At 41.7% G+C, this 60,948-nt stretch overlaps 2 protein-coding genes and 1 long non-coding RNA gene across 3 annotated transcripts; all 3 read right to left on the bottom strand.

The window, feature by feature from the left end:
• Positions 1–17,880: 17,880 nt before the first annotated feature.
• Positions 17,881–18,357, bottom strand: LOC146564649 (uncharacterized). Its single transcript, XR_014894296.1, has 3 exons — positions 18,206–18,357; positions 18,009–18,120; positions 17,881–17,928 (listed from the first exon to the last, which is right to left on the bottom strand). It is a non-coding gene; the product is annotated as an uncharacterized LOC146564649 (long non-coding RNA).
• Positions 18,358–19,731: 1,374 nt separating this feature from the next.
• On the bottom strand, positions 19,732–22,809 carry LOC146564648 (uncharacterized). Its single transcript, XM_085290410.1, has 4 exons — positions 22,077–22,809; positions 21,373–21,570; positions 20,988–21,198; positions 19,732–19,993 (listed from the first exon to the last, which is right to left on the bottom strand). The coding sequence occupies exons 1-4, from the start codon at positions 22,807–22,809 to the stop codon at positions 19,732–19,734; spliced, it is 1,404 nt and encodes a 467-aa protein (XP_085146536.1).
• Positions 22,810–43,124: 20,315 nt separating this feature from the next.
• On the bottom strand, positions 43,125–45,521 carry LOC146564647 (uncharacterized). The gene is made up of 4 exons (XM_085290409.1): positions 44,789–45,521; positions 44,138–44,335; positions 43,753–43,963; positions 43,125–43,386 (listed from the first exon to the last, which is right to left on the bottom strand). Exons 1-4 carry the CDS (start codon positions 45,519–45,521, stop codon positions 43,125–43,127), a joined length of 1,404 nt encoding a protein of 467 aa, XP_085146535.1.
• Positions 45,522–60,948: the final 15,427 nt, after the last annotated feature.

Below are 60,948 nucleotides of genomic sequence, written 5' to 3'. Positions count from 1 at the left end.
TTTACTGTGATTGTCCTCATTTTGCTGTTTGGGCTCACGTGATCGTCATTCACCAGTCTGCCCAAGGAGCCATCCCCTCTGGCTGCATCAATGCTGAAACAACAAAAAATGTAAGACACAAAATTACACAAGCTTTATAAAAAGGCTGAACAATTTGATTACATTTTTAATTATATGGATTTGTAACAAACTAGCAGTTTGTCTTAATGTGGTCGTCATAACTTTTTGCAAAAAGTAGGCTGAAAAATTAATTATTCTAATTTACATACCATAATTGTTTTCCATTGTACCGGAATTCAAAAAGAAAAACCTTTAAGGCGTCATGGTACAATCTTGTTCTGTTTTCATATTCCTTCTGGGTTACAACGTCTCCTTTGTTATAGTTGCACCTAGTAAACACTCCTCAACCTTACAAAGAAAATAGAAAATTTCAACATTGGTCTACTGCAATGGTTAAACTTATGACTGTGCCAAAAATCCTCAACAAGTATCCTAGTACCTCACCTTTTACTGAATTTATGCATTTCACTTCAAATCCATCTTTGTCCTGCCCCAAAGATGCAAATTTTACTGCTTCATCTTTCGGTTTACTTTTTGCTCTCGGGGGCTGCATTGCAATTCACTGTCTCAGAAAAAGAAAAAAAAAGTACAATTTATGTAATATTTCAGGAAAATAGTTTACAGTGAAAACTGATCTCGTACAGGTGTTCTTAACCCTCTGGAGCCAAGGGTATAATTGGCTGTTTTTGACTACTTTTGATTTAATTGTTTGATCGGCTCATGTTCATTTATCCACCACAATAGGAAAGGAGAGGCAATAATGTATAGAAAATACCGTTTTTATATTTTCCTGCACTAAACGTAAAAACAGTTTTCAGGAAAAAGCTTAAATTATGTATCATAACTCTGGTTTTACTTGGCCTATCAACATATTTTAAAAGACTATTATATACGCATGTTTCTGATACACCGTAAATTGGCCATATAATCTGCACTCCAGAGAGTTAAATGTTAGCTTATCTTATCTGAAATGTCTCATTAATAACGTGTCACCTATATTTCAGCATTGCTTAAAATCTGGAGACAGTGGGATGAATAAATAATAACATCTGAGTATTTTCAAATGTTACAGTTTAACTAAAAAGGTGTGCGTTAGACTAGGTATTTAACCTTGACTAATTAAATACACGTGTCATCAAAAAAGGCTAGCTTTAGCATGAGAATTACACTGAAATACAAAACTTAATCAAGGAATATACACCAAAGAAAAACCTCAAGAAAACTAAATCTGACTGGTTGCTGGGCTACAAAGCTGGCAAAATTTGAAAGTTTAAAGCTACCTGTTGGCTTCTCCACACCAGCAAAGTGTTGCTACTCCTCAACTCGAAGTCACGAAGTGAGGGGGGAGGGGTGAAAAACAGCTCATTGGATAAAAAGTGGTCAGGTGATGAGAGTTCAGACTTTTTTTGATGAAATTTCAGTGAAACATTTACAGTGACGAAGGACTGAGTTTTATTACATTTGTTTGTTTATAGGAAATTCCTCTTTTAAAAAGTATTTAGTTATTTATTTGAAGAAAAGGTACACTATAAGGCAAAACATGTTTCCTCACACACCACCAGCCAAGGTCCACCACTGAAGCAATGGTTTTACACTTACATCTGCATAGGTTAAACAAATCTGAGATTCAACCAACAACATAGTGTGACATATTTTAGATCCTTATGTTAAACCAGCATTTCAAGTTTCAAGTTTCTTTATTTGTCACATGCATAGTTATACAAGTATAACACACAGTGAAATGTAGCCTGACACGCTCCTCGACATGTGCAAAAAAATTGGGGGGGGGTGTAGAGGAAAAACATTATATATATATATATATATATATATATATATATATATATATATATATATATATATATATATATATATATATATATATATATTGGGTGAATGTGCAGTAGTAGCAGCAAGCAGGTGAATTCTGTACATTAATATGAATAGACATCTGACTATTTTACAGGATAGACAATATAAACATATTTAAAATTAAAGGAATTGAAATGTACATTGTGCCTTGGTTTAGTGTCTGGAAGAGTCCTGACTCAGTCAATTATAGATGATGTGAGAGGGCGGGTGTGTGTGTTTAGGGCCCGGATGGCTGGGGGATAGAAGCTCCTCTTGAGTCTCTCTGTCCTTGCCCGGAAGATGCGGAACCTTCTACCAGATTGCAGAAGTTGGAACAGTTTGTTGCCTGGATGGGACGGGTCCTTCAGTATCTGCGCTGCTCTAGTCCGGCATCTCCTGGTGTAGGTGTCCTGAAGCGGGGGGAGAGCAATCCTGCAGCAGCGTTCTGCTGTACGGATCACTCTCTGGAGAGCTTTATGGTCCTTCACACAGCTGTTCCCAAACCACGATGTCATGTTCTGTGTGAGGATGCTCTCCACAGCGCCTGTATAGAAAATCCTGAGGATCTTTGGAGAGACCCTGAACTTCCTCAGTTGTCGTAGGTGATACAGGCGCTACCTAGCCTTTTTGGTCTGGACCTGAATGTGGGCAGCCCATGTCAGGTCTGAGGAGATGTGGACACCAAGATACTTGAAGGACTGCACCCTCTCCACTGGAGCTCCATTGATGATAATGGGCTTGTAGTCTCTGTGCTGACCCCTTCTGAAGTCCACCACCAGCTCCTTGGTCTTGCTGACGTTCAGCTGGAGGTGGTTGTCCTGGCACCACGATGCCAGATTCTTCACTTCATCCATGTAGGCCGCCTCATCGTTGTTGGAGATGGCACCCAACACCACTGTGTCGTCAGCAAACTTCGCAATGGTGTTGGAGCCATGGGTGGCCACACAGTCTGAAGTGTAGAGGGAGTAGAGCAGTGGCGAGAGGACACATCCCTGAGGTGCTCCTGTGTTGATGGTGATGCTGTTGGAGAAGCACCTGCCCACCCTCACCACCTGAGTTCTGCCAGTGAGGAAGTCCAACACCCATGCACACAGACGGCTGTTAAGTCCCAGATCCCTCAGCTTTGTGAACAGTCTGCAGGGCACTATTGTGTTAAACGCTGAACTGTAATCAACAAACAGCATTCGCACATAGTTACCCTGTTTCTTGTCCACATGGCTGAGAGTGGTGTGTAGATCTGTTGGATCTGTAGGCGAACTGCAGCGGATCTGTGGTGTCTGGGATGGAGGAGGAGATGATGTTCTTCAGCAGCCTCTCAAACACCTTCATTACTACCGAGGTCAGTGCAACTGGCCGGTAATCAAGCATGTATCAAGATGTAGCTTTCTTCTGAAAAATGTATTTAATTATTATACTTTTGTTCTGATTTTTTGTTTGAAGATGCAGAAGGTGCATCCTGAAACCAATGAATTTATCACTAGCAATTATGGACAGTTTGAGAAACCAAACATTGTTTCGTTTAGCAGTACAGAATAAATCAGATCATATGATATGACTAAAAAAATCTGAAACTAATAAATCCTATGGAAATTATACAGTGTAAAATTGGCTCTGTTTACAGTATAGAACTGTACAAACTTGGATGGATGGGATGGATGGATAGTTATTAGTTATAACAACAAACTTGGCAGAGTAAATGCTAACCAGTGTGGAAATGATAACCCAGTTTTTCTGGGGGCTGGGAGAATTTGTATTGTTGATTGTTAGGGAGAGAATTAGGTAAGTAAGTACAGATTGTGGAATATGTTTTTTGTATTCCAGGACATACTTCTGTCCCTATATTATCAATTATAATATGAGTTACCATGGGTGGCACAGTAGTGTGGTGGTTTGAACTGTTGTCTCACAGCCAGAAGGGTTCTGGTTTAAAGCCTTGGCTGAGTTTGCATTTTTAACCCTTGTATGGTGTTCGGGTCTGTGAGACCCGTGTTCAGTTTTTTTCAAAAGAAAAATTAAACAATTAATTATTTTTTCACGTGTAAATGTGTTGTGTCTTTCCACTCACTCCACTTGATTATAACTGATTTATTTATAACATTTTATATAAAAGAAAAACGAGAAGCACATTAATTCATAAATGTGATCTAACAAAGGTAAAGGGAAAAAATTAACCATGTTTGCTGTTCATATGTCTTGTAATTGGGATGAAGTAAACATCTGTTGAGTAATTTAACATAAAATTGTTTGATAGTGTTAATTTGGAAAGCCAAAACTCTAGCGGGTCCACCAGACCCATGAACACTGGCTGAGTAACAAAAATACAAACACCACACAAGGGTTAACTGCGCATGTGTGTGTTTTCTCCAGGTACTCCAGCTTCCTCCCAATGACCTAAACCATGTATGTTAGGTTGAATAGATATGATAATTTGATAGTGGTTATTGAGTGAGTAGTTGTTTGGCTGTGTGTTATAGACAGGGGTGCATATGACTGGTACGCAGGTACGCATGCGTGACAAAAATTAGGAATGCGTAGTGACACTTTGCGTACTTGACTGTCTCATTTAACCTTACATGTGTTGCTTGTCACCAGCTAAATGTCCAAAAAACAACAGACATTAAGCAGCTTCTCTGGTGTGCCGCCACTAGCTAAGAAACACCAACTGGAGCCAGAGAAAAGTGGCTCCAAGATGTGCCGTGGCTTGAAGCTAACAATGAGCACACTGAAATGTGGTGCAAGATTTGCCACACCCATCCACATCTAGCAGGTGTGTTTTTTAAAGGCTCAAAGAATTTTAACCATCCTTTATTTGACAAACATGAAAAAAGTAAGGTGTCACGGTTCTGGGTCATTTTGACCCAGCATTTTGAGTTCTTATGTTTTGGTTTCATTTTGGATTGTATTCTGATTCTTGTGCTTTGTTGATTATTAGTAGAATTCTTTGTTTCTGTTTATTCTTGTTAAGGGATTTGTTTTTAGGTTTTGTGTCTCATGTTTAATGTAGGTTTTGTTCTGGTGCCCTCGTGATTCCTGTAGGTTTAGTATAGTGTCTAGTCTGGGTCTTTGTGTAGATGCTTCTTGTTTCCTGTTTTATTGTGAAGGTCTGTGTCTTATGTGAGTGTATTCAGTTTAGCTTCTCTTGTCTCATCTCGTCAATTACTTCCAGCTGTGTTCCCCACCTGTGTGTAATCTCCAGGTGTTCTTCTGCGTGTATTTAAGTCGTGTCCTCTCGTGTGCAGGTTGCTGGTCTGTCTGTGTTTCAACCGTGTGTTCACCCTGCAGGTTCATCTGCTCACCTTCCTTCATGTTTGTGTTCATGTTTGCTGTTCAGTAGTGATGGGCAGATGAAGCTTCATGAAGCACTGAAGCTTTTCATCCAACTGGTTCACCCCAGCGCAAAGCGTCTTGAAGCTTCATTTGCTCTAGTAGGACATCTACTGGACGTAAAAATATTAGTTGGCATGAATTTAAAGAGTGTGGCATTTTGCACACAGCCTGTAAATGTCAACAACAAAAGGAGTGTGTAAACATGTATATTGTAGTGATGGCAGTATACTGTGTATATTTATACTGGTAGTATGGAAAATGATTATTTGGAAATGCTTAAAATGGAAATGATCATTTACTGTGAGGTGTGGTTGAGGTATGGACAGTGGTTGTGCTTTTGTAACGTTGAGGTATTGACAGTGATTAGTGTTTAGGGGACACATCATTGGTTTTTATTTAAAAACAACAGTTTATCCACTGTGGCAGGTTGTAGGCGATTTCTTTTTTTTGGACAATATTTCCCCTGCTTTTGAAAACATTTGCTCACAGGGCACAGATGAGGCAGGGGTACACAGGTATGTCAGTGCTAACTTATATAAGTGAGGATAGACATATTTTTGTCTCTCCCAGTATTTAAGGGGTCCTCCAGCCTTCCAATATTTGGCTCCATCATGTACCGTTGGACCTCAATATTCGCATCTGCTGTTAGATTTTGTGTCTGTGTCTGCCTGACACTTTCATCCAGGCGACGGCACAGGTTGTTACCTAAACAATAAGGAGAGTTTTTATGTGATACTAACAATTCAATTTTCAATTAATTGTTATTTATATAGCGCCAAATCACAACAGCAGTAGCCTCAAGGCGCTTTATATTGTACAGTAGATCGTACAATAATAGATACAGAGGAAAACCCAACAATCAGTTTATATAAATGCAACTCAAATGCAATAACAATAGTACCGTGGGAAACGGCCTCAACAGTTTGTGACGTTGATGGCTGTGTTGGTAGTGCGGAGGAAGAGGAGGTGGTGGAGGCCCTCATTACGGAAGAACATTCGGCTTTCAGTCTTTTTTCTGCTTCGCTAGCTCTTGCAGGGCTGAGTTTTCTGAACCTTGGGTCCAGCAGTGTTGCAAGGAACATAATGCTCATGGTTTGTATTTTATCCAGCTTCTCTCTCAATAGCATCCTCAGCTTCTGAGCCAGAGAAGACCCAATGGATGGTGATTTCTCCATTTGTTCATTGAGGCAATGAACAAGCATAGTGAGTAAAGGTATGACCTTTGACCCAGACACTCTTTTTTTTTTTTTTTTTTTTTTCCTGAGAGAGCTCAGTGGTTGCATCGTTAAATGGTGCTAGGACAACCAGACACGCGTTTCCGCAGGTCCTACCTCCCTGCAGCTGTCAGACTGTACAATCAGAACTGCTCCCAACAAACATAGATGTTTACATCAGCGCTGTATCTTGCACTATTTTATCAACCGATTCACACTATAACCAGGGTTGCCTCTTATCTGTATTTAATTTTATTTAATTTAACAACAGTATGGTACTCAGTTTTTGGTAACCATTGTCCTTCATGTAAATATGTAAAAATTGTGTATGTTCTGTGTCTTGTGTACTGTTTGTTTGTATATGTGTTTTCTTGCTGCTGTTATACCCAAATCTCCCCTTGTGGGACAATTAAAGGATTATTCTATTCACTCTGAAATTATACCAAATTCCTCAGATGAAATAGGTGGGATGTCTGTTGTGAGACTTGCCAAAGCAGCACCCACTGGCTCCCTTTGCTCGAACAGTCTTTGCAGCATATTACAAGTGCTGTTCCAGCGGGTTTCCACCTCCTGTATTAGTTTGAGTTGAGGCTTCCTTAGTTGTTCCTGCACCACTGAAAGCCTCTCCTTACAAAATACAATTAAAAAAGCATACATTAGATTGTCAAGGAAGCAGAACTATACACTTGAGTAGCATTAAATAAACTGTAATTAAGCCACTTAAGAACTTACCTTTGCAGTGGTACTGCTCCTGAAATATCCCACGATCTTCCTGGACTTGGCTCAGATGTCAGAGAGCTCAGGGGTCTGGTCAAGGGCCTTCTTCACCACTAAGTTCAGGGTGTGAGCTATGCATATGGCATGTTTGAGTCGTAGCTCCCTTGCACAAGCCCCCATATTGGCAGCCCCATCTGTTACTAGGCATGTAACTTTGTCAGTAATTGCCCATTCTGTCATGAGTGAGCCTTTCACTTGTGCAATATTTTCTGCAGTGTGTGCATTAGGAAAATATTGCACTCCTAAAACAACGGTGTTTAATGTGTTGGACTCATCAACAAAATGGCAGGTGACTGCAAGATAGGCCTCTGTGTTGATGGAGGTCCACATATCTGATGTCAGACTCACAGCTGCTGCCTTCTCAATGCTAGCCTTAGCTTTCTCCTTCATCTTCTGGTACCTGGCCTCCACCATGACTTTCAGGGCCTAAAGGTAAGAAAAAATATTTTGTTTAAAAGTACGACGTGGCTGTGAAGCAGTGTGTAGGGTAGCTACACAGTCCTGCCTGTTCACATTTTATTCTGTAAAAACTAAATTTTCACTGCTTTTATGACCTTTTTAGTGGGGAGAACATAGCTAGGATTGAATGATTTAACAAATCTTTTGAATCCTTTGTCCTCCACAATGCTAAATGGTTGGGAGTCCTCAATCACCATGCTAACAGTATAGATTCGTTTTGGTTCCGTTTTGCCATTTCCACCTTGTGCTTTATTTTTTTTCAATAAACCTCCTTCACATCTACGAGTGCCTGCGCTTGGATCATTTAATTCCTCCACATGTCTCATCCCATTCGCCATGACAGTACAGACCAGCCACATTATGGATCCAGCAGCATTCGCCCCACCCAAGGAGCTTCAGGAGGTCATAATTGACTCTGCTTCACGGTTGGTCAACCTATGGCTGGAGCATGAGGGAGAGGGATTTCTCAGCGCTGTGGAAGCCAGGCTACAGCAACTCATTTCCAGTCACTCCTGACTATTGGACTCACTGCACCCGCTCGTTCAGGATTTCATTCTCCACGAACTTCATCTTCTCCACCCCCCGCCGCTACCGCTTGCCTCAAAGGAGGATGTGCGGTCTGAACTGCGGGACGTGGAGTTAACCGGCCCGTCGGAGCCATCTCCAAGGAGGAAGCGACGTTCGCGTCACCCCACAGCCAGATTTGAGGATGTTAAAGCAGCCAGCTGTGGTGAGTGAAAAGGACACATTTTCTGTTTCTTCTGGCTCTGTAATTGTTTATTCTGGGGCTATTTTTTTTATGTTTCCACTAAGAATAATGATGGATTTTCTGCATCACCCATGACCATCGCCTCAAAGACTGTCACTTCTGAGCCCACACTAAGTGTTAGCAATTGTGTTCACTCTGTTGCCTGTTTCTTCCCCTGCATTGGTTCATTCAGGGAAAGAGGGAAACCTCACTGAAACAGTTGTTTCTGAACTTATTTTTCCGTCACAACTCTCTGTTCGGTCAGCCACTCCACCACCTGTTACACCTCCACCACAATCATCTCCGCAGTTCAGTCTGCCGCCCAGCTGCCTTCAGGTTCATCTGCTCACCTTCCTTCATGTTCGTGTTTATGTTTGCTGTTCAGTAGTTTAGTTGGTCCCAATATAGATTAGTTTTGATTCCATTTTGCCATTTCCACCTTGTGCTTTATTTTTTCAATAAACCTCCTTCACATCTACAAGTGCCTGTGCTTGGATCCTCATTTAATTCCTCCACACCCCATTCGCCATGACATAAGGAACATGTGAATGTGGCACAAGTCATTGCTAATAAACAAGCTAGCTGTGAAGAAATGTCCAGTCGCCCACTTAACAGACAGCAAGACAAGAAAAAAAATGAAGAACAGCGGCAAGCTCTGTTTAATATTTTTCTCCTCACCTTCCATAAAGCTAAGCATGCACGCCCTATGTCTTCATATTCCGAGGATACTCCATTATTGAAGCGGCTAGGAGTAAATGTCGGATGTGCGTCTAATTCACATGAAGGGGGCACACAGATCATGCAGAGCATCGCTCACACCACCAGTGGGGAGTTACGAGCCAAAGTACAGTCTGCCGAATTTTGGGGGATGCTTTTTGATGGATCTGAGGGCATCACAAAAGCTAAGCAGGAAATTGTTTACATTGTGTCTGTGTCTAGCAACAGAGAGTTTACATCGGACTTTCTTGGACTGATTGAACTGGGTGCTGACCGAACTGCGCAGGCCATAACAGACAGACTTGTGAGGCTTTTCGAGAACACAGGACTGGATGACTGGACAACAAAGTTGGTCACTGTGTGCACAGACGGGGTTGCTGCCAACGTGGTTATGTACAATGGCGTTGTACCAAAAGTCCGGCAACTTGCTCCAGTCAGACTCCCTTGTGCACATTTGCACACAGATCTCGTCTGACAAATGCTCAACTCTCAACCATGATGCACATTCATCTGTCAAGGTAGACCACAGAGACATTTGACCCAAAGCCAGCTGTTGACCTGTAGCTGTTGACAACTAACCGGAGGCTCAACCAAGAACATTTAGGTGCGTCTGCAGCATCTTCATTATCTGCCATGCAGGAATCTGAAGTAGAGGACAGTGAGGAAAACTGCACTTACTCGTAGCCTGATGGCTTGCGGGTAGAAACTGACACTGAATCTGCTCATGTGAGTCTGAATGCTCCTGTACTGCCTATTCAATGGCAGAAGCATGAAGAGTGTATAGCTGGGATCAGAGGGGACCTGTTGATCTACAGTGCTGTCTGTAGAGGTCCTGGATGGTTTGCAGTTAAGACATGGCAATATCTTGTGATTGATCTGACCACTCTCTTTAGAGCTTTGCAGTCAAGAGCATTACAACTGCCATATCAGGTTGTGATACAGCCAGACAGAATACTCTTGATAGTTCATTGGTAGAAGTTGGTGAGTATTCTAGAGTCCATGCTGAACTTCCTCAGCCACCAAGGAATGAAGAGCTAATGTCACATGCACGCGATTGACCAGTTCAGATCACTGATGTTGATCCCGAGGAACCTGAAGCAACATACTCTCTCCACCTCTGTCCCCTCAATGTGAATAGGGGTGTGCCCTCCATTCTGCAGTCTTCTGTAGTCCATGATGAGCTTTTTGGTCTTGAAGATATTGAGCAGTAGGTTGTTTTCCTGACACCATGTCAGGGCTCTCACCTCTGCTCTGTAAGCAGACTCGTCTCCATCTGAAATGCAATGAATGATGGTAGTGTCACCTGCCCATCCAAAACCTTTATTTTGGTTTCATTTTGAGGGTTTTTAACCAGTCAAAGGTGGACTTGCTGATGTGTTTCAGATCATTATCCTGTTGTATAACCCAAGTGCTCTTGAACTTCATGAGTTCATGTTCAGTTCATGTCCACTTCAGGACATGAACTGATTGCCGGCCATTCTCCTTCAGGACTTTCTGGTAGAGAGCAGAAGTCATCAATTACAGCAAGGCGTCGTGAAGCAAAGCAGTTCCAGATCATCACATACCACCACCATGTGTGACTGTTGCTATAATGTTCTTTTTATGAAATGTTGTGTTAGTTTGATACCAGATGTAACTGGATTAACTGGATTCAAACCTTCCAAAATGTTCATCTTTTGTCTTGTCAGTCAACAGAATATTTTCCCAAAAGTCTTCGGGATCATTAAGATGTTTTTTGGCAAATGTGTGCTTTTTGGTCAATAGTAGTTTTTTCCTTGGACCTCTCCCATGGATGCCATTTTTGCCCAGTCTTTTTCTTATTGTTGAATCATGAACTCTGATCTTAACTGAGACAAGTGAGGCCTGCAGTTCTTTAGATGCTGTTCTGGCTGCATCTCTTGTGACCTCCTGGATGAGTCTGCAGTGCGCTCTCAGAGTAATTTTGGTAGGCAGGCTGCTCCTGGGAAGGTTCAGCACTGTTTTAAGTCTTCTCCATTTGTGGATAATGACTCTCTGCAGTCCCAAAGCAATGGAAATGTCTTTGTAACCTTTCCCAAATGGACAGATGTCAATGACTTTGTTTCTCATATTGTTTCTTTAGATTGTGAAGTGATGCGTTGGCTTTTTGAAATTTTTTAGCCTACTTCACTTTGTCAGACAGGTTCTGTTTAAGGGATTTCTTCATTCAGCAGGTCTGTAATAATCAGGTCTGAGTGTGGCTAGTGAAACTGAACTCAGCTTTACAGAAACTGTTAATTGATGATTTAACAAGAGGGGCAGAGCGGGGGGGCTAGAAGAAGAAGTTGGTCGTCCGACTGGGGTCTGGAATGTGGGGCCTCCCTGCTGCTGTGGAGTCGGGGAGGTCTGTTTCTCCCCACCCCAGGGAAAAGGGTAACACCACCTGGGTCTGGGTGCAGTTTCCCCCTCCAGGGGCAAGGATACCTAGACCCGGGGCTTAGAGCACGCTTGGGGAGTGTGATTGTGTGTACAGTGTCTCTCTATGTCTGTCTCCACGTTGGGTGAGTGTTGAGTAATTGCATATGAGAGCATGAGGGTGGGAATGGATGTTTGTATATGTGTGTGCCTGTTTGTCTGTGTCCATATGTCAGGTCGGGTATCAGACGCCACCTCTCTGGGAACATCCCAGGTCCTCCAAGGTATGGAGGCCTATCTCCCCCACCACTTCCCCTACCAGTGGCAGACGCCCTCAGTGCGGTTCTTTGTGTCTGGGATTGGGCGTCCAGGTACACACCGGCTCACTCCTTGGTGGCTGCTTATCGGAGCCTGGAGCTCGCTCGGGCCACTTCGGTCACTCTGGCACAGCTGGCTGTCGGCGATGCTCATGGGCACATCACTGCAACTCCCCCTGGCTTCTGCTCCGCGGCTGCTGAGTGACCCCTCATCTGGGACTCTCGTCAGCTCTTTCTGGGATAGTGGCGCGGCTGCCCCTCTGTTGGTCTTCCTTGGTCTCTTATGTTCTGAGGGCCTCTGGATGTCTGGAGTTTTGATCTCCTCCATACCTGCTTCATGCCCTGGTGGACGGGGCTGTGTGTGTGTGTGTGTGTGTGTGTGTGTGTGTGTGTGTGTGTGTGTGTGTGTGTGTGTATGTATGTATGTATGTATGTATGTATGTATGTGTGTATGTATGTGTGTATATATATATATATATATATATATATATTAGTGATGGGACGTTCTGTATCGAGGCTTCGGAGCGTGTGTCGAGTAATGGAGGGGGCGTTTCCGCGAAGCGCGTATCGAGGCTTGCTTCATTTATGGGAGGAGCTGAAAATGATGACATCCGAAGCCTCGCTGCCCGGCTGTACCACGTGACTGGTTCATGAAGTGGTTCGAACTTTGCCGCGAGATATGACAGAGATATAAACCCCTCAGACTTCATTCAAAAATGTGGGTGTTTGATGGAGAGTTGCGGTTAGTGAGAGTTTGGAGACCGTTTGGAGGTTTATGAGAGTGAGGAGAGAAAGTCAGGAGAGAATGGAGCCAGCTAAGAAGAGGAGGATGTCCTCCCCTGTGTGGGAACATTTTGATCTTATTCCTCCCAACAAGGTATGTAAATTTCTACAGAAGATGTATTTTCATGATACTGATGGTGCAATACAATTTATGTTGAGCTGTCTTGACTTTTGTACAAGGTGAAGTGTTTGCTATGTGCCAGGGAGCTGGGATATAACAACAACAACACCTTATCCATGCTTAGGCACTACAGAGCTATGCATGAGAATAAGGGGGACACCGATTGTGGAGCAAGACCAGGTGAGCCATCAAATGCAATGATAATATAGGATGCAGTAATGTTACTAAATGATATAACAATATTATACAACTGTTATAAGTTACGTATGTGATATTTATATTTGTGCTTTATCTTTATTGTCTTTCCTCAGGAGAACAATCTCAAATAGATGAAGACCTGGTCAGCATGGTGATTGAGGACTCCCAGCCATTTAGCATTGTGGAGGACAAAGGATTCAAAAGATTTGTTAAATCATTAAATCCTAGCTATGTTCTCCCCACTAAAAAGGTCATAAAAGCAGTGAAAATTTAGTTTTTACAGAATAAAATGTGAACAGGCAGGACTGAGGCTCAAAGCCTCAGTGTGTAGCTGTCCATACCTCAACGTTACAAAAGCACAACCACTGTCCACACCCCAACCACACCTCACCTCACAGTAAATGATCATTTCCATTTCAAGCATTTCCAAATAATCATTTCCCATACTGCCACTATAAATATACACAGTATACTGCCATCACTACAATATACATGTTTTACACACTCCTTTTGTTGTTGACATTTACAGGCTGTGTGCAAAATGCCACACACGAGAAGCTGGAGAAATACCAAGGGCTCAGAGAAGAGCTCGAGAGGATGTGGAGGGTGAAGGTAACGGTGGCCCCCGTGGTAATCGGAGCACTAGGTGCGGTGACTCCCAAGCTAGGCGAGTGGCTCCAGCAGATCCCGGGAACAACATCGGAGATCTCTGTCCAGAAGAGCGCAGTCCTGGGAACAGCTAAGATACTGCGCAGGACCCTCAAGCTCCCAGGCCTCTGGTAGAGGACCCGAGCTTGAAGGATAAACCGCCCGCAGGGGCGTGCTGGGTGTTAGTTTTTTTATATTTTTATATATATATATATATATATATATATATATATATATATATATATATATAGATAGATAGATATCTCTTATACAGCTTGTATCTGTCTTGTGTGAAACTTGTATGAAAAGCATACAAGAGTGAAAACGGATATAAGATCCCTTGAAAAATTATATAAATGAAACTTGTATGTTTTGGATACTTACTAAAACAATATATGAAAGTGGCCACTTTCATGGGTAAATCATATAAGCCTTATATGATTCACTATATGAAGTAGGCCACATCTGATGCAAGTCTTTTATAAGTTTTTTCTATTTCTTTTCCATATGGGATAGCATGGGAGGCATTGGGAAAGGTCACAAGGGAGCACTGGATAGAGGGGCAAATATGTTTCTAGCACGTGAAGAGGAAGGCTGCAAGCTACACGCTAAAGCAAAGAGCATCTAAGTAATACTAGATACTTATTATTCTACACTTATGAGAAACTAAACATGCGGTTGTGAAATATTGCAGTCTAAGAAGACATTCTGGTACCAGAGAGGAGGAAGCCAACTCTTAAGAAGTCCTCACTGATGAATAGATTAATCACAGGTGCATTGTTCCATGAGTTTATGCCTCTTTAACAAAGGAATGCTCTCCAGAGAGTGGAGATAATCAAACAGTACACAAAAACACACAATCACGACAATGTTTATAATATAAAGGATTCTAAGAGCAAAATATTATAAAATAAATGTTTAAAAATTAACCATCAAACAGTCAAGAGTGAATAAACCATAACTACAGTATCTATTAAGTGCTTGATCAAGTAGTTTAGTCATCTTAGTATCACTGAAAGTGGTGTTTTAAGGAGTTGTAAGGATTTATCTATGGTCATGTTGTGAAACACACAATTTTTAACAAAAACTATAACAATGGGTACCTAATCCTACACAGATTATACACAAAAGTTGAGTAATTGTGAATAGTAAGGACTTTTTTTTGTTTTCACTGAAACTTAGAATTTAGGCTTTTGACAACTATATAAGTATAAGCACCCTCCAATCAATTTTTCTTTCAATGAATTTGAGGACATCGGCTGATGTCTTCTTGCAAAATGTCCTTACAAACCACCTTGGCGCGCGCATGCGTGCACACACACACACACACACACACACACACACACACACAAAAAAAATAGAAAAAGCAAACACTAAGCTTAAAAAGCTTAATATACATTGAAGGGTTTATCATTGGTATATAAGACTGTTTTGCTTATATGACATTAGAACGGGGGTAGGCAACTCCAGGCCTCAGGTGCTGGTGCCCTGCAGGTTTTAGATATCACCCTGGGTCAACACACCTGAATCAAATGATTAGTTCATTACCAGGCATCTGGAGGACATCAGGACATGTTGAGGTGGTGATTTAGCCATTTAAATCAGCTGTGTTGGATCAACACACATCTGAAACCTGCAGGACACCGGCACTTGAGGCCTGGGCCCTATTTCAGAAAGCCGGTTTAGTGCAAACTCTGAGTAAGTATACCCTGAGTTAACGAAAACTCTGAGTTTTCTAAACCCGCTTTCTGAAACAGACCCCTGGGCCCTATTTCAGGAAGCCGGTTTAGAAAACCCCGAGTGAAAAACGATACTCACGGTTGAGTAACCCTGAACTGTCCAACTCGGAATATTCGGTTTCAGAAAGGCTGATAACAATTAGTTCAATCAACGCGGAGTTGCTACAACCCCAAGTCAAGCGCGCGCACGAGGATACATAAAGCCCCGATTAGTGGAGCACAGATTAAGCGAGTCACCATGGAGACGGAGGGAAAGAAGGCGCGGTCGACGTATTTCACAGCGCTTGAGGCGGAAATTCTGATGGCAGCATATGCCGACAGCATGCACATCATGCAGAAAAAAAGTAACACAGCCGCAGCTGCAAAGGAAAGGGAGCATGCATGGCAAAACATAACCAACAGAGTCAATGCGTGAGTGTTAATCTAAACATTGATCTAGGGATCACCACCCATTTAACACGTCATCTCAGTATATGTCATTTCATTGCCTATGTCATACATTTTATGTTGTGATGTGATGTGAGCGCAGGTGCAACCCAACAGGCCCCAAACGTTCCTGGCAGCAAGTAAAAATGAAGTATAAAAACATAGTCCAAACAGGTAAGGTGCAATTGTATTATGAGCCATAGTGCTTGGTCTGTGTGTCCTATGTAAATCAATTGCAGTTAGAGGCTACAGTAATATACCTCCTGTAAGCACATATTGAAATTATCTGAGCACATCACAAGTACACATTTGCGTACTCTGTATGCCCAAATGTGTGCCGTCACAGCCAACAGAAAAAAAGCGGAGGCCCGACAAACAGGTGGGGGTCCTCCACCACCACCACTCACAGAGGCTGAGCAGTTGGCCCTCAGCCAAAACAGTGGGCGCCCTGTGGCTGAAGGCATCTCTGCGGGGACATCCTCTGTGGCAACAACCCCACAAGACACAAGTGCCTACATAAGGGGTAAATCCAAAACAATACATAGCGTGCATACATCCATTCTGCACAGTCACCTTGACCAAAATGAACTATGTCGTAGTGAAGTTACTGTCCTACTGTCAGAGAATGACAGTTATCAAACAGTCAGGTGAATAAACAACACTGAGACACTTGGAAACTGTTAACGTGCTGCACGGGTGAGGGCCCAGGGAGAGACTCACACACACCGAGCTGCAGTGGTACGTCTTTATGAAGAGCATAGCAGTGTCCTTTAATTTTGCATACATGTGTGTGTGTGTGTTAACCTCCCACAGGGTGAGCTCCCTGTTCCCAGAGACAGAGCGAGTAGTACATTTCGTACTTTTCCCAATAAGAGTAACATATGAACCTTAATGCAACATAAAGCCCATAAAAGCGTTTCCACCCTGACACCTACTGATTTTGCCTTCCCTCAGTGTCGGTTGTCTCTGAGAGCATACTGACAATGAGGTGTATGGTGATTGGTATGTCTGGTAATTGCCATTTGCGCCCACATAAGTCATGAGTGACCTGTATGAACCCCATATTCTTCCAGTTGATGGTGATGGTGTACTGCATCTGGTGCAGCCCCCTGTTGAGCCAGACTGACATGCAGTCGTGAGTACTCGTAATACTCCACAGACTACATGTGTCAACAGTAGAACAGCAATGTTGTTAAATGTCTCCACCACAGGCATATGATGACGAAACAGTGACAGCTGCTACAGAGGAGGCCGCAACAGAGCCACACTATGAGGTATACAGCGTACAGTGGAAAATATAACAACTGACTACAATGTGGTACTATGATGACACCATGGACTTACTATGTCCCTGGCAGAGTGATGCTGGAAATGAAGAGGAAGAGGGTCCAGCCACTCCTACAACAAACCTTACCACAGTGGGTTGTCCAGCACTGATTTACAACCAACCTAAGTAGGCATGTACTATGGATGCCAATGCTATGTCCTTTGTTGCAATAGCTCCCTGTAAAGCAGCTGTATAAGACATATCTGGCCAGGAAGATACAGAAGTGCGACATGGAAATGGTGCACCTCCAGCTGCAGATCCAAAAGTCGAAGCTGGAGATTGTACTGCTGGAACAACAGTTAAGGGTGGGTGGAGTGATCATAGATGGACGAATCATGTCAGTGTTTGTACAACATACTAATATACGCATTTATACTTTGTGTACAGGACATACAGGGTGACCAATAAAGCCAGTTGACCACAGTATCTGTGTATTTGTCATGTAACATGTTGGGGTGACGGGTCACAGGAAATGGTTGTGGCATATGGTGTCTCTGACTGCTCTTCCATCCTGTACGTTCGTGGGTGGGTCAGGATGTTCATCGTGTGGATCACTGCTGATGTCTGGTTCAGCTGGACAGTGTTCACCTCTAATCGTGGCAATGTTGTGTAGGATCACACATGCCACAATGATGTCACATGCCCTTTCTGGGGTGACCCTGAGTCTACGAAGGCACTGGAACCGGGCCTTGAGCATTCCGATGGTCATTTCAACTCTGCCCCGTGTCCTGCAATGGGCCAGATTATAACGCTGCTGTGGGCCCGGTTCAGGGGCAGGGTAAAGGGTGAGCAAATAGGGTAGACATGGGTACCCCCTATCACCAAGCAGGTGGCCAGTGAACTCTCCTAGGACAGAAGAATACATGTCAGTGCAAACGTCCCTGTGGCAATTGGTCTCTGTATATTTCACAGTTACTTCGACCCACCATGTCCAAATTTGGTGCTCAGTGTACATTCCCGGAAGATTCGTGAGTCATGTACAGAGCCTGGCCACTTGGCTTCCACATTTGTGATGATGTTGGCAGCATCACATATGATCTACCCAGTGCAGAGAACACATATTAGCATCCATTACCATGATGCCATCACTTGTTGGTGTGAAATGCTACAGGGAATTATGTACCTGTACATTGATGCTGTGGAAGGACTTCCTGTTCACATAGTCTCCTTCATTTGCTGAGGGTGCAATGATTGGAATGTGGGTGCCATCTATACAGCCAATCACGCCTGGGAACCCTGGAAATTTATGTACCATTTGAGTGGTAGTTCACGTATCACCACATCATGCATTGAGTTTTGTTCATCCTGATACCTGCAATTTTGTGGAATCCCTCTTTGATGAATCTTGTGGGTCTGTGACCGGGGAACACCACAAACGAGTGCAGGAGACGTTTCAGTGCTACTGTAACATTCCTGACTGCCCGACAGACGGTAGCCTTGGAAACGTGCTCAGCGTCACCAATATTGTACAGAAAGCTCCCGTTTGCAAAGAAACGGAGTGCGGTACAAAGAATATGTAATGGACTGAGCGATGTGTCACATGCGCAATATATGGCCTGAGGATATTATCCAAATAACTTATTGATTGTGCTGAGAAACGGTAACGTTCGCACAGGAAATCATCAGGTAATGATAAAATGTCCATACGCGCTCTGATCACTCTCTCCCGGCGGAGAGCTCTGCGGAGTATTTGGGCTTCAAGATCTACTGGCTCTTCAAGGAAGGGACACGCCATGTCTGACACTTCCTACTGTCAGGTTTCCGACAAAGAGGCGGGGACAGTCAGGGTTAGTTGTAGTAAACCTGCTAGGGGGCAGGTTAGCTTCACGGAGTGTGTCGTCATAGTGACTCACTCAGGCTTCAGCTGAACTCGCTTTGTGAAACCGAAAAACCAGAGTTTTCGTTAACTCAGGGTATACTTAGTCAGACTTTGCACTAAACCGGCTTCCTGAAATAGGGCCCTGGTCTTAAATCCCCATAGACACAGGTGTTGCCAATCCAAGTAGACAAGGTGGAAACACTGGTACAATGGAAAAACCAGCACTCACCCGGACCATGACAGGGTCGTTGTGATTGGGTTTCTTTTTATTACTGTCTTTTTTGCTGAAAAAAGTGAAGTGAACTGAATTTCCACAGCTAGCCATGAGCGTGGCACTGATAATGTCCTTCTGAGGAGGGAGGCTTTCTATACAATCACTTGGAGGTCTGTATTTTGATTTGAAAGCTGTTGAATGAAATAATAACTAAATTCACAGAAAAACAATAATACAGTTCTTCATGAAAAGTAGTTTTTATTTGATCGAAAAAAAAAACATCATAAACACTCACAGAACCAGAGAATTTCTCATCGTAACATGGTTGAACCAAACCTTTTAAAAAAAACCAGTAGAATATTTCATCACATCATTTTAACTATGTGTAAAGTTCTCTGCAGCAACAAAGCAGCAGCTTCTTGCTCTGACCTTCATTTATTTGGTAGTGACAGGTAGTGTTGCATGCATTGTGAGTCCTTGGGTTACTGACAGTTACAGAACTGAGGACCTGCTGCATCTACATGAAAGTCCAGTCAGTTAGTCACATGAGGCACTGGAGGAAAACTGTATAATAATATAATTTTTGTTTGTATTGTTCACTTTGCACTCCTCAGGATTAGAATCGTGTTTCCACTCTTTCCCAAATGCAGTCGCATTCTTGCAAAACGTCCCTTTCGGGCATTGTGGTCATGATGCTGAACCTGTTCCCGGAGATCTCCCGCAGCTCCTTGATCAGTCCCTCCACAGATGGACTCGGCCAAGTTTTGTTTTCGTCACTTATAAGAATGTATGTCTGTCTCTTGATCAGCTCCAGTCGCTCCAGGTGTCGCAGCTTGTTGAGGAACAATAGGTCTCTTGTTGGTTCCTCACGGTGGAAGCTACAGAAGACAAGACAGGGAAAAAAAACGTCAGCTCTAGTTGCGTGTTGGCAACGATAGGTCCATAATGGGAAATTGTTGAGACGATTTTCTGTAGTGTTTCAGTTGTACTTAAGAAATCAAGACAGAGAAAAGCTTCATTTGCAGCAAAATGTAAATTATGTCAGTTTCTCAAGTGAGATGATTTGATGCTGCAGGTCACACATAAACCATCAAATGGTTTATGTCAACATCCTGGTTAAGAAAGCCCGTCAGCGTCTCTTCTTCCTCAAAAGACTTAAAGACTTCCATCTGCCACTGAGGGTGCTCAAGAACTTTTACTCCTGCACCATCGAGAGCGTCCTGACGGCAAACATCTGCACCTGGTTTGGGAACAGCACCAAGCAGGACAGACGAGATCTGCAAAGAGTGGTGCGCTCAGCCGAACGCATCATTCAATCAGAGCTCCCTGACCTGCTGTCCATCTACACCAAGCGGTGCAAGACCAAAGCTAGGAAGATTATGATGGACCTCTCCCATCCCAACAATGGACTCTTCTCACTGTTGAGGTCTGGGAAGGGCTTCCGCTCCCTTAAGGCCAAAACAGAGAGAATGAGGAGGAGCTTCTTCCCCCAGGCTATTCGGGGCCTGAACCAGGTGTAGGACTGGACTCTCCCACACACATCGCTATAAGACTGGACTCTCACACACATCACAACACGCACCACCACACATTTCCTATAATTTATAATCTTTATAATCTCCTCTGCTATTTGCACATTTTTTACTGTAAATTTCTAAGTTAATTTGTAAATTTTGTAGTAACCTGTAAATTGTAAATACTGTAAAACTTTTTTTCTGTCATTTAATGGTCAGGCATTGTACAGCTACAAGCATTTCACCCCCATGTCATACTGTGTATGGTTGTGTGTGTGTGTGTGACAAATAAAATTTGAATTTGAAATGGAACTTTTACTTTGTAATAGTAATATAAATAAAAATCTGCTGGGCATACCGTATCCTGAGAGTCTTGAGTTGAGGAAACAGTGTAGGAAGCTGTTTGCAGAGACAATCATCATAGCGGTTCTGATCTATGTCCAGATGTTCAACTCGCTGGAGTTGAGATGCAATGGAGCTCATCTGGCACATGCATGTGGATGTTCGCAGTGTCAGACTGGTCATCTGGCGTGGAAGGTCTTCCGTATAAGAGGAAAGAAAAGTCCCTCCTATAAGGAAAGAAACGACAGGACAGAAGTTACAGAAAACAGTTTTGGCCTGGAGCTTCACACAGCTTCACTTAAAAAAAAAAAAAAAAAAAAGGATGCATGCAAGACAACAGATTTTTGCTTACTACACACACTTACACACATTACAAAGATTAAATGCATGTTTTGACTCACCAATGATTGAGAGTGATTCCAGCTGTTGCAGATAACTGAGCCAGGAATAGAGGTTGCACTGCAGACCATCCCAGGGGTACCTGTAGTGGACAGCAAGCGACTTGAGTGAAGTCAGACCCCACAGCGCGTCCTCCGACAGGATGATTTCTGTGTAATTGACTAACTCCAAAGAGATCAGTTCTGGGCCGCCGTACTCTCCTACAGGATAAAAGAAGTGGTTAGCTAAACATTTAGTCTCTGTCAGTTAAGTTTAGCATAGTCACACAATACTGCACAACAGGCTGTGTGCTCACAATACTAATCAGAATAATATGTATTTATGAATGTAATCAGAATAATAATTCCTAAGGAAATTATGTGGGTTACAGTTGGTCCAAGATAGTAACAGTAATAGACTAAACTAATTAAATAATACAATATATTACAAGTACAGTACAGTTTCCAAAATTTAAGAAATAGCACTAATATATACAAATCGCTCAATTATAAACATCAAGAATATTACAGAGGTGAAATATATATAATAATTCAGCATGTGTGCAGCTCAACTGACTTCAATATGATGGGTTTTGTTCCAATATTAAGGCATAATGTCAAGAAAATATTGTATTTTCTTGATGAAAAGCTCTTGTCAAAGGTGTAAAAAGTGACTGTATTGGTTCTGATGCTTGCAAGTGTAAAATATAATCAGGAGACTGGCTTACCTGGGTTTTCTGGGTCCAGTGGGTAGAAGTAGTTGTTGGGCAGTGGCACTGGTGGCTCCCCTTTCATTCCCCAGGATAAGTGTTTGAGTTTCTTCAGGCTTAGCAGCAGGTTGTGGAAGATGCAAGAGGGCACTGGCATCATCCTCTCAAGCCTTTCACTTTCCTGCTGGTGGAACAGCAAGTACTCCAGGTTAACCAAGCGTGACACGCAATTGATGAACGCCACACTGTCGTCGCAGGACATCTGAATGTTGCAGACGCTGAGGTGAGTCAACCGCTCGACTAGTTGCTGACTCTGACACTGCACCAGTAACGGCTCAACCCAGGTGGCGTTTCGTACCCCAAGACTCGTCAGGTTGGGGAATTCACACAGGTTGTCTAAGTATTTCATCTTGTAATATCGCCGTTCCCTCACACAGACAATGGTGTTGAGTGATGGGAGGGACTTGCTGAGGATTTTCCAATCTTTGGATCCTAAATGTCGCACTGTGGCACGGCTGACCCCACGGCACTGCACGGTGTCCCAGAATCCAGATGTGTAGCGGGGAAAGTTGGAGAGTCCTGCTGTATAATCCTTCCACAGGGACGGGTGGTCGATGAGATCTCTGAAGTGTCTGCAGCAGAGGCGGGCTGTGTGCTTTTCCTCAGTGTTCAAGTAGCCGAACACCAAAACCCAAACTTCAGGTGGCAGATATGGTAGCTCCTGGACCTTCATGTTGACTGTTTGAGCCATTGCACTTCAATTCCTTACACAAATTCAACCAATGCAGAGGCCGCAGACCTACAATTAATAGTCCTTTGTCCCTGAGTAATCACACTGATTCGCTGAAATGTAGGAGCACCTGGAAAGGGAACAACAACAATTTACAATCCAGACTAAACAAAAAACGACCAAGACCTCACTTAAGCTCTTTTTTTATGTAAAAGGTGTTTATTTTTGCCCCAAACTATTCAGGCAAGCCTCACACCTCCATCAAGACTGTAATATGAAATAACTATCCCAACGTCCTTGTGGGTTGCCATGTGAATTTAAAGAAGCTTGTTGAGGTGAAATTTGCTTGTGCCTGTGAGTCACTGAAAACAAGGCCTCCTTGTATTCATCTCCAAACAAATAAATTAATCTCTGACTCAGTCTGGCTTCATGAAACGTGGATATAAAAAGTCATATTATTATTACAATCCTAGATTATTTTCACAAAGCATTTCATGCACACATTAATTCCCTACAGCCAGCCAAAAAGAAACAAATGAAGGATAATCTGAGATGTGTTTTAACAGAAAAACCACTTTCACTCCCAAAATTACTTAAAACAGGTCAGTAAAGATCTATCCATACTTTAAATGCTTAACTTGACGAAAACAGCATTGCAGTACATCTAACCAGCAGAGATGCTACAACAGGTAAACTTGAACTACACAGCAAATTATAGTTTGTGGCAGAGAATAATCCTTACCTTGCAGGAGTTTCTGAAAAGTTCAAATCCAGTAAGAAGCAGATGAAGAAGCTCTTCCAGCCTGCACACACACAGGGCCAAAGCAAAGTGACCATCCCTGGTCTGTGACCCTTTAAAAGCTTGCTGGTACTTAATTAACATATGACTTTGTCAATAAAATAATCCCTGTATATCCTCTTATTTGTCTGCTGTTGACATCATCAGTCAAGTGGGGTGTGTCAACAACTGTCGATGAAGTTGAAGCTGAAGCTCATCACTCCATTGTTGTGTTCCAGACTGCTTGATCACATCACTTACATGTCTCCACACCCCACTCACTGTTTCATGTCCTTTCTCTTTCTTATACGTAACTGTTGGCTGCATCTGAAAGTCCACCATGACATATTGCTTTTGCTGCAATATGTCCACTGTGTTCATGAAGAATTCCTGTGTAAAACGACTAAACAGACTTAGTAAACAACACCAGTCACACTGAGCCAGCCATTTTTGTCAATTTTTCTTAGCTAAATAGAAATCAAAGTAAAGAATATTTTCAATGTTTCAAGCAAGCAAGCAAGCAATTTATTTATATAGCGCTTTCAGATCAGCCACGAGCTGAACACAAAGTGCTGTACACTTGACATGCCAAACATGATACATTGAGTATGTTAAAAAAAATGAGAAAAATAGTAATAATAATATAAGATAAGTAATATATATATAAACACATTTAAAACAATAAAATCAGCACATTAGATTAAAACAATAAAATCAGGGTCAGACTGTGTCATAAGCCAAAGAGTAAAAATGAGTTTTAAGACGTGTTTTAAAAGTGGACAGTGAAGGGGCCTCTCTAATGTGCTGGGAAAGATTGTTCCACAGATTAGGAGCAGCAATAGAGAAGGCCCTGTCCCCTCTGAGCTTCCTCTTGGACCTGGGTACCTCCAGGAGCAGCTTGTCAGCTGACCTGAGAGACCTGGGGGGTGAGTAAGGATGCAGAAGCTCAGAGAGGTAAGTTGGGGCAAGACCATTTAAACATTTAAACACAAACATGAGAATTTTAAAGTGAACTCTAAGATATACAGGCAGCCAATGGAGTGAAGCCAGGACGGGAGTTATGTGCTCTCTTTTACGAGTTCTGGTTAAAAGTCGTGCAGCTGAATTTTGGACCAGCTGCAGACGAGAGAGAAGATGCTGACTAACTCCACAATATAGTGCATTACAGTAATCTAAACGACATGAAATAAAAGCATGGATTACCGTTTCAAGATGCGGCTGAGATAAAATAGGTCTTATCTTTGCCAAGCGCCTTAGATGATAAAAACTGGACTTGACAGTACCCCTAATTTGACTATCTAATTTAAAATCACTGTCCATCTTAAAACCCAGGTTTGTAACAACAGATTTAAAATACTCTGCCAGGGGTCCCAAATCAATAGCGGAGGGTTCACAAGGTCCACTAGGACCAAACAGAATGACCTCAGTTTTGCTGGAATTGCATCTTAGAAAGTTTAGGGACATCCAAGATTTAATGTCTTCTAGACATGCTAAAAGTGGCTTAATAGAGAAGGCATCGTTCTGCTTCAGAGGCAGATAGATCTGACAGTCGTCAGCATAGCAGTGGAAGGATATTCCATGCCTTCTGAGGATGGTTCCCAGGGGCTGTAAATATAATGAAAAAAGCAGAGGCCCTAAAATTGAGCCCTGCGGGACCCCAGACTGAAAAGTGGCAGAGGAAGACTCATACCCTAAAAAGTTAACACTAAAAGTTTCATTTAAAAGAGTTTATTTCAAGCTTGTAATAACTGAATATTCTACAGCACCAAAGGGTTTGTAATCTCATCAGAGTTACACAGATCTTATCTGCAGTCCATCACTGTATATCTGCTAACTCAGAGGCCTGCAAACTTTAAACTTTAAAAATCTGTTTTTAGCACAAGTTATTTTCAGCAGCCCAAAATCTGCATGGAGCCACATAGAGACGATGGCATTTTTCACACGAGATACAGTAAATGATGTTTTTCATGTTCAAGGTCGTTCTCTGCAGAATGGGTGCCCCTGTCTGTCCATGAGGATTGTACATAAACTTTCTTGGTTTGAAGGCCCAATGGTCAGATTTCACTGATCCTATTCTCCCTATCTGTTCCGGTAATTTAGCTCTAACAAGCATGTCCCTTAGGTTCTTGTTTCTCCTATGAGCTGAAATTACCCTGTAATTAAAGTTTGTTTTAAATTGATGGTGTAACGGTAAATAGGGGCATGAATAAGTAGTTACCAATGGCATGAATCTGCTCGGTTCCCCCAATTGGGCCTGATTCTGAGTCAAGTTTTCCCCTGAATCATCTAAGGCTCCACCTGCATTCGTCGTGTTAGAGTTAAGCCCTGCAAGAGTACTGCTTTTAATTGCTCCAAGAAACCTTCTGGAATAACCCCTGTTTCTCAGACTCCGAAATAATGTACCGATTGAATCCTGAAGGTCTGAATCCTTTGAGGAGATTCTGTAGAATCTAATAATTTGCGATTTTATGATACCTTTAAAAGTGAGTTTTGGATGATAACTACTTCTATGTAAAAGGGCATGAGAATCTGTGGGTTTAAAATAAACCTTAGTAGAAACCTTTTTCAAATTTGGATCCAGTTGTTCCAAAAACACTGTGTCCAGAAAGTTCACCTGTGCAGGATGCAACTCATATTTGACCTTGATAGAGGAGTGATGGTTATTTAGGATGTCAATAAATTCAGAAAACTTTTCCTCACCGTGAGACCAAGCCCCTATGATGTCATCCAAAAAAAGTAGAATATTAGTTTCTGAGGGCATTTTGCAAGGGCCTCATGTTCCCACTGACTCATGTATAAGTTTGCATAGGAGGGGGCATATCTATGCCCCATAAATATTCCGTCAGAGCAACATTAATGTGATAACAGGTTAAGAGCGCCTAAAATGTCTTATTTGCTGATGTCAATATAAACCATTACAGAGATCCACACAATATACCAGTGCACTTGACCTCAAGAGGATTTTCTGCCATTTCCTCGTGTTACATTTTAGTACACTGAAGTAGTCATCTTGGGCACTGAAATAAACTCCTAGTCTAGGGTGACCAACCGTCCTCTTTTCGCTGGACATGTCCACTTTTCACGTTCTGTCCGGGGGGATTTTCGAGATGGATGAAAATGTCCGGGTTTTCCTACAGGCCTACAGAGGACCCATATGTGCAACGTCATCCCCAAAGTGGTTGTTCCGCGTTCACACACGGGACAGAGCGCGGAACGGCGCACTGAAACGATGCCAAAGCGCAAGTGCATCTTTTCAGACAAACTGCAAAAGAAATTTCCCTCGTACCATCCCGGTCGGAATAAATGGGAGGCGTAGTGCACTGTGTGCACAGCTGGCACATAACGTTTGCGTGTCTAACAAAGGTGCCGGAGATCTTGTTGCTTACATGGACACAGAAAAACATAAAAGGTTGTGCAAGGCAAAAATTCATCTAGTAAGTTGACTGAGTTCTTTGTTACACCTGGGAAAAACGAGGATGCTGTTGTTCTGCAGCAGAAGGTGCACTGACATTTCATACTATGAAGCATCACAATAGCTACAGATCCATGGATTACACTAGTGTGTTGCTAAAAATAAATATAATGATAATAATAATAACAATAAAAGCATTTCTCAGACTCAAGTAACCATGGAACGGGGAAAATATTTCCAATCATACTTTGACTGGAAGAATGGTGACGTGCAAACAAAATTGATTGAGGTTAGAAACGCCAAATGACATTGAGGGTTCTCGGGAGGGGCCATGCTAACACCTGCTGCTCTCTGGCAGCAGCACCATGTTCCCCTGTGTTTTAAATGCACCTTAGAACAACACGCAGCAACACTACACATGAGCGAGAGGAGGGAGGTTTGGGGGTCTTCACACACCCCTGTTCTCTGCTGGCCATCGGGGCAGGGGGGCTGGGAGGAGGTGTTGGCCGTCTGAAGAACACCACTGTGTAGTCCTTCCATAGGGATGGTTGGTCGATGAGTTTTTGAGGTCGTTGAAGCAGAGGCAGACTAAATGTTTTTCTTTTGTGTTCAGGTAACTCAACACCAACATCAAAACTTCAGGTGGGAGATGTGGTAGAGCTTTCATGTTAACCGTTTGAGCTTCAGCTGCAGGTCTGAGGTTCTTCTGGCCCAATTTTTCTTTTCTGAAAGAATGAGCACTTATGTTATGGCAATGAATTGAACTGGCATATAAAAATAAATAAAGTAATATTTATAAAGTACTGCACTTTACGCTAGTGAAACCTAGCGCTCAACAAGTGCAATTATTCAACACCTGAACGTGCTTCAACAACGTGGCTTGCGGCGAATCCTGAGAATTTCCTACCGGGACCGAATAACAAATGAGGAGGTCCTACGAAGAGCAGGCACCCGCCCATTAGCCGATGTTGTTGCAGAAAGGCGCTTTCGCTTTGCGGGACATATTTTACGCCTACCCCCTCATCGCCCAGCTAAGATTGCCATGACATGGCGTCCACGCACTGGCAAGCGAAAGCAAGGCCGACCAAAGACCACATGGCGTCGAACATTTATGGACGATCTGAGAACTGTCGACATTGCCTGGGACGAAGCTGAAGCAGTCACTGCTGACCGACATCGATGGAGAACACTAGCTGCCCGATGCGCCGCTCGGCGTAGGAGGAACTAAGTGCTAAGTTATAAAGTAATAAAGGGATTTTTTAAACCTCTTATTTATGAGGAAAAATATTGATACATCATTTATAATCCAGACTTGTGTGCTACACAAAACAAGCACTTATTTAAAAATTGTAAACATTTTCCATATTTTAAGCCATTTATTCCACAGCTTGCAAATCTTCTTACTGGAGTGATCAGGTTTAACTTATCCTACGGTAAACTTACTACGGTAGGAAAACCGTAGTAAAACTCTCCCCCCACCTGCACCGCATGCACTCATTTGCATAAATTCCTGATGCTGGGATTTTAACCGTAAACCGAGCCTTTAAGGCACAGGGATTCAGTTTTAGTTAACCAAGCCAACACGAATGCAATAAAATAATTTTAGTTCAACTATAAGCATGAATGTACTTATTAAATTACTAATTACTATTAGATTATTCTGTTATTATATGTTACCTTATATATGTAATCAAAGTAGTTGAAGTATGATACTGCTGTAGATCATATTATACCCTTTAATATAGAGTGTGTGAGCTGTATGTAGTTTAGTTCTCATTATACTTTTGAGTTAACAGAACATATTCACATATTAGTTTATTAGATAAGTGTGCATCACTCTGTATCCTTGATCTGCTGTGAATGTATTACATACTTAATTGTTGAATCATGAAGAGAAGCTTGTAAGCAGGAGACTCTGTGTCTAAGACAGGGGAGATAGACAGACCACATTCCATACCCCCACCTTACAGAAAGCAGAGAAACAACTGCCGAGGTCATAACTTAGGCGCTGTAACAGAGAAAGAATGTGATGTTTTGGCTTTTACGACTAGATGGGGGCCACTAGAGACTATAAAAAGCTGAGCAACCCGTCACCATTTTGAGACTTGCTGTGACCCTCTTCAGGCATGTCTCCCCATCATGATGGTCCTTATGCTCTTAAGTGTTGAATTGTATGGAAATAAATGATTGTTGATTGAGCATAAATACACCGAGTATTGTCCTTCCTTCAGCCTAAAGATTCAAAGAATTGGGAGATTTCAACATTACACAAAATAAGTTTAACAGCAACAAATATAAATCCTAAATATATGTTGTCAATGGTACGGTAACTTTTATTTTCCCCGATGAGAAATTGATTTGCAATATGTCCATACAGAGAGACTGGAACATGTTATAGGCATCAAGGATTCTGCCCTTAATTGGTTTAAATCCTACCTTTCGGGTAGGACTTTCTCTGTCATGATGGGCTGCTACTCGTCCGCCGCTGCCCCAGTTTACTGTGGAGTACCACAGAGGTCTGTGCTGGGCCCGCTAATGTTTGCCTTGTACATGCTACCCCTGGGTTCTATCTTTGACAAATATCAGATCTCCTACCACTGTTAGAATCAGAATCAGAAAGGGTTTTATTGCCAAATGTTGAGCAGGTTTACAACATTAGGAAATTGCTGCGGTGCTTCAGTGCAAACATACTGTCATAAATTACGCTTAAATAGACATGAAAAAATAAATAAATAAATAAGAATAAGAATTAAAAGTGCTAAGTAGATAGATATATACATGAGTGCAGGTGGTGATCAGTGCCAAACATGGAATGATGCAGTGAACACAGCGTAGGGTCATGTGTTAGTGGTGGGAACAGTCATACGGTTATTGTTCATGTGTCCAACAGCAGAGGGGAAGAAACTGTTCTTATGGCGAGAGGTTCTGGTGCGAATGGACCGGAGCCTCCTGCCTGGGGGGAGCAGGTCAAACAGACTGTGTCCAGGGTGAGAAAGGTCAGCTGAGATCCGAGCTGCACGCCCCAGTGTCCTGGAGGTGTACAGGTCCTGCAGAGATGGGAGTCTGCAGCCAATCACCTTCTCAGCAGAGCGCACAACACGCTGCAGTCTCTGTTTGTCCCTGATAGTGGCTCCAGCGTACCACACGGTGATGGAGGAGGTGAGGATGGACTCGATGATTGCAGTGTAGAATTGCATCATCGTCCGTGTTGGCAGGTTGAATTTCTTCAGCTGCCTCAGGAAGTACATTCTCTGCTGGGCTTTCTTGATGACGGAGGTGATGGTGGGCTCCCACTTCAGGTCCTGGGTGATGGTGGTACCCAGGAAGCGGAATGAGTCCACAGAGGTGATGGGGGTGTCAGTCAGGATGATGGGGGGGGAGTGGGGCTGTGTGCTTCCTGAAGTCCACAATAATCTCCACTGTCTTCTGGGCATTCAGCACCAGGTTGTTGTGGCTGCACCAGGACACCAGACGTTCAACCTCCCTCCTGTAGGCAGACTCATCCCCGTCCGAGATGAGTCCAATAACGTCCAATTATCCTGACGACATTCAAATCTGTTTCCAATTGTCTGATGACCTGCCAGCTTCATTGAGCCTGACTGCTTGAAATTCTCTCATTTTAAATGAGAAGAAAGCTGAGCTTATGGTGTTTGAAAGTCACACTCCATGAGACCAGCTAGCTGCACGATTTGGTCCCTTTGCTTGCTTTCTTACAGATACTGTAAGTAATCTAGGTGTTTGCCTGGATAGTTCATTTAAGCTGGATAAACAGGTTTCCTCAATGGTTAAATCTGGCCTTTTCCAGTTGCGCCAAATTTCCAAGGTCAAAGTGTCTATACTTCCAGCCGTTCTTTATGATCATCTGGTCAGTTACTTCTGGCCCAGCGCAGGCACCATCTGAAGACTAGGGGTAGGGGTGGGCGATATAAACGATATACGATAGAAACGATATAAATTTGGCCAACAATAGAGATTTTGACTATACCGCTCTATAGCGATAGCGCATGTTGATGATGTCATCAAGCTGCGCCTGTTTTGGTCGAAAGCATCGCAGTGGCTACAACAATCATCATCTGCAAATTATGCCGGGCGACAGTCATAGCAAAGAGATGAAGCACTTTTGAAATATGGGGAAAGCCAAAAACTGCGCTTCCTCCACTTCCGTAACATTGATTCATTAATGTTGAATTCTCTCGCAGCTGCTCTATGTTGCAGTATATTAATAACTAACCTTGTATTGTGGATGAATGAGCTCAGTTGTTCTCCTGACTGAAGTTTGGCCCGTGTATAGCATCCTGCTATGTGATTGCATTTGTCCCTGACCACCAGAATCCCTCACGTTAACTTTTATCGAGTGGAAAAAAGCTGGCGTTCATCCTCCAGCTTCACTGTGCTAATGTTATGCTAACATAGCTGTGTCGCTAGCAATCATGTAGCACAACATTATATACCAGGTAGTCCAACTTCAGTAACCCTGCAAACGCCACTGCTGTTTAGTTTTCTGTCTTCATTATTTTGGAAGTGGTAGCAGAGCTGTACGTTTTAATTAGTTTCAAAAATCTCTCAGTCAGAACATGCTATGTCATGTTTAGGTGGAAACTAGCGAGCTAACTTCCTGTTAACTTCTAACTCTGTTAAATTTAACAACTTCTGTTTTCATGGATGCCTGGATGTTAAACTTAATTGTTACACCTGGTCAGGGGCGGAGCGTGGGGGGGGCTTACTGGGCTTAAGCCCCGGATGTTTTGTCAGAAGCCCGGGGTCTTTTGGAGTGTAATTTTTTCATAGTTAGATGTCTGGCTGACAACTGTATAAAACTAAAAGTACACACAATATTCGAAGCACATAGTGCACACTGTGGGAATTTACGACTGTGCGTGAATCCCCCCTGATATTGGTATGATCCGAGCTCAGGCACTAAGCGACTGAGCGAGAGGGCGGGGGCAGCTGCTGCCTGTGAGTACGCTGTTGGAGAAACGGAGCCAGCCATACTAAGGAGAGCTTAAGTTTGACCAGGTACCAAAGCAAATCATTCGTACCGTACAAATAATGTAAATATGACGGTGTATCACGAAAGATTGATATCAAACTGATCACTTGACCAATATTACATTACTTGCTCTTCAAGTGAATCAACAAATGGCGAAATGAAAAGCCGAACAACAACAATGCTGTTTCTTTAGAGAGTCTTAGCTTACATGTGTGTTTATTTCATATTTTCAGTTGTTACCCTCCACGGCTAAATAAATCGGTTTCAGTAATGCACTGATATACAAGACTGGACATAAGGGGCTTCTTTCAAAGAAAAAAAGCTCTGGTAGTATTTTATATATTATGCTTTGTATGTTGTTCAGTATATTTCTATGCAAAACAAGAGGAACTTCAATACACAGCAGTATATTCACAGTTGAAACCAGATATTTACATACACTTTATGGAAAACACAAGAACATTTTTTTTACTGTACAACATCAATTTAGAGTAAACTTGTTTTGGATAAATAAATATTGAAATATCTTTTGAATTTGTTAAATGTCAGAATAAAGAGAGACAGAGCTTCTATTTTTATCACTTTCATCAAATTTAGGAGTACATATACACTAAGTTTATTCTTAATTAATAAGAAAAACTCCAGACGATTCCATTCTGAGCTGAAGAAGCTTCTGATAGGTTAGTAGAGTCCATGTGAGTAAATTGGTGGCACACCTGTGGATGCATATAAGGCAAAACACAGAGCCTGTTTCTTTGAAATGGGAAAATTAAGAGATATCAACCAAAACACCAGAAAAAGAATTGTGGAGCTCCATATTCAATTATGAATACAATTTGGTGCCATTTACAATTAAGAAATACAGATAGTTTCTCTCTTTACTCTTAAAGTTAACAAATATGTTATTGATAAATAATATATTTATCAATTATATTTATCAATTGATAAAAAAAAATAAACATTTAGTCTGATTTGATGTTACAATTAAAAAAGTGTGTTTTGATCTGAAGAGTGTGTAAATATCTGGTTTCAACTGTATATTTGATGATTGTCAGCAAAAAGAGGGAGAGAGAGGAACAGAGAGGGAGATGGAGAATGAGGACAAAACAGAGACAGAACAAGAGCAGGTGAGACACACATGTTAGTCAAATGGTTGTTTACCAAAAGTATCACCGTATCATAGGTACTCGTGTATCTCGTACCTAGTGTTTCTTTTTAGGTTTAATATTTTTCAAATTCTACATTTATTAAGTTATGCAGGCTTGTTTGCACAACAAGGCTAAATAATTATATAAACTTTTCTCAATCTAAATAGTGGACTTTGGTAGAATTAAAAAAATAAGTGTAGTGCAGGTCTATGATGATTTTTAGTGCTACTATCATCTAGTTCTGATTGTGGTTCTGTCTTGGTTAAGTCCTCAGTAGTCCTGATTTTGAACTGTTGTAGTCCTGTTTTAATTCCGGATCAGTTCTGGGTCTGGTTGAATTGGGGTTTAGTCCTCGTGTCTTGATGCAGCCCTGACTTTGTTCTGTCTTGCTGCTTAATTAAAAAACTAGTTTAAGGTGTCCTGCATATGTGATATGTATTTTTCCCTATATGAAGTCATTCTTTTTTGAACAAAACTCAAAACAGAGCCTATTAATCTTTCAGTCATTTCTAACCCCCCCCCCCCCCCCAAAAAAAAAAAATCCCACATGCATACTACCCTTTAGGGCTAAGCCCCGGGTGTTTCAAATGTCTGGCTCCGCCTCTGCACCTGGTAGAAATAGAAATAGAATAGCCTTTATTGTCATTGTACAGAGTACAACGAAATTGGAGTGCCACTCCCTTGGTGCAAGTTTCAATAATAAATATAAATGTAAAATATAAAAATTACAAAAAAAACAAAACAATCGTAAGTACTCAAACAATAGTATGTACAATATATACAGGATAGCAGCATTAATATAATGACAGTATGAATAGCAGCATAATATAATGACAGTGACGGTATGGAATAGGTATGGAATAGGTTCAATTGTTTTTGTGCTTATTTACTACGGTGATAGCTCTGGGAAAGAAGCTATCCCTGAATCTGTTTGTCCTGGTTTTATGTGACCTGTACCGTCGGCCTGACGGTAATAGTTCAAACAGTTGGTTGCTGGGGTGAGAGTGGTCCTTGATGATATTGCCAGCTCTGCTGAGGTACCGAGAGTTTGCAGTGACCTCCAGGCTGGGCAGAGAGCAGCCAGTGATCTTCTGGGCTGTGTTGATGACCCTCTGCAGTACTTTCCTGTCTGCAGCTGAGCACCCTGCATACCATGTTGTTATGCCGTACGTTATGATGCTCTCTATGGTGGCTCTGTAAAATGTCACCAGCAGCCTCTCCTCCAGGTTGTTCCTCCTGAGCACTCTCAGAAAGTGGAGACGCTGCTGGGCCTTTTTAACCACCGCTGTAGTATTTGCAGTCCAGGAGAGGTCATCAGATATCTGCACGCCCAGAAACCTCATGGAGTGTACCCTCTCCACACAGCTCCCGTGAATGTAAAGTGGGGCCGGGTCTGCTCTGCCCTTCCTGAAGTCCAAGATAAGTTCTTTAGTTTTCGTGGTGTTCAGTTGGAGGTTGTTAACTGAACACCACTCAGTCAGTCTGTTGACCTCATCTCTGTAGTCCGACTCATCCCCCCTTGAGATGAGTCCAACCACTGTGGTGTCATCCGCGAACTTTATGATGGTGTTTGAGAGATGGGTAGGGGAGCAGTCGGATGTGTAGAGCGTAAACAGGAGGGGACTCAAAACACATCCTTGTGGAGACCCGGTGCTGAGTGTGATGGTGCTGGACCGGTGGGGGCCGAGTCTGACAGACTGTGGTCTATTTGTCAGGAAGTCCTTGATCCAGAGGCAGATGGGGGTGGAGAGTCCCAGGTGAGACAATTTCTGGACCAGGGTCTCCGGGATGATATGATTGAATGCTGAGCTGAAGTCCAGAAAGAGCATTCTCACATAGCTTCCTCGGTGCTCCAGGTGACTCAGCGCAGTGTGGAGCGCTATGGTGATAGCGTCCTCGGTGGAACGATTTGTCCTGTAGGCAAATTGGTGGGGGTCCAGAGTGGGAGGCAGACCGGCCCTGATGTGCTCACAGACCAGTCTCTCAAAGCACTTCATCACTACAGGCGTAAGTGCAACAGGCCTGTAGTCATTTGGGCTGGCCACAGCTGTCTTCTTGGCGATGGGGATGATGGTGGAGGTTTTGAGGCAGGGCGGGACGGTGTTTGATGACAAGGAAAGGTTGAAGATTTTAGTGAAGACTCCAGTCAGTTCGTCAGCACATGCTCTGAGAACCTTTCCATGTATTCCATCAGGACCTGCCGCCTTCCTGGGATTCACTGACCTTAGAACACACCTCACTTGGTGCTCCCTAAGTGTTAGTGTGCCAGTGCTGGGGGCGGGTGGAAGTGGTGTGGCAGCTGAGGGCTTGGTCGTCTCAAAGCGGGCGAAGAAACGGTTTAGATCCTCAGCCAGTGAGGCATCAGTCCTAGATGTTGCCTGGTTATTGCTTCTGTAGTTGGTAATGTGATTGATCCCCTGCCACATTTTTCTGGGGTCGTTGTCAGCAAAGTGATCTTCAATCCTCCTCCTATAGGCAGCCTTAGCTTTCCTGATGCCTCTACTCAGGTCTGCCCTGGCCGCCCTATACGCAGCCCTGTCCCCTGACTTGAAGGAAGTGTTGCGGCTTTTTAGGAGGGATTGCACTTCGCTATTCATCCAGGGTTTTTGATTTGGAAACACCCTGACCCTTTTGTTGACGGTGACATTGTCAACACAGTTCCTGATGTACGAGAGTACAGTGTCCGTGTACTCCTGGAGGTTGTGGCTGGAGAATAAATCCCATACAGTTGTTGAGAAGCAGTCCTGCAGTTGAGAAAGGGCTCCTTCAGGCCAGGTTTTTATTGTCTTTGTCTGGGGCTTTGTTTTTCTCAGCAGGGGGGTGTAGGTGGGGGTGAGGGACATGCAGAGGTGGTCAGATCCAGCCAGGTGGGGGAGGGGTGTCGCTCTGAAAGCATGCCTGATGTTTGAATAGACATGGTCCAAAGTGTGTTCTCCTCTCGTAGCAAAGTCCACGAACTGGACAAATTTAGGAAGCACAGTCTTTAGGCACGCTTTGTTAAAGTCGCCGGCGACAATAAAAACCCCATCGGGGTGGGCAAGCTGTTGTTTGTTTATGGTGTTGAGCAAGAGGCTGAGAGCCGTGCTAACGTTAGCATCCGGCGGTATATAAACAGCTATCACAATAACTACTGTAAACTCCCTCGGGATGTAAAAAGGTCTGCACGAGACTGCCAGAACCTCCAAATCAGGAGAACAGTGTTTGTGAATGATCCTGCTGTTACAACACCACTCGTTATGCACGTAAACACATAGCCCCCCTCCTCTGCTTTTACCTGAGTTGCTGTTTCTGTCATGCCGGTGTAGCGTGCGGCCTGCTAACTCGACTGCAGCGTCGGGAATCAGCGGGTGAAGCCACGTCTCCGTAATAAGAATAATGCTGCAGTTACGTGCAAAGCTTGTGTTGGCTATCTGTAGCTCCAATTCGTCAAGTTTGTGGGTGATGGATCTGGCGTTCGATAGGAAAAGGCTCGGAAGTGCCAGTAAGCACAACCAGAATTCATACATAAGGCACACTCTCGATTTTTGAGAAAATTAAAGGATTTTAAGTGTGCCTTATAGTGTGGAAAATATGTTATACAGAAGAAAAGAATATATCGCAATATATATCGTTACCGCACGTGCTTCAAATTATATCGCGATATGAATTTTAGGCCATATTGCCCAGCCCTAACTAGGGGTGATCGTGCTTTTGCCTCTGTAGCATCAAACCTCTGGAATAGTCTTCCTTAGGGATGGGTATCGTCTAGGTTTTATCCGATACCGGTGCCAAACCGGTACTTTTGAAACGGTGCCGGTGCTTAAACGGTGCTCAAACCGGTGCTTAAAGAATGGAGAACACAAAATTAGTCCAAAAACCTCATATTCAGCTGGTTTTTTGTAAAAAGATAACAATGTTAGCCTTTTCTGCAGCTATGGGGCATATATGGTATCACTCTTGGATGGAAGCAGTGCTTAAACAATGGAAAAACACAAATTTTGTCCAAAAACCTCTCATGTTTAACTGTTTTCCACTTTTTCTTTGGTCATTTTAGCCTTTTTGGCCAGGGTGAAGGGAGTATCTGCCATCAAACAAGAAGACAGCCGCATGTAACTATGATGATGTTTGCTAGTTCACCTTACATGCATTAATGCAATAACGTGGTTAGCCTACTCAACGTAAATTACACACAAACAACATTTAGCTACTCACTCAGAGAAGAACGGCTGCTGCTGCTGCTGCCATCATCATCTGTCATCATTTCTGCTACACTGGCAGGGCTAGGGGCCAGGATTCTACTCTTCGGGTTTTTGGGGGATGTTGCTAACTCCGGGTCCGATAACAGGCACCACACCCATAGTAGATGTGCACGGTGTGAGGTCTCGCAGCAAGCTATCAAATACGGCGCATTTCTCGGCTTTTAAAAAAAACGCTATGCGTCGGCAGGTGTTTCATCGGATTTGAGGTGTTACCTCCTTTGACAGTATCACAGTATCAGCTTAAAGCACTTGTTGCAGGCTGCTGAGTTTGTATATTTTGCTGTGAAGTACAGCCATACTTTTGACCGCTTCGCCTTGGGCATTTTTAATCTGTAGCTCTGCTCTAAAAGAACGTACGTACCTGGACCCGCCTACTATCCTCGGAAACGTAAAATGATTGGCTAGAATCTAAAGTGTATCACAGCTCAGGAAAAAAAAAGCACGGAAATAAAGCACCGAAATGTGCGCTGCTTTTCGGTCTGGTTACTACCGTTTATGTGCCATCATGGCACCGGATACCGGTACCCATCCCTAGTCTTCCTGCTACCATTCGTGCCTCTGACTCTATTTAATCCTTTAAAGGATTAAATGGCTTTTCCGACTTCCGTCTGTCTGGAAATGTGCTATATAAATAAATTTGACCCTGACCTAATAACCGGCTCAGAGGACAATACAAATTTTCAAGGTAGCACATAACTTTTCATGAACCACCAAATCACTAGAAGTCCTCTATAATCTATGAGGCTGTGCTGTGAGATGCTATCAGTAGCACTAAAGGAAAACACTATGAACATGACTGTAGGAAGGACACTATAAAACTATACTATGAGCTATTATTAGCAGTGCTGACGAAAATGCTGTGAACATTTCTAAGGAGACACAATAAATTAAGAAACAATACTATGAGTTTCTACTAGCAATACTAACGAAAAAGGTTAAGCACCAAGAGTCACCACATGAGCTAGGGCTCGAGCTCAAAGTCACAAAAGGGAAGTGGGGGGTCCTATGAGGGAGTCTTAGAGCTGTCCATGATGAGGACTGACCAATGACGATCTTGAGTCTGAACAAATGACTGCTTTTAATGGCCTCATGTCTTCTACCCACTGAACAGCTAATAGTATTGTGTGCATTTCTGCAGTGTATAGGGAGTGCAGAATTATTAGGTAAGTTGTATTTTTGAGGAATAATTTTATTATTGAACAACAACCATGTTCTCAATGAACCCAAAAAACACATTAATATCAAAGCTGAATGTTTTTGGAAGTAGTTTTTAGTTTTAGCTATTTTAGGGGGATATCTGTGTGTGCAGGTGACTATTACTGTGCATAATTATTAGGCAACTTAACAAAAAACAAATATATACCCATTTCAATTATTTATTTTTACCAGTGAAACCAATATAACATCTCCACATTCACAAATATACATTTCTGACATTCAAAAACAAAACAAAAACAAATCAGCGACCAATATAGCCACCTTTCTTTGCAAGGACACTCAAAAGCCTGCCATCCATGGATCCTGTCAGTGTTTTGATCTGTTCACCATCAACATTGCGTGCAGCAGCAACCACAGCCTCCCAGACACTGTTCAGAGAGGTGTACTGTTTTCCCTCCTTGTAAATCTCACATTTGATGATGGACCACAGGTTCTCAATGGGGTTCAGATCAGGTGAACAAGGTGGCCATGTCATTAGTTTTTCTTCTTTTATACCCTTTCTTGCCAGCCACGCTGTGGAGTACTTGGACGCGTGTGATGGAGCATTGTCCTGCATGAAAATCATGTTTTTCTTGAAGGATGCAGACTTCTTCCTGTACCACTGCTTGAAGAAGGTGTCTTCCAGAAACTGGCAGTAGGACTGGGAGTTGAGCTCGACTCCATCCTCAACCCGAAAAGGCCCCACAAGCTCATCTTTGATGATACCAGCCCAAACCAGTACTCCACCTCCACCTTGCTGGCGTCTGAGTCGGACTGGAGCTCTCTGCCCTTTACCAATCCAGCCACGGGCCCATCCATCTGGCCCATCAAGACTCACTCTCATTTCATCAGTCCATAAAACCTTAGAAAAATCAGTCTTGAGATGTTTCTTGGCCCAGTCTTGACGTTTCAGCTTGTGTGTCTTGTTCAGTGGTGGTCGTCTTTCAGCCTTTCTTACCTTGGCCATGTCTCTGAGTATTGCACACCTTGTGCTTTTGGGCACTCCAGTGATGGTGCAGCTCTGAAATATGGCCAAACTGGTGGCAAGTGGCATCTTGGCAGCTGCACGCTTGACTTTTCTCAGTTCATGGGCAGTTATTTTGCGCCTTGGTTTTTCCACACGCTTCTTGCGACTCTGTTGACTATTTTGAATGAAACGCTTGATTGTTCGATGATCACGCTTCAGAAGCTTTGCAATTTTGAGACTGCTGCATCCCTCTGCAAGATATCTCACTATTTTTGACTTTTCTGAGCCTGTCAATTCCTTCTTTTGACCCATTTTGCCAAAGGAAAGGACGTTGCCTAATAATTAATTAATAATTCTGCACTCCCTGTATACTGAAAGTCCATCATTGATCCTTTTCCCCATTTCAACCACAAACTCCGGGATCACAACTGCTACACCAGTTTGACTGGCTGCATTCTTTGATGCATCTGTATATATTTGAACATATCAATGTAAGCCTGTACTGTATGAGAGTTTAAAATAAATGCCCTATCCTTATTCTTCTTGTCCAATAATGTGAATTTAGGAATTATACATAGAGGTATTGCTGGTAATGGCACTCTTTGACCGATGTCTAACTGATCCAGTTCAAATTAACCAACCCAGTGTATATGGCCCTCAAAGACTTCCTATCTGCTCCCCAGTCCCTCCCAACTAAACACCTTATTATTTTTAAATCTTTTTTTACATTTATCCAACACTTTCTGAATGTGTACACCCCATGTTACCCTTTCATCAAACCACAGCTTCAAACTTACATTTACTCACTAATTCTTGACCATATAACTTAAGCTTGACATCCTCACCAACTCTTTTCCTTGTAAAAAACAAAAAAAAACAAAAAAAAAAAAAACATTGTCTTGTCCTTATCAACTGAGAATTTAAAACCAGACTTATATCACAACTCTTCAACTTTTCCAATTGCTCCCTGCAGTTTCTTTACAATATACTCTACATTTTCCCTCTCTTCCATATTGCTCCATCATCAGCAAAAAGCAAAAGCCCTATCCCACCCTCTATATCATTAAAAACATCATTTATCATTAAAATAACTAAGAACATAACACTACGCTCCCTTGAGGTGTATCGTTTTCGACTGGAAACCTCTCAGAGTAAGCCTTTCCAGTCCTCACTTGTATTTGTCTTCCCTTTAAAAAGAAAAAAAACAACAACCTCATTTTGATTTATTTTTACATTAATCTTTCATTAATCATTTGCTCCATTACTTTACAGATATTTGATGTTAAAGTTATAGGCCTGTAATTTCCTGAGTTTGTATCATCCTTCCCTGGTTTACTACCACTGCCTCCTTCCAGCTTTGCAGCTTTTGAAGACTGTGAGCTCTGGGGCCTGTTCTTCGTACGTCGCTTACTACATCCAAGATCAAATGACACATCCAAGACCAAACCATCGCGCTAACCGTGAGCTCGCTAATCCGGTTCCCCGAACACGCCTGCTGTTGACGATTAGTACAGCTGGACGCAGTAATGTGACATCACTGGGTGTCGTAAAAGGGGCTACGCATCGATAGTAGAAACATTGATCGGCAACCCGCTGATTGGTCGGCGAAAATGTCGAAGGGGCGTGCTCGGTATTTTCCGGCAGCAGAGCAAGAACTCATGAGTGAGGGATTTCAGGAGTTTCAGAGTTTAATTAAAACGCAAGAGAACACTGCAAAGGCTGCAGAAGCAAGGAGAGAGGGCTGGCAGAAAGTTGCTGACAAATCAAACTCGTAGGTAATTTAATAATAATACTAATAATAATGGATTGGGTTCATATAGCGCTTTCCAAGGCACCCAAAGCACTTTACGATACCACTATTCATTCACTCCCACATTCACACACTGGTGGAGGCAGCTACGGTTGTAGCCAGGCTGCCATATCGCGCCATCGGCCCCTCTGGCCAACACCAGTAGGCGGTAGGGTAGATCTATCATATGACACTATATTGTCCAATATCATATGGCATTATATTATATTATAATATGTTATATTATATCCCCTTTCACATTAGAGCCACAACAGGACCCACAAGAACATGGGAACAAGTAAAAGTGGAATACAGGAGTATTCTACAGAATGGTAATATTTATCTCTTAGATTGATTTTCGTCTCTTGGCAAGGTAATACTGGCCTGTAATACTCTGTTAGTTTGTTCATAACAGCAACCAAGAAAAGGGCAGAGGAAAAAAAGACAGGTGGTGGTCCTGCACCCCCTCGTCAACAAGTTGGTTAAGTAAATAATACCCTCACGGGAATATCGATATCTCTCAATGAGCACACTGTCGCGCTGAGCTAAAGGATCCTGTCTATCCCGCAATATGCGCTGAATTCTGAGGACTCTCCTTATCAATCTTGCACCTTCCGCAATGGGTGGCTCGCGTATACGGACAGGACATGGCTGCGACAGGCTTCCCAAATCCACCTTCGCTTTTATAGCCGTGGTCTCTCATCTTGAGTACACGAAGTAATTTACAATTACTACTCTGAAATATGAATTACATCTGTAATAATCACATACATGTAATAGAATGTTAATAGTTCATTTCCCTTTTTTAGGAAATGACCTGTATGTATCTGTGTGACATCAATAAAAGGATCAAGTGCTGCATTATCTTTAGTTACATTGATGTTATTTATTTATGGTGAAACAGTGGTGGAATATCGCTGTTGCTTTCGTATAAATGAAGCGGACATACCTGCGTGGCCGCGATCTAATCCTGTTTACATAAAGTAAACCTGCTCCCGAGCAGGTTTACGCTTACGGCTCTGTTGCTATGACAGCAAGTCCCGTATGAGCTTCGGGGAACCGAACGATCCGGGATCACGCGAAATCGTCAACAATCTAATCCAGCTAACTTACTTAGCGAGGTACGAAGAACAGGCCCCTGGTCTTAAATCCCCATAGACACAGGTGTTGCCAATCCAAGTAGACAAGGTGGAAACACTGGTACAATGGAAAAAAACAGCACTCACCCGGAACATGACAGGGTTGTTGTGATTGGGTTTCTTTTTATTACTGTCTTTTTTGCTGAAAAAAGTGAAGTGAACTAAATTTCCACAGCTAGACATGAGCGTGACACTGATAATGTCCTTCTGAGGAGGGAGGCTTTCTATACAATCACTTGGAGGTCTGTATTTTGATTTGAAAGCTGTTGAATGAAATAATAACTAAATTCACAGAAAAACAATAATGCAGTTCTTCATGAAAAGTAGTTTTTATTTGATCGAAAAAAAAACATCATAAACACTCACAGAACCAGAGAATTTCTCATCGTAACATGGTTGAACCAAACCTTTTAAAAAAAACCAGTAGAATATTTCATCACATCATTTTAACTATGTGTAAAGTTCTCTGCAGCAACAAAGCAGCAGCTTCTTGCTCTGACCTTCATTTATTTTAAAGGTAGTGTTGCACACATTGCGAGTTCTTGGGTTACTGACAGTTACAGAACTGAGGACCTGCTGCATCTACATGAAAGTCCAGTCAGTTAGTCGCATGAGGCACTGGAGGAAAACTGTATAATATAATTTTTGTTTGTATTGTTCACTTTCCACTCCTCAGGATTAGAATCGTGTTTCCACTCTTTCCCAAATGCAGTCGCATTCTTGCAAAACGTCCCTTTCGGGCATTGTGGTCACGATGCTGAACCTGTTCCTGGAGATCTCCTGCAGCTCCTTGATCAGTCCCTCCACAGATGGACTCGGCCAAGTTTTGTTTTCGTCACTTATAAGAATGTATGTCTGTCTCTTGATCAGCTCCAGTCGCTCCAGGTGTCGCAGCTTGTTGAGGAACAGCAGGTCTCTTGTTGGTTCCTCACGGTGGAAGCTACAGAAGACAAGACAGGAAAAAAACGTCAGCTCTAGTTGCGTGTTGGCAACGATAGACCCATAATGGGAACTTGTTGACACGATTTTCTGTAGTGTTTCAGTTGTACTTAAATGGTAAATGGTAAATGGCCTGCATTTGTATAGCGCTTTTCTAGTCCATAGGACCCCAAAGCGCTTTACACTACATTCAGTCATTCACCCATTCATTAAGAAATCAAGACAGAGAAAAGCTTCATTTGCAGCAAAATGTAAATGACGACACTTTTTTCAAGTGAGATGATTTGATGCTGCAGGTCACACATAAACCATCAAATGGAACTTTTACTTTGTAATAGTAATATAAATAAAAATCTGCTGGGCATACCGTATCCTGAGAGTCTTGAGTTGAGGAAACAGTGTAGGAAGCTGTTTGCAGAGACTATCAGCATAGCGGTTCTGATCTATGTCCAGATGTTCAACTCGCTGGAGTTGAGATGCAATGGAGCTCATCTGGCACATGCATATAGATGTTCGCAGTGTCAGACTGGTCACCTGGGATGGAAGGTCTTCCGTATAAGAGGGAAGAAAAGTCCCTCCTATAAGGAAAGAAACGACAGGACAGAAGTTACAGAAAACAGTTTTGGCCTGGAGCTTCACACAGCTTCACTTAAAAAACAAACAAAAAAAAAGGATGCATGCAAGACAACAGATTTTTGCTTACTACACACACTTACACACATTACAAAGATTAAATGCATGTTTTGACTCACCAATGATTGAGAGTGATTCCAGCTGTTGCAGATGACTGAGCCAGGAATAGAGGTTGCACTGCAGACCATCCCAGGGGTACCTGTAGTGGACAGCAAGCGACTTGAGTGAAGTCAGACCCCTCAGCGCGTCCTCCGACAGGATGATTTCTGTGTAACTGACCAACTCCAAAGAGATCAGTTCTGGGCCGCCGTACTCTCCTACAGGATAAAAGAGGTGGTTAGCTAAACATTTAGTCTCTGTCAGTTAAGTTTAGCATAGTCACACAATACTGCACAACAGGCTGTGTGATCACAATACTAATCAGAATAATAATTCCTAAGGAAATTATGTGGGTTACAGTTGGTCTAAGATAGTAACAGTAATAGACTAAACCAATTAAATAATACAATATATTACAAGAAATAGCACTAATATATACAAATCGCTCAATTATAAACATCAAGAATATTACAGAGGTGAAATATATATAATAATGCAGCATGTGTGCAGCTCAACTGACTTCAATATGATGGGTTTTGTTCCAATATTAAGGCATAATGTCAAGAAATCATTGTATTTTCTTGATGAAAAGCTCTTGTCAAAGGTGTAAAAAGTGACTGTATTGGTTCTGATGCTTGCAAGTGTAAAATATAATCAGGAGACTGGCTTACCTGGGTTTTCTGGGTCCAATGGGTAGAAGTAGTTGTTGGGCAGTGGCACTGGTGGCTCCCCTTTCATTCCCCAGGATAAGTGTTTGAGTTTCTTCAGTCTTAGCAGCAGGTTGTGGAAGATGCAGGAGGGCACTGGCCTCATCCTCTCAAGCCTTTCACTTTCCTGCTGGTGGAACAGCAAGTACTCCAGGTTAACCAAGCGTGACACGCTGTTAATGAACGCCACAGTGTCGTCGCAGGACATCTGAATGTCGCAGACGCTGAGGTGAGTCAACCGCTCGGCTAGTTGCTGACTCTGACACTGCACCAGTAACGGCCCAACCCAGGTGGCGTTTCGTACCCCAAGACTCGTCAGGTTGGGGAATTCACACAGGTTGTCTAAGTATTTCATCTTGTAATATCGCCGTTCCCTCACACAGACAATGGTGTTGAGTGATGGGAGGGACTTGCTGAGGATTTTCCAATCTTTGGGTCGTAAATGTCGCACTGTGGCACGGCTGACCCCACGGCACTGCACGGTGTCCCAGAATCCAGATGTGTAGCGGGGAAAGTTGGAGAGTCCTGCTGTATAATCCTTCCACAGGGACGGGTGGTCGATGAGATCTCTGAAGTGTCTGCAGCAGAGGCGGGCTGTGTGCTTTTCCTCAGTGTTCAAGTAGCCGAACACCAAAACCCAAACTTCAGGTGGCAGATATGGTAGCTCCTGGACCTTCATGTTGACTGTTTGAGCCATTGCACCTCAATTCCTTACAAAAATTCAACCAATGCAGAGGCCGCAGACCTACAATTAATAGTCCTTTGTCCCTGAGTAATCACACTGATTCGCTGAAATGTAGGAGCACCTGGAAAGGGAACAACAACAATTTACAATCCAGACTAAACAAAAAATGACCAAGACCTCACTTAAGCTCTTTTTTTTATGTAAAAGGTGTTTATTTTTGCCCCAAACTATTCAGGCAAGCCTCACACCTCCATCAAGACTGTAATATGAAATAACTATCCCAACGTCCTTGTGGGTTGCCATGTGAATTTAAAGAAGCTTGTTGAGGTGAAATTTGCTTGTGCCTGTGAGTCACTGAAAACAAGGCCTCCTTGTATTCATCTCCAAACAAATAAATTAATCTCTGACTCAGTCTGGCTTCATGAAACGTGGATATAAAAAGTCATTATTACAATCCTAGATTATTTTCACAAAGCATTTCATGCACACGTTAATTCCCTACAGCCAGCCAAAAAGAAACAAATGAAGGATAATCTGAGATGTGTTTTAACAGAAAAACCACTTTCACTCCCAAAATTACTTAAAACAGGTTAATAAAGATCTATCCATACTTTAAATGCTTAACTTGACGAAAACAGCATTGCAGTACATCTAACCAGCAGAGATGCTACAACAGGTAAACTTGAACTACACAGCAAATTATAGTTTGTGGCAGAGAATAATCCTTACCTTGCAGGAGTTTCTGAAAAGTAAGAAGCAGATGAAGCCTGCACACACACTGGGCCAAAGCAGAGTGACCATCCCTGGTCTGTGACCCTTTAAAAGCTTGCTGGTACTTAATTAACATATGACTTTGTCAATAAAATAATCCCTGTATATCCTCCTATTTGTCTGCTGTTGACATCATCAGTCAAGTGGGGTGTGTCAACGACTCCTTTTACACCTCAACAACTCTCGATAGGTCAATCAAACGTGCTTGAGGCTGAAGCTCATCACTCCATTGTTGTGTTCCAGACTGCTTGATCACATCACTTACATGTCTCCACACCCCACTCACTGTTTCATGTTCTTTTTCCTTCTCATATGTAACTGAAAACCCACCATGACATATTGCTGTTGTATATGTTCGTACAGAATTCCTGTGTAAAACGTCTAAACTAGCACACTTAGCAAACAACACCAGTCACACTGAGCCACACATTTTGTCCCTTTTGCTTAGCTAAATACCCATATGGAAAAGAAATAGTAAAAACTTATATGTGATTACTCATGAAAGTGGCCACTTTCTCATTACTTTCATATATTGTTTTAGCAAGTATCCAAAACATACAAGTTTCATTATATAATTTTCAAGGGATCTTATATCTGTTTTCACTCTTATAGACAGATACAAGCTGTATAAGATTTATATGTATCTTTTCCATATGGGTAGAAATCAAAGTAAAGAATATTTTCAATGTTTCAATTAAAAGAGTTTATTTCAAGCTTGTATTAACTGAATGTTCTACAGCACCAAAGGTTTTGTAATAGTTACACAGATCTTATCTGCAGTCCATCACTGTATATCTGCTAACTCAGATACCAGCAAACTTTAACATTAAAAAAAAAATAAAAATATGTTTTTAGCACAATTTATTTTTTCAGCAGTCTAAAATCTGCATGGAGCCACATAAACATGTGACTATTCTGCAGTAGGTTATTTGTTTATGCACTTTAACTGTATCCATGATCCCTTACAAAAACACTCCAATTATAGTAAGAACTGATCTAATCTTTAGATGATAAATTTCTTCCAAATCCTTTTGTAGTAGCTAGAGCGGGGGTGTCCAACTAGATTCCCCGAGAGCTACTGTCCTGCAGCTTTTAGACGCATCCCTACTCCAACACAGCTGAATCAGATGATGGGAATACATCTTCAGCGTGCCATCAAGTTTGGCAAAGGCTTGATAACGAGGTAGCATTTGATTCAGGTGTGTAGCTCTCGAGGACTGCAAAAAGCTACACACTGTTCTACAAATTAAAGGACAGAAGTGCATGTGAGAAAACCAACTTTAATCTGCCAATCTTTGTACAGACAATAAAGTCTGTCCAAGGATAACCAGCAACAGCTGACATGACCTATTCATCCCAACAGTTCCAGGAACGACCCCCCACCCCACTGTAACACAGGCCATAAATACCAGAAAATTCAACCCTTGGATTTGCTTTTCAATTAGTATTTCTAAAGACTCTTGTGTGTTGTAAGAATTCCTAGGCAATGCAAATAAAGTGATTAATGACAAAAGTAACTTGAAAAAAAAATCAACAAAAGAGTTGATAACAACAAAAATAAAAACAAACAAAAATAAAAACATGGGTAAACATACACAAGGAGAACAGACAGAGATAAGCAATAAGGTGGAGACCATATGCACCAGTGAATGGACACAGATGAAAACAACTGTGAAAGTTGAAAACAATCGTTAACAACCTTTAACACCTTCAACAGCTCCACTCTCATTAGTGTCACAAGAAAACAAGTGGAAACAGACACACAAAGAGACTTCTTACATAAACAACAGAGTGTCACACTAACAGAATAACCTAAACTAAGTAAAATAATGTGAATGATCATGATCACAATTATCTGGCTAATATATTGATCTGAACAACAACAATCTATTTAGATTTATTTTCAAAGACTTTATTTCTGAACCTTATAGAATGTAATTCAATAAGAGGCTCTGAGTTATTTGTGATGTGGCTAAAATCAATATTTTTCACGCAAGTCTGCCTTAAGCTGAACATCCCGCGAGATTTTGCTGTTTTCTAATAGGTTATTTTTCCAGTGTCCAATCATAAATATTTTAGTGGCTGCAGATTTTTAGCATTTTATAATTCATATCAGAGAAGCTCAAAACTGTTCAAATTGCTCTCCAGGGCATGGATGCTTGATTTCAGCAATTTCCTGCTTCAAACCCACATTCACATAAGGCTGAAGGTTGGAAAGTAACAGTTGTTGGCAGCAGAGGCTGCAGGCGTAGGCAAATGTTTGGAGGCCCCGGGGTAATGCAGAGTGCACAACAGCTCCATGAAATAAATGAATGGATGAGAAATCTGAAGTTATAGGTGCAGATTGCAGAGGCAATTCCTCTCTACATGCAACTAGCTGATGAGGTTTCTCTTCTTTGCACCAGTTTAGAGATGATGGGCAAACACGTGTTTGTTGCTTTGTTGCCAGAGCGGCACCCACTTTCTAAAGTCCCCCCCAAAAAGCCTTTAACTGTTTTGGTTAAACACATTCTAAATTACAGAAACATTTGAGTTTAGAATGTTTTTGTGAAGAAGAGATAAAAAAAAAGTTTTTCACTGAGGGAAAAGCACAAAATGTCATGTTTAGTTTAAAAAAAAAAAGTTTTTTCATGTAAAACATGAAAAACATATTGAAAGGAATTTTGCATTATCAAGCAAGTGTAGAAGTACGTGAACAAATAATCAAAAAATAACACTTAGTACAAAGTAGCTGCTATAGCTCACCTGGTTGAAGCAACCCATATGGTGAAAGTTACTCAAGGGCTTGTTTGAATAATAATGAGGCCTAATTTTGAGAAATAAAACTCCAAAAATGGCTATTGATTACCTTAAAAACCCTCTATAAATGCCTGTTTTGTTTACATGCAGTTTATCACTAATGCTCACAGAAAATGTACAAAGTGAGCAGTGGTGGTCGACCAAGCTAGAAAGTGAATAAAGAGGTGAGAGAACAGCAAAAAAAGTGGTGAATAAGACAAAAAAAAATCTAATTATAAAACACTGTATCTGTGTATACATATTTCCTTGAATTTTTTTGACAGTAGTGTAACCCAACTGAAACAGCTGAAACTGAGGAAAATCTCCAGCTCTCTGTGGACTCAAAGAGTGCATCCAGCAAATTTAAATGATTTATTTATTAGGTCTGGGGAGGATTTGATTGGGTTTTGCAGAAATAACAAGTTGTTAATAATCTGAACTCTTTTCAATACAACCTGAAGTTCTACAAGCTACATCTTTATTAATATCGATGTATTATTAGTTTTTTAACTACAGTTGCACTTTTCTCCCCAGTGTAATTTGCTCAACCAAACTCATTTTTAGTTAGTATTTATGATATTATTTTTACACAGAGCATTTGTGTTGGACAAAGAGATCTGATATAGGACTGTCCTTTTTATTTTCTGTAACTGTTTAAAAGAAACGGACAGGTGCTACAGCTTTCGTTGCAGAAATAAGAAAAATATTTTCCAAAGGTGAGGTTGTCATTTTGTGGTCACTGTTTTGACCACACTCCTGCTGTTTAACAGATGACAGTAATTTGCATTCATTTAAGCTTCTGGAAAAGTCAAAGTGTTTCCCTGGATGCACGAGAATTGCTCTTTATTTTCTGAAATGGAAAATAAAACAGATGATCAAATACGATATGAGTTATGTGACATGTTATAGCATGAGCATGCATGGTTGAAAGTGAAACCAGGTTACTAGTTTAGTGATGATGTGACTGCTCATATAAGAAACAGGACGAATTGTCCACAGGGTTGTACTCTCTGCTCAGATTCAGCCAAATGCTGCAAAACTGGACCTTCACAGACAAAATGATAAAGGGTAGCTCATGCTTTCAATGAGGTTTCAAGGCTTTTCATCCAAATATTAAAAACAATTGTTATTTTGTTAAATTTACAACTCTTGATGAAAATGCACAACCCCCCAAAATTGTCATAACACGACTGGAGCAAATGTTTAAAAAATAAGCACACCGAATTCACACCATGATATTCTATTACATCATTATAATCACGTCTAATGTTTTACTTCAAAAACAAGGAAGCAGCTTCTTGTTTCCTTTGTTCTCATTCCCTTTTTGTGAACAAAGGCATTCTTAAAATAACTGACCTGTTATAAAAATCATTTTACCCCCTCACAATATTTCTAAATATTGAAATGTTTACATCCCAGTATTGTTTTAGTCCTGTGTCCTTACTCCCCCCAAACACAGTCACATACTCAAAAAACGTAACTTTGCTGCATCATATTGTTGATCCTGAAGCTGTTCTAAGACAGCTCCCTGATTGGCCTCTGCAAAGATTGACTTGGTCATGCTTGGCCTTGACAGTCTCTGTGAAAGCACCCCAGCTCCAGCTGCTTTAGTTGTTGTAGCTCAGTGATGCTGAAGTGGTCTCTTACTGGTTCACTACGGTAAAATCAATGGGAAGGGGACAGAAAACAGTTTGGTTGTATTCAAGAAGTGAGCACAATAAAATGTAAAATATGCAGATTAGCAGGAATAAAGAAGAAAAACAAAAAAACATTTGTTTTACAAATAACAGTTCTACTAAAGCAATGTTATGAGCAGTAGTGGATTTGTTTATGATGTTACGCTCATGTTACAAATGTACCATACCACATGTAAGTAATGCTAATATTTAACATTGTATATAGTCATTCTGAACTTTAGCATAGAAGTGGATAATACTTATGAGAGCAAAGCACGATTAAAACGTTGCTTTTTAATTATATCTAATTTCAGTCACAGACTCTTTTTTGTTGTTTGTGTGTTTAAAAGTTAGAAGCCTTCAAACTGTGAATATTTCTGTGAGAAGGATACCTGCTACATGATATTACATTGTAAATGATTTTGGTTACTGTTGCGAAACAGCTACGTATTGTTCTTGATCTTAAGAGCTGTATGTATCATTATTACTTTTTTAACACATCAAGTTTTGTGAAATATTGTTGATATGATTTTGGCAGTAGCATCCTGGCATACACTATGTGAATGCCAGGACATTAAGACTTTACGTAAGCAATTTGCGCATAGATAAACATTATTTAATATTTTTAAAAATATATTAAATTATAACTGTGGTGGATTATCTGTCTGCAGTTTTAAGCAAGTTTAAATTGTGAAGCCTGACATTTGTTTGTAATAAGGGTTAACGTTTCTTACAGCAATTTTTCTGTATGTGAATAGAATAGAATAGAATAGAATAGAATTCAACTTTATTGTCATTGCACATGCACAGGTACAGGGCAACGAAATGCAGTTTGCATCCATCCAGAAGTGCTTTAGTGATATAGATATATTACAATATATATTAGCAATAATATAGATATGTGAGTATATTACAGAAATGGGTCTATTATGGTATGTTATAATGTACACGGTATGAAGTATGTTGTGAATATTCTATAACTATAAGTATGTACAGGCTGTAGTGAGTACAAGCTATGTACAGGATATGAACAGGATATAAATATGAAAAACTATACAGAATATGAAATAAATAACTTTACAGAATCTGGGATATACAGCTATACAGAAATGGGAACTATGCAAGTTGTAAACAGTTGTAGGATTAAAGATTATCGAATGTACAGAATGATTATTTACACAGAGCTATACAGTAGTGCAGTTAAGATAAGTGAGGGTGTAGATAGTTTCTACAGAGGCTATATAAAGTGCTAGTGGTTGTGAGTGGTGGTTCAGTCCATGTTATTATTGTGTTTGAGGGTACAGTTGTCCATTGTGGGTGTGTGTATGTTCAGTCCATGAGTTTAACGTGGGTCAGATGTCAGGAGGCAGAGTTCAGGAGTCTGACAGCTGTGGGGAAGAAGCTGTTCCGGTACCTGGTGGTCTTAGTCCGGAGGCTCCTGTGGCGCCTCCCAGAGGGCAGGAGGGTGAAGAGTCCATGTGATGGGTGACTGGGGTCTTTGATGATTTTCCCAGCCCTTTTCAGACACCGCTTCCTGTAGATGTCTTTTATGGCAGGAAGTGGTGCTCCGGCGATGCGCTGGGCAGTTTTCACGACCCTCTGCAACGCCTTCCGGTCCGAGGCAGAGCAGTTCCCGTACCAGACTGTTATACAGTTGGTCAGGATGCTCTCGATGGTGCAGCGATAGAAGTTCACCAGGATGTCTGAGGACAATTGGTTCTTCCTCAGAGTCCTCAAGAAGAAGAGGCGCTGGTGAGCCTTCTTGACCAGCTTGGAGCAGTTGGTCGTCCAGGTGAGATCCTCGGAGATGTGGACTCCCAGGAACTTGAAGCTGCTCACACGCTCCACAGCCGTCCCCTTAATGTGGATGGGTGGATGTGGGTCAGCATTCCTCCTGTAGTCCACGATGAGCTCCTTGGTCTTCTCGGTGTTAAGCAGCAGGTTGTTTCTGTCGCACCACTCAGCCAGACGATCCACCTCCTCCCTGTAGGCGGCCTCATCGTTGTCACTGATGAGGCCAATCACCGTGGTGTCATCTGCAAACTTAATGATGGTGTTGGAACCATCAGCAGGTCTGCAGTCGTGGGTGAAGAGGGAGTAGAGGAAAGGGCTCATCACACAGCCTTGTGGTACACCGGTGTTCATTGTGATGGTAGATGAGCAGCGGTTATCCAGCCGGACATGTTGGGGGCGGTTGGTCAGGAAGTCCAGTAACCATTTGCAGATGAGGGAACTGATACCCAGGTCTGTCAGTTTCCTGATGAGTTGTGAGGGGTGGATTGTATTGAATGCTGAACTGAAGTCTATAAACAGCATTCTGGCGTAGGTGTTGTTGTTGTCCAGGTGTGAGAGGACAGAGTGCATTGCGATGGAGACTGCATCCTCTGTGCTCCTGTTCCGGCGGTATGCGAATTGGTGGGGGTCCAGGGTGGGGGGGAGACAGGATTTGAAGTGTGCTAGGACCAGTCGCTCTAAGCACTTAGTGATGATGGGGGTGAGTGCTACTGGGCGGTAATCATTGAGGCAAGATGGGTTGGAGTTTTTGGGTATCGGGACGATGGAGGTGGATTTGAAGCAGGCCGGTACCACAGCGTGGGCCAAGGACAGATTGAATATGTCTGTGAGCACTCCTGCAAGCTCCCCAGAACACGCTCTGAGAACACGCCCGGGGATGCCATCAGGGCCTGCAGCCTTGTGGACATTGATCCTGCTCAGTGTTGTCTACAGATAAAAGAAGAGTTCAAGAGAATAACCACTGTAAGCTTTGAATCTACCTTCATGGCTAAACTTGACCATTGGACCCAAAAACTGATGGATGCAGTTTCATCAAGGGGAGGAGCTAAAGGAGTGAGAGTCAGGCAGGTTCCTGAGCTATGATGGTATTTGAAACAACTTTTCCTAGATTATGAAGTGTCTGTGTTTTTCTCATCCACTTAATTTAAACTCCACGCACCCAGTCAAAGAAGAAGTCCAGACCACAAAAAGTCATCACAGATTCATTTTGTTAGACAGTGGTTGCTTAAGGTTTGCATAATTTATCCATTCTGTAGCAATATTTGTCACAGTCTTTACTTATATGCTAATCCAACTGTGTTTTGACATTTCTAAAGAATAATAAAGTAATCAAAAACAGAAAAAAAAAAAAAAAAAAGGAAGTACAGTGGTCCCTCGCTATAACACGGTTCATCTTTCGCAGCCTTGCTGTTTCGTGAATTTTTGTTTGTGCAATTTTGCATGCTTTTCTTTCTTTCTTTCTTTCTTTCTTTCTTTCTTTCTTTCTTTCTTTCTTTCTTTCTTTCTTTCTTTCTTTCTTTCTTTTTATAGCACATTGTATCAGCTGTAGACCATTGTCAATAAATCTCCTCCGTACCCTGGCTCCTGTACAGTTAAAAAAAAGAAAAAAAAAAGAAAAAAGGAATAAAGAAGCAATATAGTGCTTCTGTTAAATAACTAACGGTAAATCAGAAAACTGCTCAGAGAAGTCACAGAAAAATTCTTTAGCCCCATTTTTGCTGGCACCCTGTATTTGGAATGTAGACACTATAAAAGATGGATTATAACCATTATGACATGCTCCAGGGTTTTGTGACGTTCCATTATGAATCATAGAAATTAGCATTTTTGTCATGTTGGTGTTTTTTCTAACCAGATGTGATGAGTAAGAGAGTGGATTGTGAAATCACATGCTCAATGGAATAATTCTTCCATGATTTGAGTCTTTAAAAACATTAAAAAAAAAAAAAGTAAATCAACTATTCATTCTTAAGTGAGGAGATTTGATGCTTGGGATTCTTAACCATATGTCAGACAACTGAAGCGACTTAAAGTGTAAAACAAATTAAAATAAACAATGTTTACTTACCTGCTGTCCAAGTGTCAAACAGTAAAGATAAGATAAGATAACCTTTATTAGTCCCACACGTGGGAAATTTGTTTTGTCACAGCAGGAAGTAAAACAGTATTGCATGATTGTACTTACAATTCTATATACACTTTGCCCAGATAATCATGAGCATCCTAGATCTCACCCATGGTTATTTGTACTACAAAATAATTAAACAATTGAATAAAAGTTCCTCACACAATGTGCTTAGGAATTTTGAAAATTACTTTTATTATCATTAAAAAAAAAACAGGCCACAGTAAAAATTAAACAGGAACTCGAGTTATCAGAATTTTCTTTGTTACATTTATTTATTTATTTTTTACAACTTCAGCTTTTACAAGTCCAAAAACTTGTAATAACTTTTTTTTTTTTTAAACACTGCATCGGCTTTTTATCCTCTCTCCTCTCTCAACGTTTCTTCAAATGCATATTAGAAAATTACTTTGGTTTAAACCCTCAGTTTGTTTTTCCACAACTTTTACCAGGATGTCATGATCATAGTGTATAGATAAAATCTTAAAAAAAATTTTTTTAAAGAAGAAGAAGGTTTTCACCCAGTAGGGCAATAACTACAAAGACCAAAAATAAATTCATGTTCAAAGTCAGATTGATTAAGTCAATGAAAGAAAAACAAAACCTAAAAAAACACCAAACCAAAAAGGGGTTAAATCCATGTACATGACAATAAATGCAGCTCACATTGCAACTCACAAGCTTAAAAAGTTTCATTATAATGTGGAACATATTTTGAATTAACACCAGGATATTGCACCACATACAGTTCAACAGTTTGGTCACTAATCAACTTTAATGCCAATATTGTGGGGTTTTTTTTTTTCACTTTTTGGTAGTGGCTGAAGCAAAACGTATAGTGAGGGTGTGCTGGGAATGCCTGGCAGAGGCCCCAGTCTGCAAGATCTTCAATACATACCTCCAGCAGAGCTTCAACAGCATTCCGAGGGAGACTGGGGACATTGAGTCTGAATGGACCATGTTCTGCACCTCCACTGAGAAGCCGCTGCACTGAGCTGTGGCCGCAAGGTGGTTGGTGCCTGTCGTGGTGGCATCCCCCGAACCAAATGGCAGACACCAGAGGTGAAGGGAGCCACCAGGCTGAAGAAGGAGTCCTATCGGGCTAGGTTAGTCTGTTGGCTTCTGTTGACTTCATCAGGTGATGGCCTCCAGCTTGCACTGGAACGGTTTGCAGCCGAGTGTGAAGCAGTGGGAAAGAGAATTAGCACCTCCAAATCTGAGGCCATGGTCCTCAGCCTGAAAAGGGTGGAGTGCCCACTCCGGGTCAAGGACAAGTTTCTCTCCCAAGTGGAAGAGTTCAAGTACCTTGGGGGGTCTTGTTCATGAGTGATGGGAGAAGGGAGTGGGAGATCCACAATCGGATTGGTGCTGCAGCTGCAGTGATGCAGTAGCGTAACACATCCAGCCTAAAAGAAACAAAACAACGAAGTACTGTACTTAAGCTCTCTGTAATACAGAACCTGTTTAGTTTTGACCAAAACTTCCCAGGGAAGTCTTGAACTCAACGTCAACTATTCAAGATTGTAATATCAAATAACTCCATTACAACATAGCTTTAGTCCTGATGCTGAGGAGATTACAATTTAAATAATTTACATTACAAAAACTGTTAAGACACAGTAAGGTCTATAAATTTCTTGGAAATAGTTTTTCTGTTAGCCTCTGAATAGAACCATGGTGTAATCAATCAGTGTGAGTGATGACTTTCAGCTTTAGTTTTATGTGTTTTAATGCAAAGTTTTGCATCAACTGTTTAGGATTAGGTTAGAACTTCTTTAACTTACAGAACTCCAGTTGCTGTCTTTTTTCCAACCTCCTTAGACCACTATGACCTGGATAACTGAGAACCTACACACACCTTTCTTTACTTTTGCCACAATTTGTACACTCCATTTAGAAATAATTCTAATGCAACGGGCTCTACTAGCATATTCAGGGACAACCCAAAAGATTTTTTTCAATATATAATACACTGTTAAACATTTTATTTATAGCTAGTAATAACTAAATGCCTCTTTGTTTATGCACTTTAATCTTGCTGTGGACCAATGAAACAAAAAGTTGATTTTGAACGGTTTGCAATTCAGTAAAAACAGGAGACAACTGAAGAATTTAAAGAGTCACTTGCAGGAATGATACTTACCGGTAATATAACTTTTGCATATATCCAGAGACTCAAAAGAGCTACAAATTCATAACCCCTGAACTAGCTGCTTATAAAGTTAAATATATATAAATGAACTGGGGAAATTACTGCATCATGGAAGCCAAAGCATTACAAGGCAACCTATAATACTCCATGAAGTCAGTGCAAGTGGCATGGGGCATTTGGCTCACTGACATTCCTATATAATACCAACTCAGTCATATGGGTATTTAAGCATATCATTACCAACTTACAGAGTAGATATTGATGTGCGCCCGGTTAGTTTCTTGAGGACAGCTCTTTTTTCCTCCCCCAGACCAGACCTTGATAAATACGCTGCACTACAAAGCATCATCCTGATTCCACCAAGTACCAGCAGATGGCAGCACTAGATCATAAACATCTCAGACTATCCTTTTGAGTTAGTCGAAACTTAAAGTACTACATGGGATACACAAAAGGCACTGGGGCCAACATCCAAATTTCCCATACCCAACTATTCAGAATAACTGATTCATTCATTTGTTTTTTGGCACTACCACAACCACATCTTTGAAATGCGCCTTCCAGTTTGCATTTATGCCAACATGTTAAGGAGTTTGTAGTTGGGCTGCATTTCTTTTTAAAAATCAGCGTGTTTAAACATGTCAATTTAAACAGTTAAATCCCATAATTCTTGACGACACTGTTTAAGTGCTGCATTCATCTTTCCTGAACTGAACTGGCATACAAAATATATAATTTTATATTTAATATTTAAATTAATACAGGGACTTAAAAAAACACTCTTATTTGTGAGGAAAAATATTTGTAAATAATTTGTAATCCAGACTTGTGTGCCACACAAAACAAGCACTTATTTAAACTTTGTAAACATTTTTCATATTTTAAGCCAATTTAATTGCGTAATGTACATTTCTAAATCATCATTTCCTTTAACTCTAATCATAAGCAAACAGTCAAGTTTGATCTTTGACTGGGTAAAGCATTACTTGTCCAACTGAAGAAAATATCTCCCACACCATTATACCATCACTTGATCTGATGATACTAGTCAGGCTGGATACATGGTAAATGGTAAATGGCCTGTATTTATATAGCGCTTTTACTAGTCCCTAAGGACCCCAAAGCGCTTTACATATCCAGTCATCCACCCATTCACACACTGGTGATGGCAAGCTACATTGTAGCCACAGCCACCCTGGGGCGCACTGACTGAGGCGAGGCTGCTGGACACTGGCGCCACTGGGCCCTCTGACCACCACCAGTGGTCCTTCCATCCTTCCATGTCCTGCAAAGCCAACTTTTTAAAGTCTGTGTCAGAGTGACTTCCTTGCCCTTTACAATATAACCCATTTCCAGATTTTAAGACCCATCCAAGTAAAACCCCACCCTCAAACTAAACATAACTTCAAGTAAACAGTCTAAAAAGATCCACACATCTTCTAGTTTTTAACAGAAGGCATGCATGTACTGTGATCTCATGATGCCCACTGGTACAGAGGCAGCTGTTCATTCGCTATATGAGGAATTATAAACATGTGACGCCAAGCATATCTGAAATAGCTGCACATGTGCATCTAATGCGTCATCTGTGACTTTGCATAACTCAGACTAAATATAAAATGAAAAGGATATCATTCAATAAACCACAAGAGCAAAGGTGTTTAAGCTTTTGATATTCTTTCAAGTACCAAACAATGTTACAGAACCAAACATCTGGAAAAAAAAGGCATTGCTGTACTGAAAGTATTTATACAGATATTTTTTTAAAGAAAGTAAACACACTGCAACTTCAGTTACATGTCATGGTCCCGGGGTTCCTGACCGCACTGTCTCTACCTAGTTACAGGACTTTGAGTGTAATGATAAATCCCTAAAATGTTCTCTCATTTGTCCCATTATGCAGTGCAAGGAGGGAAAAATGGATCTGCACAATGTCAATTGTAATTCACAAGTGCATATGATAAATAACACTCAGAAAACAAGGAATGATAAATAAATACTTAGCCACTTTATTAGGTACATCTATTTAGCTTCTCTTCGCAAAAAAAGAAAAAAAAAAGAAAAGCTACTCACGTGGCAGCAACTGCAGGCTGGTCTAGGCATTTCAGAAAATGCTGATCTACTTTGAATTTCCCACACAACTAGAGTGTGTTCAGAAAATGTCAGGTCAGGGTAAAATGGCCAAGGCCCTATACAACAACTATGAAGCTCACTCAACATGCCCAGGATCTTTTTTGTTATCCAAATTGTTAAAGATTGAGATGCCCCGGCTCATCTCCATCCAAAAGTGGACTTAACATCCAGCCTTTTTGTGCTTCAAGTGAATTGTGCTTAATTCTAATCAAAGTATAGTCAAGAGCAAATCTAATCAATATTATTAATGATAATGTAGTTTGAGTAATGAAATAATTTTGTTGCCTGACTTTTTCAACTCGATTCCAGAAGCATTGTTATGGCTATGGTACGTCCTTGACTTGCTGTGTGAGCAAGAGAGCACTGAGGAAAAGAAAGCGTGAGAATCTAACTTTACTCCATATTACTTTAATCATACTTGATATAGTGATTGACAAACAGTCAGAGACAGTATATTCAACAAGTGACTCACAGTGGTGAGAGGGGGTTGGACTGTCTAAAATATGACTTGCAGGCCACAAGTAGACCGCAAGCATGATGGAGTATCAAGAGCAAGACTGTGGACTGAAGAGGCTACAGTACATCAGTAGTCATGATGTTCAGTCTTACCAAATAAGATCATTTAAATTCTTAGGTTTAAATATCTGAAGTTTCTAAGAAGCTGAGTTGTAGCATTTTGCAAGAATATACTGAAAAGTTTGATTTTGTTTAAGTAAAATTAAAACTAATACAGGCAAATGAGTATTTTGTCCACATCATCCTCTTCATGCATGTTGTCTTACTCCAAGCTGTATAGGCTCGAAAGCCTACTACCAATTAAGCATATTAGGTGATGTGCATCTCTGTAATGAGAAGGGGTGTGGTCTAATGACCTCAACACCCTATATCAGGTGTGCATAATTATTCGGCAACGTCCTTTCCTTTGGCAAAATGGGTCAAAAGAAGGACTTGACAGGCTCAGAAAAGTCAAAAATAGTGAGATATCTTGCAGAGGGATGCAGCAGTCTCAAAATTGCAAAGCGTCTGAAGCGTGATCATCGAACAATCAAGCGTTTCATTCAAAATAGTCAACAGGGTCGCAAGAAGCGTGTGGAAAAACCAAGGCGCAAAATAACTGCCCATGAACTGAGAAAAGTCAAGCGTGCAGCTGCCAAGATGCCACTTGCCACCAGTTTGGCCATATTTCAGAGCTGCACCATCACTGGAGTGCCCAAAAGCACAAGGTGTGCAATACTCAGAGACATGGCCAAGGTGAGAAAGGCTGAAAGACGACCACCACTGAACAAGACACACAAGCTGAAACGTCAAGACTGGGCCAAGAAACATCTCAAGACTGATTTTTCTAAGGTTTTATGGACTGATGAAATGAGAGTGAGTCTTGATGGGCCAGATGGATGGGCCCGTGGCTGGATTGGTAAAGGGCAGAGAGCTCCAGTCTGACTCAGACGCCAGCAAGGTGGAGGTGGAGTACTGGTTTGGGCTGGTACCATCAAAGATGAGCTTGTGGGGCCTTTTCGGGTTGAGGATGGAGTCAAGCTCAACTCCCAGTCCTACTGCCAGTTTCTGGAAGACACCTTCTTCAAGCAGTGGTACAGGAAGAAGTCTGCATCCTTCAAGAAAAACATGATTTTCATGCAGGACAATGCTCCATCACACGCGTCCAAGTACTCCACAGCGTGGCTGGCAAGAAAGGGTATAAAAGAAGAAAAACTAATGACATGGCCTCCTTGTTCACCTGATCTGAACCCCATTGAGAACCTGTGGTCCATCATCCAATGTGAGATTTACAAGGAGGGAAAACAGTACACCTCTCTGAACAGTGTCTGGGAGGCTGTGGTTGCTGCTGCACGCAATGTTGATGGTGAACAGATCAAAACACTGACAGAATCCATGGATGGCAGGCTTTTGAGTGTCCTTGCAAAGAAAGGTGGCTATATTGGTCGCTGATTTGTTTTTGTTTTGTTTTTGAATGTCAGAAATGTATATTTGTGAATGTGGAGATGTTATATT

This window comes from Mchenga conophoros, linkage group LG11, assembly GCF_057382185.1.
Source record: "Mchenga conophoros isolate Kocher_MC1m ecotype Shallow Benthic linkage group LG11, M_conophoros_male_GT1.1, whole genome shotgun sequence".
Lineage (NCBI taxonomy): Eukaryota > Metazoa > Chordata > Actinopteri > Cichliformes > Cichlidae > Mchenga > Mchenga conophoros.
This window is presented reverse-complemented; position numbering and strand designations above follow the sequence as displayed.

Excerpts from the sequence above, each read along its gene's own strand:
- LOC146564647 (XM_085290409.1), bottom strand. The coding sequence starts at position 45,521 with ATGGCTCAAACAGTCAACATGAAGGTCCAGGAGCTACCATATCTGCCA. Across the intron at positions 44,336-44,788 it reads ATTGGACCCAGAAAACCCAG|GAGAGTACGGCGGCCCAGAA; the intron begins GTAAGCCAGTCT and ends TTTATCCTGTAG. Across the intron at positions 43,387-43,752 it reads CTCAAGACTCTCAGGATACG|CTTCCACCGTGAGGAACCAA; the intron begins GTATGCCCAGCA and ends TGTCTTCTGTAG.
- LOC146564648 (XM_085290410.1), bottom strand. The coding sequence starts at position 22,809 with ATGGCTCAAACAGTCAACATGAAGGTCCAGGAGCTACCATATCTGCCA. Across the intron at positions 21,571-22,076 it reads ACTGGACCCAGAAAACCCAG|GAGAGTACGGCGGCCCAGAA; the intron begins GTAAGCCAGTCT and ends TTTATCCTGTAG. Across the intron at positions 19,994-20,987 it reads CTCAAGACTCTCAGGATACG|CTTCCACCGTGAGGAACCAA; the intron begins GTATGCCCAGCA and ends TGTCTTCTGTAG.